A 72,089-nucleotide genomic window follows, 5' to 3' on the forward strand; every position below is an offset into this window, starting at 1 on the left:
GCTCACACACTGAGAGCTCATTTTAAACAGCAGCGCTGACCACAAAGTTGCGGCCATGGGATGTGGGCTAATACCCACTATGCTAACTACACCCCTGATGGAAAAGTGGCAGCGAGAGAGGGAGACGGGGCGACTGTGACATTTGATTTGTTCTGCCATGCTGATACCCCGACAATCTCATGGTTTGCTAAATTACAGCCTTGTGCTTTTTCTCTGCTTCATTATCCCTGTCCCACAAACACACACACACACATTTCATTTTTCATTCTCACACACTGATGAGTGACGTAGGAGTTTAAAGACAGAGCAGGAAAGGGTGCTGTGGATCGAGGCAACATCTATGGTAATCGCGCCCTTTTCAGCGCCTGGAGAGGATATCTTTTATGACAGATCTTGTTTAATTTGAGGTTGCTCTATGTCTGATGAAACAACTAAATCAGGAAAAAATATCTGAAGGCTGCTGTGTAGTCAAATGCATCTTTGGTCACATCTGTGTAACTGTGTGTAACCGAGCTTTGGTAATAACATGGCTCACCAGCCAAGCTGCCCAGTGACAGCCCAAATGCCACTGAGACACCAGCCAGCCAGCCAGCCACCAAACTGGCTCCGGCACACACACGCACACACACATGCGAGGACTCAGCACACGTAACACACTCCTGTCGCAAAGGTACACTCTGCTCCTGTGGCGACTTCACAAATAGACTTGTTTTCTTCATGCTGGAAAATATGACACCGGGCCAAGCAACACTCACCACCCTCGGCCCTTGCAACCACACCCACCCACCCATCCACACATGAAATTAGATGTTTACGGCGGAAGATAGAGGCAGCACTGGCTGAGGCACTTTAAGGGAGAATTTGTTTCAGGAGGAAGCCAATAAACACCTTTCGCTCCTGCGCCACAGCAAGGATTCAGTGAACGCCGCACATTTTAAAGCATCCCGTGATTACTCATGGCCGTTTGTAAAGCAGGCCTTTGCGGCACCTCTTTGTGAGGCACCTTTAAAGGTTCTTCCAAGCGCTTTCCCTTCTCAGAGTGGACAGGACACTGCGTCCTGTTCCAGGACTATAAGGAGAACAGAGAGTTTCCGTCAGCAGTCGCACGTCAAGATGCTTTTAATGAGGCCACTTGCTGTGGATTGGTCATCGTTGTTTTTGCAAGGATATTAGGCGCTGCTGTGAGGCACTGGAAAGCCTGATTAGTGCGTGTTAATGTGTATGTGTACGGCCACCGTGGCTAACTAAAGCATCCTACAAGTCAGGCGCCTCTTGAATAATCATGTTTTCAAAGTGGCTATCTGCTATTGCGTGCATTTAGGTAGGGTTTTTGTGCCACATATTGAAGACATGGCCTCATATAGCATTTTGGGTGCACTGGTCATGCTAATGATCAAATCTCCTGCACCCACTCATGTACAGGTGGCATTTATCAAGCTAAAACAAACAACTTGTGATAGAGAGAGAGTACAGAATAAGAATACACAATAATTAATGCTGTTGCTTGCTTGCTGATTATGTCATCAGCTAAGTTGCTGCTTTATACCGATAACATATAAAGGCCTGTGCACATGGTCGTACATTCACACACTTATATATCATCCCAATTACTCTTTGTGGCAATGGCACTCAGTTCTGGATCAGGCCTGACTAAAGAGGCCAATTCCTCTCAAGTGAATCCATGCTAAACTGGGCCGAGCCTAAAGTCTGATCCAAAACCACCGGGGTCATGGAGGTAAAATGAGATCAACTTGCAAGAGCGGGGACTCGGCTAGCACGCCGTTTCTGCTCTGAGTGGTATCAAGCTCACGTCTTTTAATGTGCAGATATGAACATATGTAGCCATTTAAGCACCCTCCGTTTCACTACATGCTAGCTGAGCTCGCTGCACTTTAGCTCCACCTCAGGAGAAATGTTTGTCAGGCACGATCCTGTTCCCCCATCAGGGGTCGAAAGTGTAGCGATGAGTGAGCGGTGCATGAAACCAGCCCTCTACAACGACACTCACTGTACAAAGTATGACAACGTGGACACACGTGTCCACACACACTTTCACACGATTCTTTTGACCTCAGCACACACTTGTCAACAATGTAGTTTGCACTTCAGTTCCTCTCTTTCGGCTCCCTTGCGCAAACAATGAGGTACAGACCAATGCAACCCAACATGACAGGAGCTGGTAGAATGGTTGCGGAGAAGGAGGAGGAGGAGGAGGAGAAAACAAACAAATAGCAGGAGAGGGAGAGGGGCCATGACTCTTGACAAAATGTCCACCAGATGTTGTGGGTCTTCTTCCAGCTCCATGTCTGATGGCTTCATGTGTTAGCACACTTCCAATGGGGGGAAAAGGTCAACGGTGCTTTCACAGTGTGCTCTGTTAAAATAAGTTTGATTTGTTTGGGCAGGTCATGCCATTTGAATTCAAGGACATGAGGTAAACAATAATAAACAGTGCAGAAACGCTCATTATATTCAACTAAACTTATAAGAATTGAAAGAGCTTATTTTGATTGCCCTTGTTGCCAAATTATCTAATATGGCAGGATGACAAAATGCTGTCTAATAAATGAGCTCCTTGTGAGTCCATGGGAGTTTTGTTTACAGGTCCTGGTTTACTTGTTTTAGGGCATTGGGAACTTTACCAAAATCAATAACTTAAGGACCAAGAGTCACAGCTGTCGAGCAGCTCTGTGAGGCAGTGCTTTGAGCTAAATGCTAATGCCAACACGGCAGCATGCTTAAAATGATAATGCGAACACACTGATAATAAGTATTGCATATTGTTTACCTTGTTGTCCTTCTTATTTTAGCACGCTAACACGCTAATTAGCTCAACACAAAGTACAGCTTAGGCCATCACTTTTGCAGGTTTGTCCTCATAAACCAAAGCCCTGAATAAAGTGAAAATTTGACTTGATTGATTAATACTAATCAGCTCAATAGCTGTTGAGAAACTCCAGCCTGGACCAAAGAAGGCTTAGTGGACAGACCAGCCAACAGGTCGACATTGCCATCCCCAGAGCCACGGCTAAAAAATAGCAGAAATTAATTCTGCTATTCTTCGGACCAAAAACAACAAACTGGAGACGTGATCACATCTTAAGTAAAATTTGTTGCACGGCCACATGTATGCACACTGCACGGACTCGTTCACTTGAGTTCATATCATTGGAGACGGTGTAAACTCAATCCAGGCAGCATGAGTGTGAGTAACCGAGAAAGGCTATAATATGTAGTTATAAGGCCTCAGAGCGCGTCAATAAAGGGACTCATTCTGCTCCATGGTCAGGAGGCTTAGCACCCCATCACACACTCCAAGGTGGACAGACCTCCTGATCCCTATCAGCCCAGAGGGTGGTTGAAAATGTTTGTGTGTCTTATTGCAAGTGTGTGTTTGCGTGTCAGGGACCATAAGCTGACGGGGGGGGGGGGGGGGGGGGATCAGAACTCAATCATGTGAGCTGGCTTTCAGAGCTCGGCTCATGGCATCGAACACCTCGGGGAAATATGAAGGATTTCATTTAAAGGTAAGTAACCCAGAGAGAGGAAGTTATATGGGTGTTCCGCATATACGCTAACTCAGTTTCTTTCAATTTAAACGGCTTCCATTCAAAACTGCAGCGCATTGCGTCAGGGTGCGGCTATGGCAAAGGGTGGAAATCATAAAAAGTCATAAAACGCTCCGCGAGAATTCATAAGGTGACAAAGCTCATAGGGTGACCTAAAGTGACGGGAGGGTTTAAGGAGAGCTATCCGGTTTGAATCTGACTTTGATCCTGTCGTCTTATCCAGCCCTCCCTCCCCTTCTTTCCTTCTCCGCTTCTACCTCATAGGCACCTCATCATCCCGCCGCTTGTTATAGCGAGGCTTCAGCAGGCTTTTGGTTGCCGGACATGTGTAAGACGCTGCAGCTGCAGGTCGGAGAACGCACTCTTTGCTCTCTTGACTTCTCATCCCGCGTGCCCTCAGATTCAGGAGAAGATGATATTTCAGGGAGAGCTTTCTGCAAAGCATATCAACATTTCTTTTCTTGACCTTCCAGAGGACACCGTATCCTCTGCTTCTCTCTCCTGTTTTTCACTGCTGTTTTTCCACCTTTCACCCTCTGGTATTTTCCTATATTTCCTCCGTCAGACTCGCTCTCCATAATCTATTTTCCTGTCCTCTCATCCCCAGGCTCCTCTTCTTTCCCCTCTCCCATGGGGTCTCATCTTCTCTACTGTATCAGCCATTCATTATATTCCACGCTCCTCCGATGATGCTGCCTTCACTGTATCTGCTTAATGATCACAAGATTCACCCGTGTGCTCAGCATCTCAGGCGCAGCCGCTGCAGCAAGCTCTGCTTTTCGCTTATTCTTTGACAGCCCTCCTTGCGGCGCTTCTCCATCCTCCGGAAAAATCAATGCAAAAATCTAGTTCTCTCTTAGTCATCATTGGAAGTGACAAGGGATATTTTGGGAGTGTTCATGGAGGACACATAAAGGATAAAACTCTCGAACATCTATCACTGCACCATCCAAGAAAAGGCTCAGTGTTGCTCAACACAGGGACAACATAGTTTCAAAACAGGGGCAATTAGAAGTGATAAAGCTGCTGGCGAACCAAGAGGTTTCCCGTAATTAAAATTAGGCATTGGCACTCTCCGGGGCAAGTATCGAGACTCATGTGAACGCTGTTATTGGCAACGCGCTGTTCACCACAGATTGCAGCTCGGAAACCCGATCGTCCGTTGGACTGTGAAACAACATTTTAGCAGAGACAGAGGTACTCAGTGAAGCGGATAATATCCATCTCTTGGACACACACACAGTCTCATGAGTGCATATTGTGCGCTTTTCTATTCTACTCTCTTCTGTCGTTAAGGTGACGTCCACCCAGTTTTCCTCTTGTTTCATCAGGAAGACAATCTTAATTGTCTGAGGTTGCATCGACATCTCTGGTTCTGCTTGCTTGTGCCTGGAGGGATAACCACAGAGTCTTGTTTTCCTTCTCAGTTTGACCCTCAGCTCTCTGCCAGTGTCTTGCACAAAGCTCAAAAAGTTAAGGGTTCATTTGGGGATCATAAAAGGTATGAGGGGGGATTGATTACGCGTGGCGGTCATTATCAAGCATGTGCCAAATGTTCCGAGAGTGACTCGGTTTTTATTCCAACCAGGCGGCTGACTTCTCAGATTATTACACATTTTTATGGGAACGGGAGACAAGTTACTGGAATCAGCTGCTGTGCTGGTTGGTTGTGAAGATGCATGAAGATACAGACGACAGACGAAGTTAGCGAACCAAGTGGATCACTTAAGGAGTTGGTGGAGACCAAAATGAAAAAAAGAATATTTTTAATTCAAATTGTGTATAACATAGAACAGATTGACAGTTCATGCACATATTAGATGCGATGCAAAAGGAAAGCAGGTGCATGTGCAACGCGGTGTGTAAACACTGGACTGGACTGTACATCACTGCTGACTGTCCCTTTTAGGTGTCTTTGAAACCAGTTGTTTGCTTGGATGTCAGTAAATCAGCTAAACTGCTGCCATGGCCACATCTTGTTTCTATTCATTTGCAGCAATGTTGACATGTTCCCAGAAATGATTGCCAAAACTCCAAAAATAGGAGACAAGTTGTAATGAATTGAAATGATCTCTTAAATGATCCTTACGTTTCTCTCTGTCCGTCTCGGCTGATTGGCCAGTAACAGCCCTCTGTACCTATGGACAGGCGTTGTTAAGGAAAGGTAAGCCAGGGGTGGAAAAAAAGTCATTAGTGGCTTTAAAACTCAATGTTCAATATCACCACAGAGTTGTTCACCCAGAGCAATTAGCTTCGCCTCTCTGTCGCTCGCTCTGCTAACAGGGTGTTTCTGGCCTACAGCAGTTTGGCTCACAGCACACTGGGTGAAAAGACACACAGGAGAGTCAGGGTGGGGTGGAAACACAGGGAGGGCGGGGGGCTGGGGGGCAGCGAGAGGTGTTAAATACAGTTGTGTAGCCACGAAGTATGTGCGCGTGTGCGTGTGTTGTGATTGCAAAAAGCAACCCAGGACCTGGGTAGGGATAGAGCCAAAGAGGATTGTGGGGGATTTGTATTCATTTCCACTCATTTTTCACTTGAGAGAGGATTTAGGGGAAAGGTTGAACAAGTTTTGCGGGATGCAGGGTCAGTTTCAAGTATCTTTTTTGGCTTTGTGGTTAGCACAGTTCCATGATGGTGCAACCGGGGCTCATGACTGTGGTTTGAAAATCATGTTTGTTCCGTTGTAATAAATGGAAAGAAATGACAGCCAAACTAATATTTTCTTGAAAACCAAGACCAGAAGGGGTTATTTTAAACCTCCCAACACAACAAACACTATAATTAAGGGCAACTGTGGAGCGTACTGTGTGTCTGCATGGTCAGATATTATTACCCAAGGTCTAACCACAACATTTGAGGTGGCATGATTTCGAGGATTTGCTCTTCAACTGGGGGTCACTACAACTCAGGCTTCAAGAGATGTTTCTTGAGGGTGATGAGACATGTACACCCGTGGTTTATTTGACCTAAAAGCATCTGTGACTCTCACCTGAGGAGAAAGGGGAAAAGGAAAGGAAACATCGGAGAAAGAAAAGGAACAGGAAGGAGCTGTGGAGTTGTCAGGGTTCACGGTTAGGGTCAGCATGTTGAACAGTAATCAAGTTTTAATGTGAACACATCTCTGCAGCGGACTGACTCGCCGCGACACACGCACGCACGCACACACAACTGTACACAATCGCTGGAGCGCTCGCCACAATCAGCATCCCACCACAATCACCAATCACTATCAGTGGCCTTGCAATCACTGCAGCAGCGCTCCAGCCAGTCAAATGATGGATGAGTGGTGATGTCATCAGGATGTTATCGTGTGGTTGGCTAATGACAGGAAGTTTGCAGAGCAGAGGTCACGGCCTTCAGGAGTTTGCCCGTGCCTTCAAACTGATTTGCTCGGTGGTGTTTTGCAGTCAAAGTGACATTATGGAAAATGATTTGAGCCCACGTGTCCATAAAGGACACTTTCGCAGTGGTTTCGTAAAGGCGAGTCACTGAAAGTTTAAAGATACACATGTATTTGTGTCTCAGAATTGACAGAATGGTCCGAAGATTTGATTCAGGGGAAAACAAAGAGAAAAAACAGGTGCAGGATTGTTGCATTAGGCCAAAAGCATATTTATGACCCGTGTCCTACACAGAAACCATCATTTGGTAACCATTCGAGCTTTATTTATGTATTTGTTTTTCTTTTTTAGAATAAATCTCACAAGGACAGAATGAAATAAGATAGAAATCCAGAATGTGAACAAAGTTAGAAGACTTCTGCTCTCATAAAAATGTTTTATACAGCCCCTTAAATGTGTTTTTCATTTATTATATAAGTTATTTTCAGTGCACTTACGTATATGTTTTTTTAAATTTATCTATGTAGCCGATATTCATATTAAGAATGCAATGAGCAGCAATACAAGGTTGAATAGTGGCCCCAACATGTCATACTTTTGTCGGCAACCATAACAACAACACTGGGACACTTCCTCGCATCACACACACACACACACACACACACACACACACACATGCACACACACACTGAGAGGGTCATTAATCAACGTCAGACCTCCCTCTTCTCCTCCCTTCAGCTGTCCATCCTTCACTGTCCTCATCCATCTTTCCCCGCCACTCGTCTGTCCATTACTTTCACACTCTGTCCTTCAGCCTCTGCATTATAATCCGTCTGACAAACTTTGTTTACGCTCTCGAGTGAAGGGCGAGCTTCCAGCTTCAGTTTTCTATCCAGTTGTCGCACAAGGAGATGCATGCAGTGCAGGACATACACATGAAAATGCAAAGTTGTCACAATGGGCACAATCAGATCAGGTTTTAGTCTCAGATGCTTCCCTGTCTAACTTTAATGTGATGTTTTTTTTTTGCCCAACAGCTGCTGTGCTGTCACTCCGGCTCCAGGAAGAATAGTTTGGCAGGTGCAGGACAAACGCATGAAAGAGTGACAGCTACAATCACTGCGAGTGTATAACGGCACATAATAAGAGGCCTCAGCCTCAGTGAGAAAGAGACAGTAGGCAGCCAGTTTTGATTAATGACTGTTGTTTGATGTGACGTGTTATTAAGCCGCTCGCTGTTAGCCGTTGTAATGGCTGCATTCAGGAGAAAATCAGGAGACAAGACGTCGTTCTGTCTGACAGACTCCCCAGCTGAGGTCACGCTGCACCCACCATCTGTCCGCCCCGCCTGAATGATTTACAGGGTGCAGTTCAGTCTCGTTAGCTGTGCTTTACATTATATTCAAATAGTTCGACTAACTGACAGTGATTCACAATTTCGATGCACGTTTTATTGTAACACACATTCAGTGACATTACAGTAGACATGACTGATCCTTCCCTGTTAATTAAAGGATATTTTTGGTGATATTGCAACAAATACATCATTAGCATGTATTTATTACAGTATGTATTCATCACTGGCATTAGAGATGCATGTCTTCAGTAGAAACAGGTTGGAAATGTCAGAACATTTTCATGTGTATAGATGCATCAGTCTACCCACCTCAGACAAACACACACAACATGCATCAATGATCATCAGTCAATTGTTGTTGTTTTTTTTTTTTTTTTTTTGTTGGCTCAGAATCAACCTTTTCTGTTGAATGCAGAGCGATATCCTAAATGGCATCCATTGAAAAAGCTTAAATCTTCTACCTCGACTATGAGCTTTCTGGTTTCACAGGGAAAACAAATGAAGTATAAAGTAATGAAAAATAAAAAAGCCATTTTCTTCCTGTACTCCTCACAGAGCCATTCATTTCTAATAATAGTCAGCCTGGCGGAGAAAAAGAAATCCCATATCCACATCCTGGAGCCTTAGGAACTGTGCTGCTGATAGGACAGCTGCTTCCATAGCCCTCTGTGTTTGTGCCATCTCTGGCCTCTCTGCAGGCCGTCCACAGCCTGATACACAAGCACACACACACACACTGCCAGTGTATGTGTCTGTTTCTCTCTCTTACAAAACCCACACTCCCCTCCATCACTCCGTCTTGAAATTAAATCAAGAAGTTGCCCAGCAGTGACGGGTTGACCCACCAACGTGCCACCCCCCCACACACACACAATGCCAGCTGTCAATCACGATGACTAATGAGCAGATGATTACATCATTGGCCCTCTAATGGTCCACTGGGGACCTCGAGGTGGAGGTGGAGGGTGGGGATTGAGAGGCAGAAACATTGACGGAGAGGGACGAAGAAACAGAGAGCGAGTGAGAGTTCGAGAGAAGAGAGGAAGGGAGAGACAGACGAAGACATGGGGGAGATAGTATTTATGTTTGGGAATAAAATGGGAGTATAATGAGCAGGATAATGAGGCCGGGACATCCCAGCGCAACATGCAGGCTAGAGATGAGAGATCTGGTTTCCACTCAAAACCGCTGGGGGTTTCCTGACTGAGGAAGGGAGGGAGAGGGGAGGAGGGGGAGGGCTGAGAGGAGGCCAGAGGAGGGAGGAGGGTCTGTGCATCCCAAAATTCCTTTGCCTTCCTCCTCACATCTCCGCTCCCTTTCCTCCATTCCCCCTCTACATGTCCTAAACGCTCCCCGGCTCCCTGAGTGGGTTGTTGTTTTGACAGCTGACCTGTTTCTGTTTACTGCTAGCAGCTACTAGCAGCTAACCCGTCCAGACTTCTTCCAGATCTACCCCGAAACCTGCCTGCAGAGCACCACAGGTAACAATGATCGGGGTGGTGACCGAAGAGACCGCTATCAAGATGACTGTGATCCTGTATCTCACAGCAGATGTGTTTCTGTGAAAGACATCCTGATGCTGGGACGCTGATTTGTCTGTTTGTCTTCAGAATGAGGATGATTATGTTTGAGCAGACATTTTTCCCTCCTTTCATCACTTTCAAAGACCTCAGTTTGAATCAGTGTTCCTGCCTTCTATGTGGTGATCGTCAGAGATCCAGTGTTCATTATTATCTGATGTTTTTATGCGTAGTGAAAGGACTGACTAGGAAAAGGACCAAGTTTAAAGTACTGATGCTCTTGCAGTTTAGGAACACATGATTCAGCCTCTTTGGAGTTAATAGTCACCAGAATCAAACTAATGCCGGGATCAGACGACACAATATTTCTGTCTTTGACGCTGGTCACTGTGTCAGATTTAACGACCGCAGCGGCATAAACTCTTAAAGACGTCTTATTTCACGATTGAGTTCTGATGTCATCGGCGAGGCGGGTGCAGCAACTGTCAATCATGGCGGCAGAAGCATTGTGTGTGGTGCTGGCGGTCAAAAGAGGGAAGAAACAGTTGTGGATGCGCTCTGGGGGGGGGGCACAGAGAGGACAGTGCAGGCGAATTTTTCTTCTGTTTTGTTATCCCTCCTGAGAGCAGCAACCTCAGCATTCCTCCTCCTCCTCTTCACCGTGTTTACCTGACTAGAGAGAGCACCCGATTGGTCAATGCTGAGGAACCTGTGTCAATACCCATCCTGGGGGATGGGTATTGACACCAAAATGTTGTTAAAGATTGGCTACGACGCTGGCAATTCCTTGTCTCAAAATCTGATCCCGGCGTCAAGTGACAAAGGTATCCATGTTTGTTTTTCCCGTGCATCTCGAGAGCTGCAAAGATTAGCTTAATTAGACCAACAAAGACCTGAAAAGCTTGCTATGAGGGATGATTTTTGCTCGTGACAAGACAACACAGCCGCAATGCTGGTCTTTGAGGCATTAACACTGTAGCCTCAGCAAGAACCTCCCTGGAGTCAAACCTGCTGGAGAGCGACTGTTTCCCACAAACATGGACAGATTAGGTTAGTTTAGGTTCACTGGCAACTGTATATTATTAATAGGTGTGAGTGGATGCCTGTTAGTACAGTATGTGTCAGCCCTGTGATAGACTGGTGACCCATCAAGATCCTCTGGTTGATGATCAAACTTCATTTGGACAAAGTTGAACAAAACTGGACGGCGCCCACTTTAAGCACATGAGCATCCAATTCACGCCTGGATTACTGCTATCTTTTTTTAATGCTGGTATTGATAATGGCTGGTTTTGCAGAGGTGAAAAGGTGAACTAAAAATGAATGAGCTTTATGTTTGGTTGCACTTTTTGTTTCCAAAAATAAATGAATAATAAATAAACCTGCCTTACATGAACAGTAACGCCCTTCTGTATGAAGTGGATTTTGCCTACCCTTGGTGTGTGAATATTAATTAGTGTGTGTGGACGCTGAAAGAACATCTGCGCTGGAATGCAAGAGAAAAAGAAGGAGAGCAGTAGATCTCCACATGTGCTGCAGCAGAGGACGTGGACAGCAGGATGCTATTAATGACGCACAGATAAGATTTCTCCTGTTTGAGCAATGGGCCTCAGCCCTGCCTCCTCCACCCAACTCCCACACGGGGGCTGGTGCTCCTCAGGGGCGGCATCATCTCCCCGGCCCCGCTGTCATTATTCCTCAAGCTCTCTCACTTTCAGTTGCTCGCTGTCAGGGCTGTGACTTCTGATGTTTATTTTAATAGCTTTTATTTTTTTCTGCTAATGGAAGGAAAATCTGAACGTTCTTGTCTGTTTTTCAGGACATGTGTTGGAGCTGCTGCTGTTAACGGGGGAAAAAAATACCATGTTTACAATATATCGAGCTGCTCTTCATGCAAGTATCCCACAGCTGTTCAGGAAAGCTTAATGCTTCTGAGCAAATCAAAACATTTCAGAACATTCCCCGTAAAGGGGGGGTTAATTAGTAAGGAGAGGTGAATCCAGAGAAATGGGCAGAAACAGTTAACTTGAGGTTAGTGTTGGACTTTCTTATGCAATACCGAGCTCCTGCCAAGTGATCTGTTTAGTCACACTAGTCTTCCTACCGAGCTTTATTTGACTTTATTAAAAGTTATTTATCCAGCAAGGATTCACTCAGCAGGTGTGTTCTCGTTTACCAAATGTCCTGCTTCACACTCACACAATTTCACACATTTACACCTGGGAGCATCCCAGCATAACCACAGGCCTCTGCTGTTGGTTGAACTGGACTGCTCCACCTGGACAGCGGGAGGGTTTGGTCAGCGCTGCTTTTAATTTAGACTTGACATTAGTGCGTGCACGCCTCTGATCACAGGATCACGGTGCAGATGTGCAAACAGCACGCCTTTCCTAAAGCGTGAACGTATGCAACTTATAAATAAGTGTCACACCCGAAATTATTTTAAAGGTGTAAAAGAGATGTCTAACTTGAGGTGTGAGGAAGTTTAATAAAAATCGTGGCCAGTAGCTGCTGGGGGTCTGCACAGAGACCAGACCAGCTTTTGGCTCAAGTTTAGTCATATTGACCTGTGTTTGTATTCGCATCAGAAAATGTCTTTGCTTCCCCAGAAAAGATTTAGTACACACAATACGTATTGTTAGTTACAAATGCATTTGTTTTGCCACAGCATGCACAAAGTAGCTTATATTTCCTCATTCTACCTTACTCAGCTCACATGCTGCCTTTTTGTGTTTTCGTTTGTTTCCACAATCGCAGTAAAGAGCACTGTCTTTAAAGACTATAGACTTTAATACTTCATCGTCTGTTTAGGGAATTTGCAGCTGGCGGAAAAACCAAAATGCAATACATAATAACTGCAGACAAAACACAGGAAGTTGTAAGACAAACTGTAATCAACAATGGAAAGAGCAGTGCAGGCTGATTGAGCAGGGAAGTGGATGGATTGTTTTGGAGGGTTTGTGTAGAAGGTATCCCTGCAGCGCTGTCTGACATGGAATACTGGAAACGCGAATCTCCTGAAGGAAGTTTCACATGAGTGCCGCACAAAATGATGATCAAGGCACAAAGGGAGGGAAAGTTTGCCCAGGTTTCCAAGTGAGAATTCAGCGATAACCTCTGACCCGTTGAACGTGTGGAGAATGAATGTTTTTAGTCCGTGCTGTTAAGACAATAACAGTATGTACACATGCATGTTGTCAGGGATGGGTCCATAGAATGTTGTGATCATGTAGAGATTCAGTGTCAGCACTCACATGTGTTAAATCACATGCCATCATCAGGATCTGCTGGACGAAATCACACTCATGATGGTCTCATAACATTTGGGTATTCTGAGAAATGTACGGAAAAAATGAAATGTGTCAATATATATATTAAAAAAAAGATGTTGGAACAGAATTTGGGGAATGCAACGAAAGGAAGACATAACATTCAAACCAAAACAGAGTCGGCATTGTAAGAAGTAGGCTACAAATGGGGAAAAGAGGTACAAATAAGAATCAGACCGAGGGGTTGATACAGTATCATTAAAGGAATAGATTGACATTTTGGAAATTCACTTATTTGCTCTCTTGACTGATACCACTCCTATGTCTGCATGGTAAATACTGAAGCTAAAGCCAACAGCAAAGCTCAGCTCTATTTAGCTTGCAGGTATGTACTGTATCTGCTCATCTAACCATCAGCAAGAGAACAAAGTGTGTGTTCCCAAAATGCAAAACCACTCCTCTAACAGTACACTTTTCATTACAGGAAAAAAAGGCTCATTGTGATCAGTGCCATAAGAAAAGAAACAGCCGAGCCCACGCTATCCTTATGTAATGCAACTTTAAAGCACCATGACAGACAAACGATTACAGAATTATAAAAATAAAGAGACGCTCATGCAAGAAGTCGATTGGAGTGTGGAGGCAGTGGAAAGGGCAGAAGATGGACGTTTGAGAGCAAGTGGGCTGATCAGGCCGGACGTTCATGGGCTTTCCATCCAGGAGGAGGCAGTAACATCAAGCTGCTGCTGCTGCAAAGCTTCAAAGAAGGAGAAGAGCCAAAGGAAGAAGAAAGTGGAGGACTGAAGGAATCCAGGAAGCGCAGCAAGACACAGGAAGGCCTTGTTTCTTCAGCACAGTAAACCCACATTCTGTGTTTCTTTGAATTGGTTCAATTCAAGCATCTGGATGAGCAAAGTCAACCAATCAGGTAGGATCGATGTGTTTGTCTTTCCATTGTCTTTTAACCAAGAAACGTAGTTTGAGTGAGTTCTGTCTTGCTTGCGTCGGCTGCCTTAAATACCTCTGAGTGGCTGGAGCAGCACTGCACCATGTTTGAGAGAGTAATATCATGATTAACTCCAAGTCATATTTTACCTCTACTGCAAACACAGCTCCCTCAGGCTGGCCTGCTATTACTATTATTTTCATAGTAGAGCCTCACATTACCGAGCTTTGTAATATTATGAGATGATGCAATATGATGAAAGACCGCTGCAGAATGGTCTTTCAATCAGGTATGTCTGAAGCGTCTGCTCGCATAAACACTTCGGAGCGTGCACGCGCGCGTGTCCGATCCGCCTCTCCCACTCCACGACTTGAATTTCACGGCTCCAGGACCTCGTCCTTCAGCGTAAACCAAAAAAACAGAGACTACCGCTTTGGCAAATCTTCCATCTCTCGCTCTTATTATTCTCCATCCCTCTCCTCCAGCCCACTCCCCTCCTTGCTTTCTCTTTGGGTTGTTGTGTCTGCCTCGCCGCATTCCCTGGCCGCTCTCCGGCGCGAGTTCCCTGTTTTCTCCGGGCCAGAATCTCGCCGGCGCAACGTCCTATTAGTGAAAATGAGACACGGGAGTCAGGCTACAGGAATGCTCCTTTTCCCCCAGACAGCCTATCAATTACCATGATGGAAAGTTAAGATGATAGATTTTTACTGCATCTGTAGAATCTTTGAACCAACTTCAGAAATCACACACTGTACTTGTCCTGGTCCTCTGTCCAGATAAAAATGCGATCCGTCCTCTGGATTAGGTATAAAATATTCGCTAGCATCGCAGCACAAGATGGTGGAGAAAAATTCAATAACATAGCCTCAAGCTGTCGCAGAAAGGTTTGCTAAGGGTGTCTCTGTCAGCTGTTTGGCTAGCTCCTGGCATACCGTTCATATTGGTGAGGTTAAAGGTGCCCGTCAAAGTCTTGTTGTGCGCCAACCGTCTGAAAAAATAACCCCGGTGATGTCATCAGGGTTGTCTCAGCTTGAGCTCGGAGATCATTTCAGTCGAAAGCCTGATTTCCAAACCGTGGCTTTGTGGTTTTAGACACGAGCATTGACCAGGCAGGAAGGGGCTAACAACAGATGCTATCCAACTGCATTGTGGGAAGTGTAGGATCAAGGGGTTGTGGAGTTTGGTCTGTAAAAGTCAGGATATGTGAGCCTCTGCAGCATAAATTTGACTTTTTAAGCAGTTCAAATCTCAGGAGTGTGCCTGTACATAAGAGAGAAGGGAGAAGAGAAGGATGGTCTTGATCTTTGAAAGCAATTATTTGTAACTGATGATTGTAAATATCTTTTTTTTTTTAATTCCCTACCATCTGATGAGTTTGTATTTTCGGCATTCTTCCTGTAACTAATGTTAAGAATGGATCAGTGACTACAATGCCCAAGTGGGAGATAAGCGTGCATGACTTTAGTGCTTAGCATATGGTCCTGGACTGGGCTAACTGTGTTTTTAACAGGCCTGATTAGGCCAGACATCTGCACAGACACAGAGTGGTAACCATTTTACTGGGGCATGTCCGCGGCCCAAAACCAAATGCTCTTCAAAACAATTGCGGCCAGAGCAAAGGCCTGAGGTGAGCAGTGAATAACATCCAGACGGTCTGCCTTTTAACCGATACAGCAGCTGAAGATGATCCAGTGATTTATGAAAGGGTAGAGTCCTTTGAACGTTAACAACGCTGAATTGATTGCTTTCCTCACTGTTTCTGTCTCTCTGCACACGTAACCAGCCGAGGCGAACTCTCTCCAAAATCAATTCCCTCCAGCCGTCAGCCCGTGTGTGTCAGCTCTGCAACAAGTTTCATTTATATTATCTCCATCCAGGAATATTTTCCGCAGATGACCTGGCCGTGTTCCCAGTATTACAAGTCTTTCTAACATGTGTTTAGTTACTCAGAAAACTCGTGCGTGAGCGCTGCAGGGTGATCCGCCGCTGTAAATCATGACTTTGCCATTAGTGATAAGCCCCTTTTTGAAGGGCTGGGGAGCGATAAAGCTGTGAGGTTTGGTGTGTGTGAGACAGAAACCTCTGAGTGCTGCCAGATACTGCTGATGACATCGTAAAGGTTATCTCCCCATCCAACCGACGTGCACGTGTCCTAAATACATGAAGACATATACGCATGTAACGAACATGACGCACACATTCTCCCCCTGCGCCCCCTCTTCTTCCCTGCTCGTTCTCATTCCCACCTCTGATTCAATCTGTTCTAATCAGCACTTGCACGTTAACAATGGATCTTATCCCTGCATGTAACCGACCAAGATTTAGCTTTTCAGCGTCATTCAGCTTATTTTTTTGGATTTATGGCCCAGCAGATTCTCAACTCTTCTCAAGTAAAAAATGTTGAAGTATCTAAAGTGAAAGTACTCAGTGTGCAGTAAAATGCTTCCTGTCCGTGTTTTACTGTTTACTGGATATGATGTGTTTGGATTAATATTACTGCTGCATTAGTGTGTATGTTGCATTTTGCTGATGTTGAAGGTTGCACTGATTTTAACTGCTTTGCTATTGTTGGGTAGTTTAATCTACAGCAATGCATCATATTCCATAAGGTCATCATGTGTTTGTAGCGTCACTGTCCTGTGAGAACCACGCATCTCTAGAAAGTCAAATTTTCACAAGCTGAGAAAAACAGCTTTGCAGCTATGCGACGATGCATGTTCCAGCTCATCAGGGAGGGTTTTTAAACAGCTGATTCAGCTTAAGAAGCAGGAGAATTTTCTACTTTCTACACATTTTGAGATGGGTTTCACTGAACAGGTGGGGTATGAAAAATTGAAGCCTGAATAGTAACTACTAACTAAAGCTGTCTGATAAATGTAGTAAAAAGTACAATATTTCCTTCTGAGATGTAGCAGAGCAGAAGTATAAAGTAATGTAATGGAAATACTCAAGAAAAAAATACTATACAAGTAGATTGAATTTGTACTTAAGTGCAATGCTTGAGTAAAAGTACTTATTTACATCCCCCATTGGGTTACCTTAGTTAATTTTGAACAGAGCCATCTACCTCCAGTCTGTGCTAAGCTAGGCTAAACACACTCCGACTCCAGCTCATCCCATCTCACCGTTGGAAAAAGCAAATAAGTGCATTTGCCAAAATGTTGGAACTACTTTTCAGTGTTGCCAGATGCTTATAAAGAAGATGAAACCTGTTCATTCGCAGCATCCCCTCAAAAACATGTTTATGTATCGGCACAGAACAGCTGGCACTCTCCCTCTGGCTCTTTATTCTCTGTCTCCCACTCCTTCTCCACGTCCCCCTCCCCACGAGGTGCAGTGCACTAGGTGGTTTGCGGAGCCGCAGAGGCGGGATGATCTCCCTCCCTGCCACCTCTACATCTGGCTGCGTTGTGTCGAACCTCCCGGCTCGGCCGACAGATAAGCCGCAGTGATGGATACGGGGTGTCACCATCCAAAGCCTTGCCTATCTATTACAGCGCAGCAGCCTTTTCATGTGGCGGCTCTGTATATGTGTGTGAGCTGGTTTTTGTGTGTGCGCTCCTTTGGCAGGGAGGATGGTTCGCACATTGGGTTGGTGGGTGTGTGAGGTGAGTGGGTGTTTTGAGGAGCTGTGACTGGAAAGGGAAATTATTAGTGGGAGTTGAAACCCGAACAGCAGAGATAGGGGGAGATACAGGGGGACAGAGCTGAGAGAGACAGATGGAGGGAGATGGAGCCTAGAGATTACAGAGAGAGACAGCAGGAGACTTTATACGAAGAAATTTGTTTAGACAGCAACAACTGTTGGAGTGGAAGTTATGATCCCCTGTTCTGTCACATTGCAAACAGGCTCTAGCACCTGTGGACAGAGAACGATCAATAAATCCAGTATTTCGGGATGTAACTGAATACTTGAACTACATCTTCTATGGGTTTTCAAGCTCCTTTTAGCTCTGCTATGGTCTCCACCAGCTCCTGAGAGAAATATATAACACACACACACACACACACACACTTCCCCCCACTATCCTATTTTCACTTCAAAGCTGTCTACCAAGCACAAACTGTTGGAAATGATCTGAGAGAATGTCTGTGAGCATGCATGCCTGCAGGAGTTAGTAGTTGTGTGTATTTGCACGTACGAAGCCCTATCAAGCTTTCTCTGCCCATGAGCTTCAGTCCTGGGGGAGTTTTCTGCGCTGTCCACTTTCATTTCTGCATCACTGAAATTGTTCTAGTAACTTGCAGGGATTTATCAGCGCTGGCCAGCTGTCAAGGCCCCTAGAAGCTCATAAACCTCAACATAATAGTCAGCCCTTCCTCCCCAATCCACAAGCCACTAGAAAGATTCAAGACCCCCCGATGGAACACCCAAGACCCCCATAAAGCCGCTGACCGGTTGGGATGTGAAAGTTACATGTATGTGATCAAGGGAAGGTTGCTGGTTGGGATCCAAGAGAGGTTTTGTGAATCTAAAATAAGCGCATGAAAAAATCCCCTACCAGTTCGCTCAGGCAGTCGGTGAGCGACAAATTTAGTCCCTCAGCTCTTTGTTTTTCACCTGGCGGCCCCCACCTGTGAATGATCTGTAGGAGTATTCAGTGAAGCTTGCACGCCTGAGGAAATTTTAAAGGGCCACAAATTACAGAACACCATGGGACGTAATAAGCATTGCTTGCACCATTTACATGATAGGATTGATATTTTTTTTATCTACATCGTTGGGATTTGATGTTTCTGATACTTGTTGCCTGTGATGTTGGTGATCCGGGACGTGTAAAGGGAGGCTCATTATAATCTGTATGAAAAAGTGTGAAATGGAAAAAAATGTCTTGCTTGTGGAAAACAATGTTCATGTGCAAGTGAAGATCAAACGAATGAAGGCAAGATTTTGAACGCTATGCAAGAGAGCGGTTGGAATATGCCGTGTATCCAGAACAGGAGCAACACTGCACTGCAAACCTGAATGAGTGTGCCAAACTGAATGAGTGTACCTGAGGTTCAGTTTAAAGTGGCATGGAAGTGGCAGTCGGAGAATCTTTAGCTCCCACACGGTGACACTGACTGGCTCGCTCAGTGGGTGAGGCTCGGCATTTACCACCCTGTGGTGGACTGTTGGCCCCCGCCCACACTTCCCTCACCCACAGAGGACGGGTGAGAAATGAACAAAGAGCACAACAATGCTCTTTAGAAAGCATTGCAGCAGACCCATGGATTAACCGGTCAAGTGCAGTTTAATATGATGGCTGGCGTTTTACGGTGCCTTTAAAACTGCTGCTAGGCCCAGATTAGTACAGATGAAAATCTCACTAATCTCACTATCTTGGTTGGTGCTCCACCTGATTTCTCCAACAGACTGTCACTTCTACCTCCATTTAGAAGTCTGAACACTGGATATCTAGTAACTGCTTCCCAACATGCGACACAAGTCACCGGGCCCTGTTCTGTTGCTGCGGGTTCAAAGTGGATCAGAGTAGTCCTGCTTGTAAATTTGTGGCACATCATGCCGCTGCCTGGGTTGGCGTTATCCGTTTATTATCCATTTTAGATCAGGTGTAGCCGTCCATCCGCCTGTCTGAGTTGGGTTTCACTTAGTGAGCGAGCGATGATGTTACACCATTGGTCTCCAGTGGCCGTTGCTCTTTCGAGAAGAATAGCTGAGAACAGTCCTTCCCTTGTCCTCTGCTCCTTTGGAGACCATGTTGGGGAAAAGCCAGTAAGCAGACCTTAAGCTAAGATGATTTTGTCCAACAAGTCATATTTTTGCATTATAAAGCCAAGTGGTGGGAGATTGTTTGTTTATACCAGAACAGAAGTGGACCTAAATGAGCCCTGTGGGACGCCGCAGCTGTTATCTCTTTCAAAATGAATAGGTGTGAATGTGTGGTCAGTGCGCTCGGGACCAGACACGGTCCAGCCACGTACTAGGTTTCAACCAGGTTTTGTTTGAGTGGGTTTTCCTTAAATCCTCAGAGATCAGGTCCAAAGATTTTGCACATCAAGCTTCATTTGCCATCAGTGCCATCCTCTATGTGTGCGGTGAGGCAGTTCAGACATTCCCTGCTGGCATCCAGCCACAGCGGAAACACTTTCGGGGTACTCTTACTTTACTTTTTGAGTATCCCCATTCCAATTACAGCCTTCAGTAATAATACCCAACAACATAATTTTTAATAATATGACCCTGAACATAGTGTTTCTGCATAACAAATGCTTTTACTTTTGATTCTGTAAGGACTTACTTTACTCCTTTACTGTTTTACTGAAGTAAGGGATCTGAATACTTCCTCCACTACTGCATTTGACCAGGTGGAGAGTTGAGTGGAGACCCTTACGGACGAGTTTGTCAGCAATGGACGGTAAATCTATGAAATCCTGACCACGTTAACTGATCTGACTGCGGCAAGCCGTCGCAGCTTTTCTACTTGTAGTGGTTCAGTTCACAGATGCTGGTTTCCACCGGAGACCTGGGACCCTGTGCTCCGACCTCCAGCTGTGTAAGAGCGTAGTAAAATCTTCCACACTGGCTTTTCCACGTTGATGTACAGTTTCCGCTCTGATGAGAAGTGGCTTTTTTTGGGGGGGGTCAGGGGGTTTGTAAAGAGAGGTCAGCTGCCCTACACACACACACACACACACACACACACACACACACACACGCATGCATGCAAAGACCTGGACCAGGTCTAGAACGAAAGGAAATGGGGAGGGCACACACAGGACACACATGAGGTTAAATGTCCAACAGTCATGGGGGTGTATATGTGTATGTGTGTGGTATCTGTGTTCATAACTACCCATGACTGCAGTGTGTCAGAATCATGCAGTAAATGCAGCCCCGGAGCACCATAAAGCCGACTCTTACAGTACATATTGTTGCCCATCAGCTAAATAAGTCAAAAACAATGCAGCTCTCCACTGTTTTTAATAAGGACTTGATTTTCAGACTGAGGCTCACGTTGTGTTTTTCATTTTCCCATGTTGCTGGATGGCAGCAGAAATGCAATTAAAGTCATTGTTTCATTAGGGCACGTTGCCTGTGAGCAAGAATTAAAAACACCACAACAGCGCTTCGTCGAGTGCACACAGCTTTCTGCAGTCAACTGGTGCACGCACGCACACACACGATTAGGACTTAAAGCCCCAGCAATTAGAACCCAATCAAAGTTTCCTTCGTGCTTGTCAACAATCTTTCCCACATACATTTTTTCACTCATTTATCTCTTTATGCCTGCATGCTTTGACCATCCTCCTTTTTCCGGAGTTGTTAGTCGGCTCTCTTTCTCTTTGTTTTTCTCCATCTGTCTCTCTCTCTCTATCTGTGTGTGTCTCTATCACAGGCTCTCGGTCTCAAACCCTGGTCCTGGCTTTGTGTGGTGTTTTGCATTTGAAAAGACCACCCATGGGTTCAGGAGGGGGCAGATTCTCAGAGAGGAATTGGTTCAGAATATTAATTGTTTTTTTAGTTTTTTTTTTTTTCGGGGGGGAAAAGCCCACATTAACACTGCCTGCCACTTTCACTGAAGTCCCTGTTCAGCGTCGACAAACCGCAGCTCAGTTGACGCGAGCAGGTCTGGGGAGGTGTTCGGTCTGGCTCGAGCTAGCTAGCATAGCTACTGTGCAGCTAGCTAATGTAACTCATTCTTTTGTTGTGCATTTCTTTCATGGTTTTAGACATGCAACCAAGCTTCAGGGGTTTACTGTATTCTAAGATGAACAAGTATACTGTATCTAGTTCATCACTTGGGACCATTTGTGATTTTAACAAAGACAAAGCAAGAATTAGCTTGTTGGCAGCTAGCTTGTTAGCAGTTCCCGTGAAATTTTCCCATGCGTATTATGTGTCTTTCCAAACTGACTGTCATCTGGGTATGAACTCAGCTAAATTACCGTCCCTGTTATTTTCGGAGCTATATTCGTAGCCGTCTTGCCTTGCGCCGCGCCATGTTGGTGCGTCTATAGTGACCTCACAGATCGCTGAGATAAACGTTTCTCCCCGGCCCTCCCTGCTCATGCCGAACCCAGTGTCTCACCAGCACCCTGTCAAGCCCCGTCCTTCAAACCTCACACTACTCCAACAATGGTGCGCTCCTTAATTGTCACCCGTATCAAGCCTTTAACCGGACAGCCCGCGTGGAAGGGTATCGGATGGTAATCAGCACGGCAGTCTACGGTTAGTGCTGTCACTCAGAGCCTCTGACGTCACGCCGGCATGCCTGTGTGATTAGTTCTGGTTCAGATCCAGCTGACCTGCATTGTCACCCATGATCAGCGTCCTGCAAATGCCTGTAATGGGACGAACACTGTTCATTTAGAGTTTGCAGTGTTGTAAATTAGAAGTATGTGTTGCGACGTAGGGGGAGGCGCTTTGAGGCTGGGGCTGCCATCCTGTCTGGAGCCTTAGATTTAGGAATTTTTTTGCATGATCATGAACACAGAAATATTTGTTTCTATAATTTTAAGTAACCTTCTATTATGTATTGTCCATTTATTTCTCTTTGTGTTCACCCAAATGACTCACAAAACATTTTTTCACTTACCTGACCAAAGGCATGCCAACACTCTGTCCTCAACGTTGCATTTTTTATAGTACTAAATGTTCTTGCAAAACATGTTTTTGGAGGAAATGTAATTACTGCCTGGATTTGGGCATATTTTCATTCCCAAGAAAGGGTACATTCTTGTTCTGCATGCTTAGTCATGGAGCAATCATGATTTGCCAATAATTGAAATGTAACAAAAGTTAAATGGTTCCTAAAAAAAAGTTGGGATGCTGTGTGAAACAGAAAAAACAGAATGTCATAATTTGCTAATCCTTGCTCCAAAAACACCTGTTTGGAACATTCCACAGGTAAACAGGTTGCTGGTAACAGGTGATAGTGTCGTGATTAGGTGTGAAAGGAGCATCCTCAACACAAAAGTGTTTTCACTTTGTCTGTACTGTGTGGTCGTGTACAAAAAGATGCTACATCTTTCTGGTTCATGTAGCCCGGTAACCTCGCGTTATCCCAGCATAGTGCCACCCAGCCTCGAGCCTTTCAGATCTTATTTCACTCGTCAGGACTCCTTCGTCCACCAAGCAGAGCCTGATTCAGTAAAACGTGGGGCCTTTTGTTTCTTGCTCTTTTGGTTTCGATCGTGTAGAACTCGCTGTGATCGCAGCTTATTTGGCCGAGACGCTGCTCATGCCTCTGATGTGACGTGACTTGTCTGCTTGGCTGTCCGCGGTGGAAAACATCCATATGAAACATGTCATCTGCCCTGAGCTTGTTACTACCATTTCCCCTGTCATGCGAGCGCTGCAGAGACTGATGGCTTTTTCAGATGGGATGATGTGCTACTTGCTCCTGACCACAGTCGGCCTACACTCCACCTTTGATATCCTGCCATCTGTCTTTTCCCGCTCTTGTTTACTTTGTTATCCCACCTCTCTCTTTGTCTTTCGTTCCTCCAGTAAGAGGAATGTGTGAAGATATTTTTAAAGCTGTACAGGGTGAGATTTTCACCGAGAAGTGGGGCTGAAAACCGTCCCAAACATCCCACATTCGCCTCATATGCTCAAACGTGTCTAGAATGGTCATACAGTTCAGCCCCTACTGCAACAATTCATCAAAACTAGACAAAAACAAGTAGGAAACAGTCTGTCTATAGCAATTTTTTGGATCAAACACCTGCATCTTGGTCGTACTGTGAGATACATCTCATCTGGCAATGATATGTCTGTGTCTCCTGTGCAAATCCTGGTTTACTGTCACCATCTGGGACCCAAAATGGCTTCTTGACATCCACTTTCCTTTAATTTGCGGCCTCTGTAGTTTAAAGGTTGAATTCATGATATTATTCTACACTGTCCGACAGGATCATTTAAACTGTATTCTCTATCCACTCGCTCCATCTCGCTGTTCAAGCTACTCACTTGCACTGAATGAAATATCTTGCCATCATCAGGAAATATTTTAGATGTTATGTGCAATGTTCAGCTGCACAGCATGAGTTTGTAATAACTGTCAGTTTGAAGACGATGTACTGCAATCCTCTCGTGCTACCTGCACGGTGGGAAATAAAAGAAATGTTTTTCAGAATGGGCTCAGTAACTTTTTTTTTTTTCATGTTCAGTCCCTTTGGTCTCTCTGGCTATGAAGCGTCACGGACCAGCCGAGTTGGTAGAGTGTGCTGTTTACTCGCGTTATATAACGTGGTGGCGCTGAGGTCCAAAAATTCCAGCACTGCCATTCAGAGCCATCAGTGTGTTGAATGCTGACTGTAGCTTTAATCAAGTAGCTACTGCTGCTGCATGGTGACCTGAAGCCACGTTACAGCGTGCTTATCCATGTCCAGGGACCTGAGCTGTGTTGCAGTGCAGTTAAACCAGATGGCACACATTTGCAGTGCATTGCAGTGATACAGTATCTTAACCACTGCAGAGAGAGGGCGTGTAGTGGGAGAGGAGCTGAAAAGAAAACAACTTGTCATGGGACTTTTTTTCATCGTTGACAAGTCCGTCTGTTGCACTTAAAGATCACCAACTGCGTGCAGTCATGTCATATGTCCTCTGTCACCTTTCTGACTGGCACATGCTGTTCCCATGCAGAGACAGATTGCAGATACTTGTTTCCGTGTTCTTGCAGTCAGTGTGCTGTATCTAGTTTCCGCTGCATTGGTGGCATTTTTGTTTACGTGACAAGAACCTGTAGACAGATCCATCATCCAACTGCGACGATCTGTCAGCACGCTGGAGCTCAAAGTATAAAATCCCATTCGCAGCAGAAACGTCTGTAGCTCTCAGCTGACTTGTTACCAAGCCTCAGTGACGGCTGCGATAACCAAAAACCTGTTTTATTCCAAACAACTCCTCACGGGGAAGCAGCTGTAAGGCCGCAGTCCATCAGCAGCCGTGCAGTACAAAGTGAGTCTTGGCTGCATGTCCGTCCCCGTCTCGTGTTCAAAAGCTGCCTCCAATGAGTACGAAAACATTGTGTCGCCTAACACATAATCCACATCATAGGAAAATGGTGTTTGGTCCCCTGGCAGCGTGACATCACTCAGCGTTTCCCCTCCTCGACCTTTGTCAGATGCCAGCGCTGAGGGCCCGAGGGGAGGGGTCTGCTGCTGAGCAGCTTGTGCCCACTCCGATATTCAAAATATAATATTTCATCAAACTAATAAGAAACAACTGAAAGAAGTACACGGAGCCTTATGTGTTTTGTTTTTGCCTTTTGGTTGTTAATTAGTTGTGATAGTTGCAGCTCTGTAACAGATGCTCTGCTTGAAGGGAGCCCAAGAACAAATGCAAAGTTCCATAACGGGTACATGGTACAATAGTCAGAAGTTTCCCCTCAGTCAGATCATCAAATGTTAAGCAGCACTGCTGTCTGTGTCATGTTAGATTCAAGGTCTGTAGAACAACGTAGATGCTGCAACTTTTGTACGACTTCAAGATCAAACCTAAGGATATTATCCCTGTTTTTACGGACGAAACTCACCAATTTGCCTCAGTGGTCTTTACATTCGTAACAACATGTGAACAACAAGGCTAGTTTAATAGGGACAGATATGTAGCATCAACCGATGAAACATAGGCCTGCCACATAATTTAAAGGCTTATCTAGTTTTATACATCTGTCCTGAGATGGGGCTTTATGCAAGTACATGCAGCTCAGCGAGAAGACACACGCTGACACAAGACACAAACTGTAACACAATAAAAGTACCACATGTGCCGAATGAACAACCTGACAACATACCTGACTAGATTCCAGCAGGGGACATCACAATTCCCGTCTGTCTCTTTGCTGTCAACCTTCAAACAAAGGCCAACATGCCAAATGTCTAATCCCCTTTCAAAAACTGTTTCGAATGATCCCATTCTGAGCTCTGTGGGTGAGACTGATCCCCGCAAACCTCTGTCCCCAGGAGGTTTGACGAATAGGGAACCTGACACTTCCCCAAAGATGTTCCTGAGCCAGGAGCTCTGAGGTGTCACCGCGTCACTGAGCACCTTTCATCCATCACTTTCTTGATTAATTTTACTATATTAAACAGGAAAATAATCATATCCTACACTCCAGGGTGATTGTTTTTCTGACCAACAGTCAAAATTGCAAAGAAATTCAGTTTGAGTTGTAAAATAGAAAAAAAAAAGCAGCATATTCTCACATGGTTTTGACTTTTTTAAGTACTATTTAAGTACTATTCTATTAGTACTCTACAGTACTAATTGCACTGGGTTGCATCGGATTGTGTGTTCGTGTAGTTGCATCTGTATCCATCGATGCTTTGTATATGTTCCAAATGTAACTTTCAGAAATGAAGTAAAAAAATGCTTAACCTGCGTTTTTAGCTTGATCGCTGTGCAGTCTGAGTGACCATCTGAAGCTAATGCATGAAAAGTAACCTGAGTTGGACTTACTAGGTTTGCGTTCACATGCATGCAGGGCAAAGCTAAAGCTAAAAGGCTGTTACAGTCCAGAATGTAGCTGCTTTGCATGAATCTCTTCCTCCCCTACCAGGATTTTATCGAAGAAGGACCTGCTCACCCCGCTTTCTTTCCCTCCCAAGTATCTTCTATTGAAATCATTTCTGATTCTTTTCAGTAGTTTTACAGCACTTGCTATATCGAGTGCCCCCCCTCCAGGTCCCCCAGAGCCTCACCCCCTGCTGCTACCAGCTGACAGGGAGTGAGGGAAGAAGAAAATAAAAGCAGGGGGAAAAAAAACAAGGCTTCTGGGAAAACAAACACTCGTCCTGTTTCTTGGCGCTCATCTCTTAACCCTTTCACTGACTCAGCCGTGTGGAAAACACAAGAAGTGCGATGTGTTGGAAGGTGCTTCGCTGTCGTCCGTAATATAGCGCGCTGATGTTGCACAACTGGATCTTTCCCTGAGTTTTAGCCCGAGGGATGCACGACAAAAGCCTTTTTTTCAATAGCTTTTTCTTTTTTATTGCAAATACATATACAAAAGATTCTTTAAAGACAGTACAAATACATGGCAAGATCACAGAGGGAAAAAAAGAGTATTGGAAACATCAGTTCTTTGATATTGAGAGAAAGGGAAATGGAGCTTGCGGAGCAGAGAGGATGCACAGTCCCCCTGCTGATGGCACAAACAAAAACAGAAGAAAAAAAACTGTAAAAACCTTGCAACTGAGATAACATTTTCCAGTTCTTTCAGCCATAAGTCCAACTCAAAGATAATTCACAAATAACAAATAATCCGTACACATTTCGTTAGATAGTCCCCCCCCCCGACCCACAGAAAAAGGCAAATACATACTTAAAATAGACATTTACATAAGATAAATAAACCAAAAAAAGACGATTACAACGTGTACCATTTTTTCTAAGTACCCCTGGCTTGAAAATCAAAATGAAAAAACGGGGGGAATTATATGCAATTACACTGCAAAGGGGACAATTCATTAGTTATAAGAATAGTATGCAAAATAATTACTTTGAAATAAAATTAAAGCTAATAAATAAATAAAGTTTTAAACTGGATTTGACCAGAAGGGAGGGGTGAGGGGAGTGTTTTGGACACCAGCATGGTGAGAGACTGCAGGGGGGGGGAGGGGGCACCCAAGGGGTCAAAGGTGACTTCCTGTAGCTGTCAAACACACGCTGTTGGACGGTAAGTGTAATCTCAGCTGTGGCCACATGCATACACGCACGCGCACACACAAACACACACACACACGTACGCAAAGTTTGAAAGAAGTAAAAATCCAAGGCACGGATGGTGGAAAGGGCTGCAGTCTCCCCCCGTCAAGACAGCACAGCATTGTGAAACCGAGTCTCTCCTCTCATTCTCTGTATTGCCTAATAGCTCCTCCAATGATCGTGACACATAACTTGAGAAAAAAAAAAATCAACAGCTTAAATACAAACCATACTTGCTGAATGGCACAGAAAAGCGCAAGCGATAAAAAAAAAAATAAACACAGATCCATGTGTGAAAGTGATCAGAGAACCAGATACTGCACTACCATGAGTGGTTAGTTGCCGAACTGTTTGACATATAAAGCTTTTTGTTTTATATCTACAGGTACAAATAATTACCCAAACCCTCCCCCACCCCCACGGGTTACAAACTGCCAGCGTATGAAGGGAAAGAACAAAAAGAAACATACACAGTACCTACTGAAATATCAACAATCAATAAGTCCTCACAGAGGATTTTCCTAAGTCTTCTCATCTCTCTAAAAATATATATAGTTTCTATCAAGATACAATAGCAAGGCACGACGTGAGCCAATCACAAGTCCAGCTCTCCTCTTCTTCTAATTCAAGTGTCTGACCCAGGGAGCGGCTCTGGACGAAGAGCTCTCCCTGGGGTAAAGTGTATTGGAGTGAGTGTGTGTTTGATGTGTGTGGCTGTACATGTCATGTGTGTGTGTGTGTTGTCTCTCAGTCTGCCGGGGCGGCTCAGGGTCTGGTGAGCTGGGTGTAAACCGGAGCCTGCTCCCAGTGCTGCGGGCTGCTCTGAGGGATGGAGGGCACCCCCGTGTTGTCGGCTATGGGCGTGTACATGGGCCTCTGGCTGGGGCTGCTCATGTAGCTGAAAGTCGAGTACAACCCCGAGCCCTGCCCCGCCCCCGCGTGGCTGTAGTAGGAGGCGGCAGCGGTGTTGCCCCCCTGGTGGTCGGAGTAGTCGTACTGCTGCGCCCTGGAGATGGCCGGGTAGGAGGAGGAGGGGCTGTAGTGCTGCAGGTTGAAGGGGCTGTAGGCGACGTGCTGAGGGGAGCCCTGCTGCTCGCTGTAGTGGCTTGGGCTCAGCTGCTCCGTCTTGATCTGGGTCCTGTGCTGGGCCTGAGCCGCCTCTGAGCTGCCGCCGCCGCTCCCCAGGGTGGTCAGGGTGTGCTGCTGCTGCTGTCCCTGCTGGCTTTGGCTTTTAGCCATCCAGGCCGTGACGCCTCCTGCCTGCGGGCTGACAGGGGCGCCGCTGCTGATGCTGTAGGTGCCGGTGTAGCTGACTGGGGTGGTGTTGCCAGGGCCGCTAGCAGAGCCGGGGTGCCCATTAGGCGGGAGGTACTGGTCGAACTCGTTGACGTCAAATGTCTCGATGTGGGAGATGACGTCGCTGCTCAGCTCCCCTATGTCCACATCGCGGAAGTCGATGTTGAGCTGGCGCCCTCCAGGGCCATCGGGCAGGGAGCGGAGGCCACCTTCACGCTTTAGGTCCATCTTGCCTGAGCTGACATCAGTCTTTGGGGTGGTGGGAGGGGTAGGGGGGCCCTGGGAGCCTGGAAGGTAAAAAAGAAATAGACAGATCAGATTTTGCATTCTATATTCAATAAGTATTCACTTTAATACTTTTTTAAGCAAACCAACAGGGCTGCAAAATGGTGTTTAAAAGATCTCCAGAGAGAACATGAGGCATTCAAACAAGCACTGAGTTAAATCACTTCTGAGAGAACTGGGGGAAAAAAAGCGTATTTTACTTCTGCTCACCTGAGTGCTCACCCGGAGAGTGGACCTCTCCCATGCTGGAGGCCGGGGAGTCCGCCTGCTGGAGAGCTTTGAAGATGGCGTTAGGGGATATGTGCGTCTGCTCGCTGCCGTCCTCCGACTCGCTCTGTCCGTTCTTCACCGACTTTCTCCGCCGGGGCTGGTATTTGTAGTCCGGGTGATCCTTCTTGTGCTGCACACGGAGCCGCTCAGCCTCCTCCACGAACGGCCGCTTCTCCCCTTCGTTGAGAAGTCTGTGCGTAAAAAGGAACATTAATGTACTATTACACTACTTTAAATCTATTCCAAGACAAAAAAAAAGCTGTCTAAATACTTCAAGTCGTTGAGCTGATTTGGCTTGCACAGAAGTGTAAATGGTTCATGTGCAAAACAGAAACGAAGTAAAACAAAAAGTGAACAAAAAAAAATGCATTCTAAATCTGTGTAAAAGCGCAGCATTCACACTCACCTCCAGAGTTTCCCCAGAGTTTTGCTGAGCTCCGCGTTGTGCAGGTGTGGGTACTGATCCGCCAGCTTCCTCCGCGCAGCCTGAGCCCACACCATGAAGGCATTCATCGGTCTCTTAACGTGAGGCTTGTTCTTAGAAGATCCGTTAACGCGCACTGGCATAGGCACGAGGGTCCAGTCGTAGCCCTTGAGCACCTGGGACACGGCGTCACGGATGCAAGCGGGAAACTTATCGTCCTCGTCCTTCTTGAAGTCTGCGTCCGCTCTGAGCAGCCCGTTCTCCGACGGCCGGGTGTTCTCGGTGTCGGAGCCAGAGCCGGACGGGCACGGAGAGCCCGCGGAGTCCTCGGACATGCTCGGGCTCGGGGCATCAGAGAGACACTTGTCTTGTTCCTCCGTCATCTTCAGGTAAGGGTCGAGGAGATTCATACGAAAAACTGTTTGGTACCAAATTACGCGTGAAACGGGGCGGTTATTTCTGCTTTCTCGCGAGAGGAAGAGTCTCTAAATGGACTTTACCGTGCCAGGATGAGCTTGATCAAAGTCTTTCAACTGAGAGAAGTGCACAGAAAATTCAGCTGACTCTCCTCTGCTCCGGTGCGTAAAACCGATCTGGAGAGCGAGTGTCTTTACGCATGAGCGTCTGGCGGGCTCCGATAGGATGAGCGTGTTTTCTGCAAGCGGGTCCGCGCTTGAAACGGCAAAAAACAAGCCAGCGGGTAAGAGTTTGCTTTAAACTCGGAAGGATGAAATGGTAAAGTGCTCCTTTCTGGTCTCCAAGTACAATCCCCAGAACGCGTGCTTTGAACTGCAAACGGACAGCAGACGGCCTTTATAACAGCGTTACCATGCCGCACAGGAAAGCCCGAACCTGATTGGGCGATAGCACGTGACGCCAAAGTAGAGGAATTTGATCCCAGTTTCCCCCCTCCAATAACCACCACAGAAAACACACACACACACACACACACACACACACACACACTTTCTCTCAAACATACACACTCTGCCTACCAGCCAGTATATGTGCTGTTTAATTCAGATGGATTTTCCTCAAAGAATGATTTCCACCATTTAAATCAGATATGTAGGACATTTGTTTCTATCCTCTATATAAAAGTGAACATTTTTATTATGAAGGAAACATTGAAAGATAAATAAATTTATGGCAAAATAATGTGGCAAGTTAAAGATCATTCCTCAAGTAACAAAGAAAGCAGTGAAACGATGTAATTTTATGACTTCAGCATCTTAAACGGCTATCGGCACTTTCTGTTTCTACTTTTACAAACATTTTCTTGTGTTTCTCAGTGCCTTTCTCCACACTGGCTCCATACCCACAGTTAAATCATCTCGTCAATAGGGGGAGACAGCAGTCTAGGAACCGGTATACTCCGTCCCTTCCCCTGCTGGGAGCAGCAGCAGCAGGAGGAGGAGGAGGAGGAGGGAGCTCCAGCAGAATGCTGCAGTGCAACAGTTGCTGTCAAACATCAGCTTCTGATTTGTGTCGTTCATCTCATTTCCAACAACAGAGCAATAATCCCGTGAATGGTGAATTCTGTTCAATTTGCTGACTGTTCAACTTCTGCACCGGCCTTCCTTTTTTTTTTTTTTTTTCACCAAATGTTCCTCATAAATTTGAGGACTTTTATGAGTTGTGTTGCACAGAGTTACAACTTTATATCCATTTTGGAATTCTGCAGATATGTGAAACTTCTTTTCCAACTCATCAGGATAGGTGTTAGTTTACCTGCTGTCTGAAACATTATTTTTCCGCGTTTAATCTCATCAGGCATCATTTTGTCAAAGAACACTTGTATAAATGTAGTGCCATCACTGCAAGTATCAGTAGTGGATGAAGCATCAAGATCCTTTACTTAAGTAAAAGTAGCAATACATTGTAAAAAATACTCCCTTCCAAGTGAAAGTCATGCATTTGAAATCTTAAGCAAAAGTACAGAAGTATTATCTGTAAAAATAGTATGACCACATACTAAAATAATGGATTCATATTTCTGAGACATAAATGTGTAAGAATCATTTTTAATATTGTTGCTGCTCAACATATTTGTGACCATTTTAGATTTTAAATAGAAAATCCTTATCAGCAGTGACCTCACCACACACACACACACACTCTGCCTTTGTCCTCTCTCCTCTGCCAAAGCACAGTGCGACCCTCCAGTGAGAGTAACGTGAAGTGTTCTGTGGTCGCTGATGGTAACCCGCCTGCACACGCCCCCTTTGATTGTTTATTATGCTTTGTGGAGATGTGGAAATGTAAATCTCAGTTCAGGCTAATGTGGACAACATGTGCTACCTGAAGTCGCTTTTAATCGCTCGCAGATGTCCGGGAGAGCTAATTTCAGCGGGCTGCTCGCTTGGTCACTCTGTAGCCACACATACGGACTCCCACATTTTTTTCAGCAGATACAAATCTTTTTTTTTTTTTGCTTTCCCTTTCTCTAACCCTGCCTCTGAATGCTGTAGCGTTGCTTGTTTGCATTTAGCCAGAAAGCTCAAACTCTGAATCACCCAGTAATTCTTTCTCTCCCTGACCAATTAGGCCTGTGGTTCCAAAACACTAAAGCCTAACATCGGCGAGTCCTTCGCTCCCCGGCGAGTTTATTTACACGAGACATGCTTATTTAAGATGCTCACTTTGAACACAAATAGAGGGGAGCAGTTTGGCTCTGCGTTAATAGCTCGTGGGACGTCGCTGCGGCGGCGTGTGCGCCGCGCGCCGTTACGCGAGGCCACCAAAAGGCGACCGTGTTTGCTTGTAAAGCTACGGAGGCGTGAGCGCATTGACTCACAGAGCTGCGGCAGAGGGGTGGAAAACACGGTGTCGCTGTTGACAGAGTAAACACGGCTAATGGAGGTTTGGAAAGAGGAGAAGCTGGAGGAACATGGAGGGAGAAGGTGGTGAGGTGGAAGGACACAGAGGAAAATCAGACGCGCGAACGGAAGACGAAGAAGCAGGGCCACGAGAATAGGAGGATGTTGGCGATAAGAGAAACAAGACGGCAAGTTAGAGGACGTAAAGGCATAAAACAAAACACTGAGTGAACCTTGAGCACTGGCAGTGAAGAGCAGTCACCTGGCACATCTGCGCACCCAGAACGCACATGTAAACACGCACACACACCGAGTGACGGCGCGCGTGACCTCCACGCCCACGAGGCATCTTGTCAAAACTGGAAGAAAAACAAAACTGAGATCGACATATGGTCGAACACACCTGAATACACTCCTCCTCCTCCTCCACATGTCACGCAGGCAAGTGTGACTCAAAGAAGGATTCACATGACAACTGTTCGATAATAAGCACTCTCCCGGGTAGATATTTCATTTACTCCGGAACTCGCCGCTTCAGTCGCTTCCGTTTTGCGCCTGCGGCTCCGGAGCTGCCGCGGGATCAGAGCGGCGTCCGTCCTCTGGTCTTTCAGGCGGCCCGGGGACGACCAGAGGCCGGTGGGGGCAGGCGGGCAGGGCGAGGTCTTGGGAAACTTCTCATCTTGACTTGGAGCTACAGCGTAAAAAATCTGAGCAAACACTGGGAGTCAACTGCCAAACTCTGTCTGCTTTTCTTTGGGAGTCCCAGCTGGACTTTTCTGAGCTCCTCACCGATGGGAGTCACAAATCCTGCTTTCTGGGATTTTGTTTTTATTTTAAAGGTGCAAAATTTCCCAATTTTAACATCAGCATTTTAATATTAATTTACCTGTATTACCCTTGGTATAATGACCATGACCCAGTGAATTATTTTTGTTAGCATCTGTCTCAAGACACTACATTTCCCACAAATCCTGTTGTTTTCAGTCAGAAAGAAGATATATGGTGCGTTCGTGGAATGTCGGCAGAATGGGAAGAACAGGAAAACCTCCCGGTCATTCTGGACCGGGAGTGTGCATGCAAGGTGACCCCAGTACTACCATGTAGTCACACCATTTAAATTGTGTAAGTTTGTGACTTTTGCCGTGTATTTTGAGGACCTTCATTTAAATGAAATTAGCTGAAGACAGTTTGTTGATTTCTGTTGTCTCCAACTCAGAATTACAACTAGGAGGCGGATGGGACCAACTTTTTTCCAGATCAGTTGCTTGCAATTAGGGTTTAAACGACATGAGGTGAACGTGGCCGCAGGTCTTTCTCGTGGCATTTCGACGAGTCATAGCAGGGAACGCACAGGTCTAACAAACAGCATTAAGATGGATTTTGAATTTCTGTGTGCCAGTAGTACAATCCATAGAGCCAGGTACCTGGCACTGCCACGCCTAAATGGAATGCAGCCATTATTAATGTACTAGTTGCACTTGTCATTTAAAGAAAAGATGCTCTCTATGATTTTAATTCAAAAATACAGACTACAAACGTTTCACACAGTGCATCCTTTACTGGTTTTGTTGCACCCTGGTTCCAGACCTGTGAGACTAAGCCCACATTTCTCTTTTTGGCAGTTGACATATGTCTGGAGCTCGTTTGCCCCGTTTCCATCAACGTGTTTTGTTGCATATTTTGAAATATCGCATTGGAAAAGGTTGGTGGAAACAGCAGAATTCAAAAACCTTTCCTCAGTGTTTTTAAGCATGCTTGTGGTGGCTTTAATGTGAGATGGAAACACCTTTTTCTAATAATTTCTGACATAGCAAACATTCAACTCACATGACTGTTGAGAAGAACCTTCCTCACATTAATACATGAATTTAAGAGAAATGTCATATTTCCCTCTTTCTGCATTTTGTTCATCTTTTGAGGTTCGACTACTGTGCTTTTAATGCTGTCATCTTGTTCGCCCTCTTCTTCTGCAGTGGTATGATGGTTTTCTGCCTGACAACACCTATTTATCTTAATGAACCAGCTCATAATAATTGCATAACGGTTGTGGATGGACACAAGCACTGAATAGCATTTTCTCTGGCCAGTTTGCATAAGATGAAAATTTGTGATGCAGCTGGAAGGAAACCCAGTTATTGAAACAAGCAATGGGGATGTGTCTAATAAAGAAATGGCCACATCCATGAAAAACAGTGACAGAAAAACTACCTTAAAAATGGCGACAAACATGGACAAGATTGACGCATATCTCTAGGTTGATGTAAGTTGACTTCCAAAAATGCTAACTCTTCCAACAGTGTGTTTCTACTAATGTCTAGCTAACATCGCCTAGCACCCACCAGCACGGTTCTCCTGTTGACTGAAACTGACTTTAACCCTGACCCAACCTGGTTAGGTAGAGCATCAGTTCTTTAAATGGTCTCATGATGCCACACTTTGATAAACTGATGAAGGACGGGGAGGATCACAGGTATTCAAATACCGAAGCGGGAATCTGAAGGAAGCATCTCATCTCCCGGTGCCCGCAGCCGTCAGATAGGTGTGACGTGCCATTCTTAGAAGGTTCGGGGTGATTAATAACAGCCGCGAGCCAGTGTGTGTCTGTTCCGCTCTGATCTGAGCGTCTGGGCACCGGGTGTCTGTTGACTGAACGTCATTCTGCTCCTCACGCTGTTTAAACAACACTTAGAAAAGACCCAGGCAACTCCCGGGGAGGATTCATCTGTCTGCCATCCATCACTGACCCAACTCCTGCTGCCAGACTCTCCTCCCGTCTCTCTGTTTCTTCAATATTTCTGTTTTCTTCTCTCCCCCCCCTTTTCAAATGACATTACCTAAGCAAAAATCTGAGCTGAAAATCATCCTAGATAATCCCGTCCAAAAGTTAGCGAGTCAACACTCCCCTCCAGACTAAATCCTGCAGAAAACAGACCCGATCGCTTCATGCCCCCGGACACATTTCCCAGCAACCTGAGTTGTTGCTGATTAAAATATGCGCGTTAGCCGATCATACCACACTGTACGAGAGGTTGGAAAAGCGAGAGGAAACCCAATCCGCCCGGGCCGAGTCGAAAAAGCCGCAGAGGAGTACCGTTTCCCTCCGAAGATATGGCTTGTGCAAACAGCCCTCGCTTTAACAATAACAATGGTCTCACCCAGCCAGGCCCAGCTAACTAATGACAGATCCACACCTTAATGCTGAGCAGTTGTTTGGGTTTAGGCAAAGGAGGCCGCGTGTGTGTGTGGTGTGTGTGTGTGAGGGGTGGTTTTCGGCGGGGTGGGGGGGGGGTGGCAGTTGTCAGCGGGTGGCTCGTGCCACTGGAAAACTCCCTCCTCCTTTCCTTCCTTCCCTGGACGGAGAGCAGCACCCACGATTCGGGCGGAGATTGCGGGAGAAAAGCTCTGACGCAGCGAAACGCTACTCTGAGCGACGGAGGACATCCAACTATAACGCAGCACATTTTTGCAGCTTATTGAATTGTGCTGGGGGCAGGATGGAGCGGTGAAGGGAGGGCGATGACTCCTCGGTGTGTTTTCGGTCCTCTCCCTTCTGTAACAGTTCCAGCTTGTCTCTCGGCCAGCGGCGCTGCGTCGCCTCTCTGGGCCCCTCTCTGTCTTTACACCTGTGGTATGGTAATTGGTGCCTTGCAGGGTGTAATGATCTGGCATGCTTGTTAGGGTTATTTGGTGTCAGGTGGAGGCAAATCTAATCTTAGCTGTGCATGTGCATTGTAAGCTCCTAAATAAACTCTGAGCATCTCTTTCTAGCCAGCGAAGACGCCTCATTAAATCAAATAACACATGATAAGTTTATAATATAATGATGAAAATATACTGAAAAACAGCATTTTCTGATGCGTCAGATGAAGGAGATTTTCTATGTATGCAAGTCAGCAGCAGCACAGCATAAAAAACAGTTTTCATCTTAACTCCACATCCACTTCCTAACTTTTTGGCTCTTTCAGCCATAGCTCACAGTCCTCGGGTCCACACAATGACCACATTTACATACACGCTGGCATTCCAGTATCATTCACAATATTTGGGATTTGGTGCCAGGCGGAGGCAGAAATGCAAGGTAGAAAAGAATCATCTATCAGCAGGTTTCTGGGCAAATATTGCGAAGCTGACCTTTTCAAGGAGGTGGCTGAACGAGGGGAAACGGGAGACTATGTTTGTCATGCACAGCTGCATGCGCACGGAATATTTGTGGAATATTCATTAGATGTGTAAACAGCTTCATGGGAATTGACTTTTTGACTTTTTTTGGAATATTTTGTGCACGTAATCTGAGTCACTGTCAGATCCAGGGAGGATGGATCCGACACAAGCTTCAAACTACAAGTCAGGAGGGGTGGATAGCGCAGTGAGAGCTAGTCGGTGCAGACCTTGAATTGAGACGTTTTTGGCAAATCTGAATCTTTGAACCAGCTAAATGTTACATGTTCCGTAACGGCCAACCACAAAGACTCATCTCATCCCCGTTCAGAGGCAGGAGACATGAAATGCATCTGGACTAAGAAGACAAGAGAAGAAAAAACTCACACCAAGTATTGCAGCACTGTGTTCAGAGATTGGTTAATGTTTTGTTTAGTTATCTGTAATGTGCAAATCTGCAGCAGCTTCTTGCAGACCAGGAAACGAGTATTTATTAATATTGCCTATTCAAATGTAATAGGACTTGAGATGGATCAAACCTGAAAGCATGTCACTGCTGTCATTCTTCCAGTTTTCCTGGTCCTACAGAAAACCTGCGTCAGTCACCTCGCTCTCTCTCCCTCACACACACACACACACATAACACACACACACATACACACGCACAGAGAGATCCACTTAATGAAACAGTGATGATGTCTGGCTGCTTTGGCCGGCTCGCTTCAGCTGCGTCCCTCCGCTGAAACCTCCATCCTGCTTTCACCGCAGCCATCCGGATTAAAAGACCACTTTTAAAGGAAGGAAGACTTAGAAACATTTATGGCATAAATACTTGCCGCCAATTTTGCAAAACAGAAAAGCCATTTGTTAAACAGTGGTGAGAATTAAACTGTGCAGTCGCCCTTCTGGCATGAATCCTGCATTTTTCCTGCAAAGGATTTTTGGTTATTATACAACAAAATTACATCCATAAGCATTATGTCACAAATATTTGTCTACCAGCTGGTTACCAGTTATTGTACTTATTTATTTGCTCGAGTAAAATGCTTGTAGACATCATTTGCTTGGATGCATTAGTGATATCAACTTCAAAGGGCACTTTCATCGCAGTCACTCCCCAAAATGCCCATCAAACGTGCATCAAATGACACAACACTGTGCAACGCAGCTAGCGTTTAGCACACTGAGGCTACAGCTACGCTCTAGCAGTACTTACTGTAGGCACTGTTCTTTGACCTAAATGCTCATATCAGTGTGGTAGCAAGCTCACAGGTACAATGCTGACATGTCGATGTTTTGTTATCGATCTTAGTTTAGCATTTAACATCTGCTGATTAGTGCTGAGGTACAGCTGAGGCTCATTAGTTTTGCAGGGGTTTGGTCTTTAACTAAAGTGTTGGACAAATGGAAACACTGGACCACGACTGCCTGACCTGCACCTAGTCTGCCAGGTCCTTATCTTTTAGCACTTAAAGTCTCCTTGAGAGACTAAAATACATGTTCATGCGAGTCCAATATAAATCAGTAAGTGTCAGAAATCAAATGACATTCATTTCTGGACACCTTTGCAGTAATCTTCCTTGTTTTGACTTATTTTGTAATATTAATAATGTGCTTAAACAAGTATGGCTACTTTAAGAAAGAGTATTTCTGTCACCTCGGTCCATCCCCCCAGTAGATACAGTTCATATAATACATCTCAGGGTTTTTTCAAGGTCTTTTTCAGTCTTTCCTTTAGTTGTTTGTTAAGTTATCTGATATTCACTTAAATAAACCTCCTCTTTTGGACATATGTCAGCATGTGGGGAGACACGGGGAAGCGAGCTGGGCCACAGAGGGCAGGATACAGTGCAGCACTGTGACTTTCCATCCGTCCGTGTAAAGGCGGCGTGAAGTGAGAGGAGCTGGGACGCTGAGGGGAGCTGACTGTACCCACTGAAGTTCTGTGAAACTCTGACATGTCCGGCTCCGGGCTTCCATAACTCGGGCTGCATGCGGTGATCGCGTGCCGAGCCGGCAGCATCCGCTCGCTGTCTTGTAACCCAGACCCAGCAACCTTGTGCAGATTTGAGGACTCACGTCGGGGTGTGGTGTCTCCCGCCTCTAGTGTAGGTGTAATCCTACGTCATAAGTGGCACCACACAAACAAGACTGTTTTATTTTCATTCTTGCCAGCTACATAAGAGCTGCATTAACATAGATCTGCTTCAGCCCTATTGCACACAACACACTTGGTGCAGTTTGCAGATGTCCAGTGCTCTTGCTCTGGATTGTTCTGGGTTTTGCATGAGAAAATTCAGTAAAAAACACCCATTTTTATCTCCACCGTGAGCAGCTAGTTGCAGTTTGCGCTGTTGAAACTACAGCAGTGTAATATCGACTGAGGTGTCAGTGGTGATAATGATGATGATGGATGAAGGACAAGCTTTCGACTTTCATCAATTCCAGGTGTCGTCAAAGAAAATGTGTTAAAAGCTGTGAATGTAATGAGCATGTCTCTTCTCACTTAATTTAAAGCTCAGAGCAGAGACTGGTGAACTGTGACTCTCTGGTTGTTCTATAAAAGACATCGTCAGTGGACCGTTCTGCATGGACACAAGTGATTGAAGTGATACATCAGTGCTGGAATAGCGATTCTGTTTTGCCTGTTGGCTTGAGAACAAGCTTTTCATTTGTCTTGACACATTGATTGGTTGATTGTAGCGCCATCATTTATTTTTATAGTTTGAAATTGTTCCTTTTTCCAAAATGGAGAGCAGGATGAATCCAGGTTGAAACATTTTGAAAGTTAGATCATCGTGAAGTTGCTCGACACAACTTTTAACCCTGCGCAAACAGTGGTCATTATCAAAGCCACACTCGATGCTGGAACAAGGTGGCTTTGTTAAAGATGCTAAACATCATAATGCACATTTGAATAACTTCTTTCTTTCAACACTTTTTTTCTGCAGTCCATAAATGCTCAGATTCTTGGCAGTCAAGACGAGAACATGAACTCATGAATCATTCATTCAGCTGATGTTGTTCATGTTTGATTTGCCTTCATGACAAAAGACGGTGAAAGTTAACCTCGCCACAAATCTTCATCAGCGCTCATCACACACTGTATTTTCCCATTTAAACCAATAAACATGTGGCGTGCTGGCAACCGCGCACTAAACACTGTCGATGCGGCGTTGCGTCATCCGTGAGTGCGCGTTTGAATAAGCGCCCTGCAGAATTACACCCACGTTTGCGCATTGTGTTCGAGCCGTTGTGGTAGCCGTGCTGATGTAAAGCGAGCCGGCTGTGGTATCGCGTCCAGTCCTGATTCGCCACATCTGGTCCCATCACCTCAGGAGCTTTCACGTTGTCAAAGTCTTCCTGCAGCGTCCTGATTGTTTGATTCCACGCTAAGCCTCTCTGAGCAGAGTTTATCTCTCAAAGCTCTGTGTGATTGTCTGCATGAGTCACAGCCCCGCTCTAAATAAGATTCAGATGGGAGCCAACAAATCCATTGTCAGGAGTCACTTGTTACCTCGACTTTACCTTTTAAACCGACAATTGACTCGTGGGGTTTGATTTGAATTTCTCTAATTGTTTGTGAGGTCATGGCAGGTGTGGCTTTGAAGGGGTATTACTTTGTAAATGATATCATTTACTGACCATCACCATAAGAAATTACAACTCCCTACATCTGTTTTTTTTCGTCATTGAGCCAGCAGAGAAGTTACTGTTCCCTTACAAGGCTTAATCAACAAGTCTAACGCTAACTTTTGGTTAAAATGTCTGCATCTGAATTAGCTCTGAATAATACAATCCAGCAAATGGTTTGTTACACAACACTTGAACATGTAATAAGTCACTTTGCGCTGTGCTGATGGAGAAATGAGATCGGTAGTTACTGCAGTGCTGACTCAAAGTGTCCACCTCATAACGCTCCGCCAACACGGCAGCACCTTCCAGCCGCAATAATAACTCTTCCCTGGATTTCCTCCTACCGCTTGGACAGCGCCAGTTTTCTGTGCCCATGCAGGTCATGCCTCTTTCTTCACGGTGCCGCTCTCGCCTCGCGTCTGCGCCGACTCGCTGTGCTAGTGTTACATGTGGTGCTAGGAAGTTGCTCAGTCGGACTTTCCTGCCATCAAGATGCCTCAGCGTGCAAACAGGAGCAGGGCTTAGGGTGGGTGGGGGTCGGGGAGGTGCGGTGAGAAGTCGTCCTTTTGTCAGCTGAATGGTTTTCAGCTGAGGGGACTTTGAGTGGTAAGAGCGCGTCAGTGCGAGTGACTGCTTCTTGCTGAGATTGACTCGAGCCCCCTGTGATCTGATGCCACATACGTTTGGCATATTATGGTCTTAGGAGTCTTGGCTGAACGTCACTGATCATTGCGTAACCTTCGCAGTCATTTGGAGTGTTTCTGGTGACTTCATGAGTAAAGCACACCCTTCTTTCATCTCCAGTTTGGTCTCCACACCCGGGTCACACCTGGGTCCGGGTCTAGCTGCGAGACCCCTGATTGCAGATAGCTTTTGCGTCCCTTTCTAGGTTGGTCTCGTACACTTCTTCTTCCATCTTTTGCTAACCATAGCTTTGACGTCTTAATATTTAGTATTTGCCATTCTGAGTAGTTTGAGGAGAGTAATGTATTCTGCTGTGATCTGAAAGAAACTGGTGGTGTGTGCTTCAGTGTTTTGCATGTCAACAGAGGATCACAGCATAATCGTAATGAACAGCATAAGGAGAATTTGGAGTGCTGCTCTGGATTTAGGAGCTGTTTTTTTTTTTTTTTTTGCGTGTTGTTTAATTCCTCGCCTCAACAGCAAATCTCTCCAGGAAATGTCTTTTTGAGTATCATGTTTGTAATGACAGGAAGGTCTGGATATTGTTACATCTCAAAAATGACTTGCTCCTCATTATGACAAGTCACTGTGACAGTTTTGAAACCACAGAAGAAGTAGTTTTATCAGCTAATAAGAAAATAAGTAGCACATGTTGTGCCAAGCGAAGAAGCGAATCTGAGAAACGCAGCTTTTTTGGCCTCCTTTGACGGAGTCGTGCAACTCCTCAGACCTAAACAGAAAAGGAGATAATGAAACGCGTCCAGCTTTCTCTGGACTGAGCTTGCTGGTGCTTAAGGGACAGTTTTACATTTCACTGCTGAGTTTCGAGTCGACATTTCCTGTGTGCCAAACAGATTTGGAGCCAGTGACCATACCCATAATTTAGGCGAATAGGGTGAATCCACAGGGTCTCAATTATACGGGATGGCACACTCTTTTCTTAAGCTGCCTCAATTTGTGATTTAGGCGGAAAAGATGGATGTATTTTTACATCAAGCCCTTGCCAAGCGAAGCTTTAAAGCCTAGTCTGTAAAACTCAGGAACCATACTAAGCTCTGGTTTGTTCAGTCCTCTTGAACTCCGAGCCATGAGCTGAGCTGCTCATCGCACCACTGAGGCTCGTAATTAAAAATCTCCAGTTACTTCCTCCTTACCTCTGCTGACCCCAGCCTCGTGGCTCAGCTGTACCCGGGGCCAGCGAGCCGCCTCTGGGGAGCCACGGGAGGAACTTGGCCTGGGCGCTGGACGGAGACCGGACGGCGTTGGGAAGTGATGGGGATGTTGACTCAGGGGTGACTAGGGTGGGCGGACGTAACCGCCGAAGAAGAGCGTGCCAGGTAAACACTGTGCAGTCCTGATGCCAGATTAGCCTTGCTTGTGATGCCAGTGTGTAGGCAGCTATGCCGTGTTATATGGCTTTCTGTCTCTGGGGGGAAAATTGTGAGGGTGAATATGATGGAATAGGCAGAGAGAAACAAAGACGGAGGGGAGCAGACAGAATGAGAGGACAGCCGAGCGAAAGAGACAGGAACACACTGGAAGCGATCATGTTTCCGCCTCTGGGGTCGTTATTAAAGCGGCATCTAACACCCAGGAATGCAGGAATGTCCGCTGACGTCTTTCTCATCAGGTAGAGAGAAGGAGACGGGGTGGAGAGAGCGTCGGCTTGTTTCAGGAAGGAACTGATACTGCGGGGCCGTCTGAGGATTCAAATATTGCCACTCAAGGGAACGACAGGAAGACAGAGGTATCACTTCTGCGAAGAGCGAAGCAGAGCAACACTCCGAGGGCGACAAAGATGAAGAAAAAACGCCTTCGAATTAAATCCTTCACGGCGAGTGAGCCAAGGCTAAAGGTAACACTGGCCCCCTGTCACCGGGACCCCCCTCCTGGAGCAGCAGCCCTCTGTGGTGAGTGAGCGGTGGAGTAGCAGAGGGCCATATGTACAGTAAGCACTCTGTCTATCTCATAGGCTCATTCAGCCGTGCGGTTTGGCAGGTAGCGCTGCGATGTAGGTGGCTGCGAGTGAAGATATGGAGACCTATGTGTGCCGAGCTTAAGTATTCAATTTACCTCCGCCATTCGGACACATTACACATCGAGTCTGTGCGTGGAGAGGGCGAAAGTGATGGCTTATTGCGGCTAATCCCTCACCTTTAGCCTGCACTTGGCATTGTGCAGCGCCTTGTGTTTGCCATGCAACTCAAGTTTAAGACTCCAAGCAGGAAGTCCAGGCCTAAGCTTCTGCAAACAGTGCAGAAACGCGCCCGCTATCAGCTGACTGGGGGCGTAGCGAGGAGGAACGTCTATTTCTGCGATGGCGCTGCTCACTCACATGCATACCTACGCAGAGGTATTCCCAAGCGTCGGCCAGACATATATCAGCACTGTTTCATATCAAAGACCTTTATTTTGGCAATCACCAATGTTTGCTTGGAATTAGCACTTTTTAATAAACTCATTTGGTTCTGTACATAGTGTTAATGCACAGGAAAAACACGGGCTAAAACCTTTTGACGTCTGTCTGGGTAATATGGGCTTATAGGAAGCTTAGACAACTTCCCATAAGACAACACAGAGCCATGCAGGGTTTCGGAGCACAAATGCCCTTTGTGGGAAACACAGAGCGGCCTCTCTTGAAGTCCCGAAGTGGAGAAAATGATCCCTCCCGAGAAAGGTCAAGCTGTAGCTATTGTGGAGGTACCACTTTCTACTGTACGCTTGCTGAATACACCATGTCTGCGAGAGGACTGTTATTTCTGCTGAGTTTTCTCCATTTACAACTGCCAGAGGGGATTCGTAGTCATGGGGCCTGTGTTTGACGAACTACTGCAAGTGTCACTCAAGTCCAAAAATTTGGACTTGAGTGACACAGATAAAAATAAAAATCCTCCACTTTAACTGTAACTGCCAGCAATGTTAAGATTAAAAGCTGTTCAACAAATTTCTCAATTTCTTCAAAGCCTCTTAGGTTCAAGATATATATATAGAGAGAGATATAGACAAATAAGGTAGTTTTAGCCCACAATATGCATTTGATTTGAACATTTGATATGATGATAACACAACTTTTTAAAAATGTATCAGCGGAGCTAGCAACAAGAGAAGAGGTTTTTGTTGCTCATCACTGCCCATGCATCGTTGTGGCGTGTGGTGCTGTATTGTCATTACACGAATTCTCTAATATATTATGTTTTAAGGGCAGCAGAATACATTTCCTGCTCCAGTTTCAATTCCTCTTTGTTCCCATTTCAGCCAGTTCTCTATTACGTCATCCATACTTACAACGTTTTGGATTGTTGTTAATGACATGTTCTTGCAGAATAACACATCGCTGAGTAAAATGTAATCGTTTTTTAAAAAGTCTACGCATGGCGGCATGTGTGAGATAAATCCTTGTCTCTGATAGGCTATTCCTGCTCTGAGCAAACATGATTAATCACATGTTCACTTGAAAGACACTTCAAGCAGGAGCAAGTCACTTGATAAATGCGTCTTATCCACTTTCATCTGTTTTTTGGCTCATTAGATCATTCTGAATGTGCAGGTTTGATAAATAACAGGTCCTGGCAGAGATACAGCTGTGCTCCAGTGTGCTCAATGAAAAACTATCTGCAATATTAATGTAGCATTGTTAAAGGATGAAAGTATGAAGGGAGGCCTGCACAGTGGCTACTGTAACCATCTGAATTTGCAAGCTTTTTTTTTTTACATAAAGGTATTTTTTCTATTTATTTCCAGTGTTTACCTTTTTTTCCTTCTGAAAATAAAGTATGAAACCTATTAACCCGGCGGTTAAGTAGCAGAGCCCCGATATTGCTTCAGACCCGTGTGGCTTGTCCTCCTTTCCCGCCTGTGTACACTGAAGCTGTGCCAGGGCGGCGCTGCGCTGCGATGTGCTGCGATGTGCTGTGCTGTTCTGTTCTGTGCTGTCCTGTGCTGCGATGCCGGCTCCTCGCTAGGTGCCAAGTGATTTTTATCACTGGGAAAACAGTCTCCTTCCAATCTCAGCCCTCTTAGGAGCATATGAATACACTTTACACTCACACGAAGGAAAACAGGTAACTTGAGACCAGGCTCGGGGCAAGAGCTGAGCCCGCAGGTAAAAGGGCTGCAGTGTGTCAGCGTGTGTGCAGTGTGGCATCTCAGTGAGTGTGTGTTGGGCTTGTTCACACTCATGGATACCTTTATGAGCAGAGGTGTGTCTGCACAGTATACAGTATACGCTTCAGCTTTAACGCTGCGCAGACAGTTAGCACTCGGTTTTTGGCACAAATGATGCACGTGGCTCCAAAAGCAGAGCTGAACTGCTCCTATGTACAGTACGTCGTTTTAATTTTTGCCTGTATTTATTCAGGGAGAGTCAAATCTGACCTTTTCCAGCGATGCCCCGTCTCACGGTCACACACTGACACGTGGAAGCTGCTCAGTGCAACCAGAGCTCTCTGCTGTCAGCCGCACGTCAGCAGTCACATGCGAAACACCTTGCTCAAAGACAACACGAGCTGCCGAAGGAGGAGGTAGCCTTGCTGAATTTTCCAGCTGGGCCGGCTGGGATTTGAACAGGCAACTTTAGTACATTTTCCTGCTTGATCGGGACGTAGATGAGTTTGGAGTAACATTAATACGCCGACGCAGCACGACTTTCCATGATGCTGTCTTGCCAAATTGTAAACAAATACGCTGCAGGCTGAGAAGAGCAGACATTGAGTGAGGTTCATCCTCAATAAGGTTTTGTAAGTTTTCAGCAGATGTATCAGCCGGCGCAGCATTAAGCCTGACTGCTGTTGTTTTTACCTCATCATCCGATAATGCATCCTGATTTGACAGTTGATGAGTTGAAGTTAGGGATCGTCTCAAAAGTGGATGAAAATGATCAAATTCATTGATTTATTCTTTTATTCTAAAAAGCACATTTATTCTCCCACAATTGCATGCACAACCTGCATCATTTTTTATTTCTATTATAAGTATGCAATGTGATCTATTACTGTCATTTATTTTTTGACATCAGACCGACTTTACATCCATCTGGGCCTCCAAAGAAACATGCGATAATGACCATAAACAGCTGCTTTTAAGGTGGAGTTCAGATACAAATCATGCTTTGTTATTTCATTGATTTAGGTTTGGTGAACATATAATCTTATAAATGTTAAATTTTAGATTTTGTAGGCAGCTTAAACATAATTTCTATGCAACTGAGGAGTAGAAACGACAGATGAACGATGAGAAAAAGACGATTTATACCAACTTCTGGTACATCTATATTTCCAGAATCATTTGAACACAGACTAGAACAGAAGTGTTCCTGGAAATAAACTGTTACAGATAGTGGCTTTGCATTCCAGGTGAAGTATATTATCTAGCTTACTTGCCATAAGAAATATGCCTGAAATCTGTACAGACGACTTTTACCTTCAGCAGTGACATAATCAATCCATGCAGTCACTTTCAGGGGTGATTTCCATGTTTGTTTTAATCACATATGGAAAAGGAGACCTCTGGAAAGCAGCCACTACTGTAACATGGAAACTTTGTGTCCTAAGACGTCGATCTGGGGTAACAGCCGCCATCGTTGCAAACCTGAACAAGGCAAGGCAAGGCCTGTCAAAGGTCCTCTCCTCATCAACTTGTGTTTATTTAATTTCAGATTTTCTTTTATACGCGCACATGTACATTAATCCCCAGTCATATGTCTCCATCCCTCCTCCCCTCCATCCTTCCCCCCTTCTTTCACCAGGGCTGTTTATTTTAGATTTTTTGAGGAAAAACCTGCAGTGAAATGAAAATAAAGGTAGCTTCACACTCATAATATTTGGAGTGGAGAGCAATTTATTTTCCTTTTATTAAATGCTGATTAATATGCAGTGTTGGGGAGACTAATGCTGCGGGTTTCATTTCCCCAGTATCCTGTGCTGAGCGGGCTCTGCTTCAGAGGTGAAACTGGCCGCAAACGGGCTGCAGATATGGAGGTCTGGTTTGAATTAAAAGAAAGAAACTCCTTTTCACCATTGCTCTTTTCCTGTCTCTTCTTCTATACCTTTTTTTCCCTGTTTCTGAGCTTGTAATTGTCAAGATGAGGTGTGTTTCGGGGCCGGTGTTAATGGTGATGCCGGGAATGTCCAGACCCTAATTGCTCGGGTTAAATTTTCTGCTGTATCGGATGTGTGTGTGTGTGTGTGTGTGTGTGTGTGTGTGTGTGTGTGTGTGGATACCTTTTAATTAACAATGAGCATGTATCATTTTGGCAGACTGAGGAAGTTAAGCCAGACGGTAACAATGCTGCCTCAGCAGCCATAGCGGGATCTCAAACCACATTCTTAGTGTATGGAACGGCAGCTCCCCCCCTTTTTTTTCTTTCTTTTACTACATACATCAAGATCTGCGTGAGAGGAAAGTGCGTTCACTGTGAATTAGCACTCCTGAAAAATGTAATGGGCAGAAAAGGAAAACCTCAACACAAATTACAAGTTCACTTGATTAATAACCGGCTGCAAATTTGGTTTGTTTCTCATCGAAAACTCATTTATCATTAAGAGTAAAACCAGATAGTCAGGTAAGACGGATGTGTTAGTTGACCAATATACTGGCCAATCCTGGATTTTGAATGAAAATCTAATATCTCCCACTCAGTGTCCTCCACTGGAATGACAGAGATCAGGGTGTCATCTCACAACCTCTGCTACATCTGAAAATTCAGATTTAGTTTAAAGGTGCAATATGTAAGAATTGGCCACCTGTTGCTCAGTGTGGCTGGAGCTACTAGCTGTCATTAGCTAGTTAGCTAAGTTAGCTGCGCAACGAGCGGCCCTTTTAGCTGACTGGAGTCTGCCCCAACCTCGAGCACCAAGACAGGGAAGGCAGTGTTGAGGTGATTTACTGGACATGAACTCCAGGGCCATCGTGAAACACAGCAAACTCGCATATATCTACAAGATCACCGGTTCGAGCCAGCTGATGTGCCCCTGAGCACCTTAAATTCTTTTTTTAACATCTTTGAACTCAATGTTTTGGTGTTATAGCACGCAACTTGACTGAGTCCCACAGTTCTCATCAGGTTCTGCAGGCACTCTGTAACACCTGCCTCCCTTCAGGAGCTGCTGAAGGGCTAAGTCCAGCTACGAGGAGAGTGGACATTGGACTGGCATTCATCAGGTGACCAGAAAAACACTCGGCATACATCTCGCAGCATCGGACAAGTAGCACACAGCTGAAAACTGTTAAACGTGCAGAGACGACAACAAAAGCACAGCAGCGCAAGCAAGTATACACAAATTACACTTATGTTTCTGTGCACATGCACACACTTAAGCAAGGAACACCTCAGAGATGAGGACCTGGTAGGGAATTATGACTCATGTCGTTTGGATACGCAACGCAGGTCGGCCCGTCATGTGAAAGGCTGTCCTGGAACAACTCGGTAACCGTATAACTCGCTGTTTAAACAGGCCTCTGAGAGATGCCCTCTCATTTCCTGTTGGAAAAGCTGATCAATCACGGCTCTCATCACCTTGGAGTCGGGGAGAAATAGAGATGTGGCTGAACTGGTTCAGGACAGAATGAAAGGTGAGATGAGTGGAGTAACGACAGGATCGTGAGCTCTTTTTTTGACGACCTTTGTGCTTTATTCGAGGTGTAAATGCCCAAAACATCAAGACAGAGAAGCACCAAGAGTAGCAAAACGGAAATACAAAAAAATAAAAATTAAAAATACGTTAAATGGAGCACTTAATACTGGAATGACATTTTCAAAGATTTCCTTTTGAATTTGTTAAATTTGGTTTAAAAGCAAAAAAAAAAAAAAAAAAAAAATACATTTTGCGTCTTAAATCAATAAATTTGAAACAACCGGACCACATATGTTCCCTCTGTAGGCCAAATAACGTAGTACACACAAAGATGGAAGCAAAGGGAAGGAAAAGAGGAAGAGGAGAGGAGGAGACAGGATTGGAACTGATTCGATGCTGGCTCCAAATCGAGAGCCCTCACTCCCTCCCTCCCCAATTTGTCTCTGTGAGTGTTTTACAAGAGCTAGATGAATTGTGAGAGGTAACATCCATCTATCAATGCAGAAAGAGGAATGCTGTGCTCTTAGCGGTCTCGCCTTCGCTCCTTCCCCCCCGCCCGGCAGTTAAAACAACACATTGTGCCAGCAGCTCTTGATTTCCACTGCTTCAACACCATGTCGTTTTTCAGCCGAGGTCCATCACAAGCATTTAGGCTGTAAGCAGAGCAGACCCCGGTAGCCAACTCGCCCCTGCCTTCTCTGACTCAAACCATGCTCAGCTCCAATTTGTCCGGACATGGGCCAGTGTGTGTGTGTGTGTGTGTGTGTGTGTGTGTGTGTAGTCTGATACGCTATATTTGCGTAGATGAAGCACAGCAGAAAAACTTTTTGTACTATTTTTATGGTGGAAAGTTGCACCATACAACAAAGTGGATATTATTTAGCATTGTGACTACCTGGTTTTTGCTGTGTTACAAGTCGCTAAAAAGGCTGATGAACTCGAGCCAGGCTACCAGGCTGCTGGGGCCCACGAAGGGCCTTCTGACTACTGTTAATTCATGAACTAGTACAGAACAATTGAACCACTTAAGATTTCAGTTTGTCACGTCTAACTTCACAGGTAAAGTGCTTAACTACTCGGCATCATTTCAAGAAGGATTCTGATCTGATCATCTGAAAGTGATCGCGGCTTGGAAAGCACAGAGCTGAGCCACAGCGAGCTGAAACTGTAGCAGACTACTCCTCTTCATCCACACCTCCTTTTCGCACATTGTCGGAGCGTAAGCGGGACAAGGAGACTAAATGAGTAGACTGTGACAACGACATCCAGACGCATACACCCCTGACCTGCGATATTGCTAATCCGCACAAGCTAACGAGATCCATGGCGGTCATGTGGGCAATGCAGAGCTCATTTAATTGGATGCATTTATGCCTCAAAGTGTAGATTGTGTCATCTGAAAATATTTTTACTGAACAGGAAGAAAACAGAGAGACAGCTGATGAAAAATAATGCAGCCACACAACATAAGAACTTGGAAAATGTAGCTTTTTATTCTGTATTGATGTATGATCACATGTTGCACTGTTATTGCACGTATTTTAAACAACCTCTGTGGCAGTTTGAACCACCACATGCCTTCAGTTGTAGTGTTATATCGACTGTTGTCACTGCAGATCTCCCACTTCTTACCCATGCTGGCTGGCTCTCGTGAAGGCAATGCCGAGCGCTCAGTCGGTTGGTCGGCCGTTTTGATCCAGATTGAAATATCTCACAAACTCTTGGATGGATTGCCATTAAAGTTTGTGCAGACCTTTGTGGTCCCCGGGCGACAAATCCTAATTCTGACTCTTATCTTTTGGCTCTTTCCCAATAACGAACTGTTTAGGTAATTTCTCTTTTTCCCCACAATATTATTTCTGTGCCGTGAACAAATGCATGATGGGAGATTCCTTGGATGGCTGTGATGTATATCTACCACGGGTCAAACCTATATCTTAGACTATACTGTGCAGTCTGGCTGCAGGGTTGCTTTCGGGACTGCAACACAGAGGCTGCCAATCCCTTGTTAACTTGCCATGTCCCGCTGAAAAGAAAAGAAAAAACAAAAAGCCCTGCAAAAAAAAAAAAAAAAAAAGAATCTGTGAAATGGATCCCCATTATAGCTTCATGTATTATAGCAGACTTTAGTTTTATGAGCTTTTAACAAGTTTCCCAGGGGTTGCAATAATTTCTGTGGTTTATTTTCGGAACATTTACTTTTTCTTTTCCTTAAACGATCGGTATGGGCCTTTAGCTCTCCAGACTGCCCCCCCCATCTCAATCCAGTTTCACACTCCTTCTTTGGGGCACTTTACTGTAGTCGGATAGCATGTTGGTAGAGCCAACGTCAATCCTCAAAGTTCCACAAATCCCAATTCCAACTCGCCTCTTAAGGTTATTGCCACCTGATTGACATGTCAGTATGCACAGAGTCATAATAAGCAGGAGAGGCATGGCAGGATGGTGACAGAGGGCAAGAGCCGAGCTCGAAGCAGGCAACACGGAGGTTTCTGAGCTGTCAATGTGTTTGTCAGTGGAGCACCTAGTCAGCCACAACATCTTGTGCCCGAGTGTCATGTTCTGGCAGCAAAACATAATTCCTCAGTCTCTCTGTCTGGATGTCATTTCACAAAGCCTGAGATTACCAGAAATCACATCCATATGTGGGAAAACAAATGAGAGAGGGAGAGGATGGTGTAAAACATGACTTCCACCCTCAGCTGTGCCCACAAGAGCCGCTACGTATGGTGTTTCCCTTTGACTGTGCCGATAAATCAGCCGAGGGAGGACATCATTGTCCCACATCTTACCATTCCTCCTCCAGCCCCATCTCCACTCGCCGTGCTTTCACCCCACTCCTTTATTCCAGACACCCCGCTTTCAGCCCCCCTCCCTCTCGTTTTCACAGTCTTCCCCCTCCTCTCATCCTGCATGTTTTTACATTCCTCCAGCTCCCCTCCTCCGCCTGTCCCTCCATCCATCCGCACACTGCGTCATGTCCTCATTGTGCGAGTCTGAGCAGCTTGTCCGACAGCCAAAGTGTAACGCTACACCTCTGACCTGGGAGAGTCAGCAGTCTGTAGTTTTAGTTGGAGAAACATGCCTTGAAGCTGCTGCGCTCAGTTTTTCGGAAAGCAAATGAGCTCCTTGGCAGAGATGAAAACCGAAAAGGGAATTATGGTCAGCATAGTTAGCTCAGATAAGATACAGCACATATTATATGCACGTATGTTTGCTTGTTTGCACAGAGCTGGCCGCTCACTTTGCATTACTGCAGCTGCCTGTGCAGAGCAGCGTGGTCATTCAGAAGCTGGATTCAAGTGCCTGTACACCAAAAACTGCGGAAGGAAAGTTAACGGTAATGCTACACCCACAGGCCGAGCGTTGCCATGCCGGCCTGCCTTTTGTTGTGGTTTGTCCCAGCTGTTTTGTTGCTGCTTGTCGACTGGTTTTTAGTGGGACTGTGGATGTATCTAGTCTGGAAATCATTAATTTTTCTGCACACAATGTGTGACTTTCTGAATCCATGTAGCTACAAGAAGACTTACAGGTTTTGTCCCCTCTGTCCTCTCTACTTTTTACCCCTCCTCAATTGGATTTTGTCATTGGTTTGCACAGCTTTAGTTTTACGGATGAGATTGTTTCTACCTTCAGAAGAGCTTTGGCTTCACGAGCGCATCCATGTTACTGTCACGGTGACTGGGTTTGGTAGATTCTGTGAGCTGGGCGTTACCCCCTCACAAAACCTTGGTGTATTCTTTTAAAAAGCAAAACTGCCAAATAAGTTATCAAGAAGACATTAACCATAGCCGTACTTTCTACCTCCGTCCCAGTCCAGAGCTTTTAATTTGGATGGCTGCGTGAGGAAAATGACTCAGCATTCTGCACACGAGTCACGCTATACTCTCTCCCTGAGTGTTTGTCCCCGTCCACCGGCCAACTCCTTCCCTTGAAAAAATAAAAAAGGACAGGACTGGAAGGACAGGATGTGCTGTGCTGATTCTAATGTATGTGTAGGTGTGTTCATCTGTGTGTGTGTGTGCGGGATGTGTGTTCTCAGCACTGCCCCCTGCAGAGCGCTCTGGCTGAGGCCCGTTGCCTCCCTGCCAATCGGATTCCTCTCATCCTGGGCCAGACAGAGACACGAGCCAATCAGAGTCCCACTTCATTTCCTGAGAGGAAATGGTGGTGGTAATGGTGCAGTTGTGGGTATCTATTGGCAGCTAATGTAGGGTGGGGCAAGAGACTACAGAGAAATTATTAATTTCAATAACCATGATTGCACAATGACCAAGGACTCCTGAATCATGTAGCAATAAAAAACACATGACCTTTACAGCAGACCTTTTCAATTTTGGGGTTTATGACCTGACCCACGAAGTGTAGAGGACTGTATAATGTATTTAGCCAAAGTCCCTACAAATGTAGAGTTGTAATGGTCTACAAATCCCATTAGCAAGAGGAGTACAGGGGCTTTGGAGGATCAGTTCTTTGATAAACGACCAAACCTGTAAGCTGTGATATGTGCTTGGTAAACCCATCAGGAATAGCAGTTTAATGCAGGATGATGCACGGTCTTACTGCACTATTGGCCAGTGCCTCAAGCTGCATAGTTCAGCCGTAAAACACACTCCATGATAAATGATGACCACATAGACAGATTAAGAGCACACTTCAGAGTCCACCTCCCCAAACCCCTACGTATGGCCAAGAAACTTTGCACAGTCCTAGAGAGTTTAAACAAACCCCCGGGTTAGCCAAAATGACTTTGAAGAGGAAATAAAGGAAAATGGTAAAGTACCAAACATACAAAAACAAGACCCACGCCATAATAGGAATACTTCTTTAAGCTGCTATCATTAATATCTTCGCGTTAGCAATGGATTCATTTACTATGACAAACCCACAAGGACTAACCCACCAACGGGTCTGATATTTTAGCTTACTTACACTCATCGATTTGGTTTCACAACCTACTGCTCTGCTGTTTTGGCTCGCTCTCTCTCCTCTCGACCGCCTTATCACCACATGGCAGACGGATAAAGTTAGTGAGAAGCTGGTGAACGCAGCACAGCGTTCCGTGGCTAAAAGACCCCAAATTGATGCTGATGCAGCTCTGTATCTGCAAGATAGGCAATCAGCAATATTTTATATGGTGATAATGCCGTATGTCAGCTTATTTGTCAGCAAGCTTCCCCCAAAAGTGCAATTAATGTATTACTAATATACTAATGTATTGTATGTGCACAAGCTCTCGTCGTCTCTCTCAGGGAAACGGACACATGCACTTCCTGCAATAGGAGACCAGGATGGAGACTTTTCCTCTGTGTCTCTCAGACTTTCCATATTGTCTTTGGTGTGCACGCACGCGATTCCTCGTAACACGCTCGTACACATAAACATGCAAGTTAGAGGAGACACCAGCAGGCACACGGGCAGGCAGCTACAATCCTGGACACCTCAGATCTGCAACACCGTGCCAGTGCTGCCTCGCCAAGAGGTAATTGTTTCCATATTATACGATATATTACACATTTCATTTCCGTGTCTCTCTGTCGCTGCCTCTGTCGCTCTTTCTTTGGCTGCCTCTCTTTCTCTCATTATCACCTCCTTCTCTTGGCATCGTCCATTTCACCCTGCGTTGACTCAATACATGATTTTATATTATCTGCACCAATACAGTAGGTGTGATATCTGCGATTCAGGTCACTTGGAGGTCACTAGCAGGTCTTTGCAATTTGCACACACACACACACACACACATATCCACACACTTCGCCATGTGTCAAGGCCTATGTTGCTCTCACTGCTGCAGTCTGTGCAAGCCCAGTCAAAAATAACTTTTACCATACATTAGGGCGCATTTCAGAAAATTCAGACGCTCAGCACGAATATACTGAATGGGCAATTTCGTTATTCAGAGCGCTCCTGCATTAGTTTAGGTTTTTAGGGTTTGGCGTGCGTTTATTTTTCCTCTCCTGTGGCGAGGAGCATATGCTATGGAGCAGCTCCCACCGGCCCATTTGTGCGGTTCTGTTTCTGTCCCATAAATAAAAAGGGGAAACACAGACCGAAATGGGCCCGGCTCCGGTACCAGATGTCTGGGTTTTTTGGTTTTTCATTTTCATGGTTGTAAAGAAAAAAATAGCAAAAAATAACAGGTGATGGAAGAAAGAATTCAAATGAGTTCCAGTCCGACGAATGCTTGGTTATGGCTTTTTTTTTTTTTTTTTTTTGTTCGGTTCTGGACTCGACTGCAGAAGTAAAGCTCTGGTTTGTGGGTCGCCATCTGGAGTGTTCCGCAAAACCATGTGGTGGAACAATGACTGAAATTACCCCCCCTCCCTCTATAGGAATCTGGTGCCAAAGCAGGTGTCTGGGCTCTGGTTTCACGGCTTTTTGGGTCTTTCACACATGTCACATTTTCTGGTTGATTGAGCTCGGTCCTGGATTAAATTCCAGACCGTGTGCTACATTAAATTCTGGGACTCGGTCTGGGGTCGCGGTTGCGGGTTGAGCTCTGGGAGGAGATGCTGCCTGGATGTGTTTTACTCCACCGAACTCTCAGACCTCAGATACTCTGTCGGCAATTCCACATATTATTCGGGTCAGGATGGCCAGATTAGTGAAGGAGAGCAGGAGGAAAAGAAGACGGGAGGCATGTCAGCAGTTCTGCATGAGGAACCTTGAGAGGGCCACAGAGAGAAAAGTGGAAGACAAATTATGTGGACATGATTCAGCAAGAAAGCAGAAGCTGAATGGATGATGGATAGGATGGTGAGGAGGAAATGGGGAGAAGGTGTGAGTCAGCAGCTCGATGGAGAAAAAGAGTAAGAAAGTGGTGGAGAGGCTAGAGGACGATGGTGGAAACCCAAGTCAGTAGTTGCACAGATGTTCTGTCCGTGCATCAGAAGGAGATATGTGGAAATAATTTACATGTACAAGCAGTTTTCACCAGTGTAAAAAAAAGCTTAATGGAGCGTTTTAGCCTCTTTCAGCTCACTGTTTTGGTTTCAGGCCTGCAGCCTTACTGTTTTTCTCACAGGATGAAGGAGTGGGCAGGTGACCTCATATAATGGCTAAGCAACAAGAGTTTTGGGTTACAGTATGCTGATTAAGTTTTTGTGTGTAGTATAAATGTAGACTATGGAAGTATAACATCTGCAGTACAACGTCTTCTGTGGCTACTGGGGTAAAATGTCGAGGTGAAAAGAGAGTGGTTTGGAAGTGGACCCGCTCGGCCTCCGACAGAGCTTAACAGAGCACACGTACGTATGAAGGCGGCTAATGTAGCCGTCAATCACTTGCTAGCGCTCGCCCTAATCTCATGTAGTTCCCGCCAAATGACACCCTGCCGGGACGCACGAGGCAGGGCCCGGGATCCAGAACAAACACATTAATGCTGCCTCGATGACCGTCCGCTCTCAAGCCGTTCCAGAAACCACCATTTTGTCCTTTCTCATCTTCCCTTTCCTCTCGTGATTACATCTACAAAAATCCAAATACTCCTTGAATGTTGGCGAGCACAAAGCATTCACACTTTTTAACAGCTACACCTTTGTCCTCTGTTGCCTTCCCAACGTGATTATCTTTAGTTTTCGTTGTTCGAAGTGTTGGCAAACAGTCTACCTTTCTTTTTTATGACACCACACACCACGTTCAACACTGCATCTCGTTCATATTTAATTATCGGTCTCTTCCTGAACTCCAAATCCATCATGTTTGGAGGTAAACAGCTGAGGTTATTCGTGATGTACACTAATCTGTGCATACTTTTTGCTGTTTGGAGAGAAGCTGTTTGAGTTCCCAAGTCTTCTTTCATCTGTTCCAACAGACTTTGTGCCACCTACAGAAGACCTGAGGTCACCTCTCTGAGGTTGCTGGCATCATATGGTGTGTCGCTTACAGTGGGACACCGTGTGGGCTCCAGAGATGTTCATGTCGCCAGAGATGTCAGGAGTTTATTGTTCAAATACGGAGTAAAGTTTTGTCTTACTTTGTGAAGTACTCCGCTGTTGCACATTCCCTGGTTTAAAATGAGAATTGGCTTTGTGTGTGTAGACTGTGCACAGCATGGGCCTACATGTGATTACACCGTGCACTGTGATCTCATAAAGGCAAATTAAGTGTCACTTCAATGAAGTGTCCAAAGACGATAACCTCTCTGAGCACCTTATGAACTGAAATGCTCCTCTTCAGTCCATCATGGAGTAACTTTAGCTCTCCAAGCTCCAACCACCTGCTGCAGTGAGCGGGCCAGACGATGGCTCCTTAATTAAAATGGCCCCTGTTGCTGCCCTTGAACTTGACAGGGTCAGAGCAGACAGCACGGTACAGCGTGTGTGTGTGTGTGAGTGTGTGTGAGAGAGAAAGAAAGAGAGAAAGAGCACTCATGGTGATGAATTTGTTATTGGATAGAGGAAACGTGCATAAAATCAGGGTGAAAGGCGGATGCACTGCATCCAGAGGTGGTCAGAAGCAGTAAAATATGCAGTGTCTCCTCAGTGTGCATTTAGCAGCTGTGTAGTGGGAAATGCAGAACTAATGAAACTGGCAGCACGCTAACTGGCTATGCTACAGACATATGATGCCATGTTTAGACACCACACCTGTTGAAATTTAGGCATGGTACAAACACATAGTCAAAAGGATTAGTTATAGGGGGTCTGAGTTAAGGTGAAAACATGGCCGCTTTCTTTTCTCTTTAACTTTAGTATTCACAGTTCGCGGACCTCCATATGAATGATGACTCTTCTTCCTCTGCTGACAGCTGCTCTAAGCCACGTTATGCACGACTGTGATAAACACAGCAGAAAAGGGTTAATGTTAAGAACCGGAAACAACATGAGTCACGTTAGCCACCTGAGAGAAAAATGGAGAGAGGTCAGCAGGAACTGGAAGTTGGAGTTGTTTCATGTCAGCTGTTGGCTATGGTTCATGCTGTCCGGAGATGAAGATTATGAAGACAAGGAGCGTGAGGGGAACATCCGGGAAGACGATGACAGTGGAAGCAGCCTCTTCTTCTACGGGTTTTGTAGCTGATCTTCCGGCCGATCAGTCATGTGAGTTTGTAAGTTTATTTGCATGCCCATTTAGTGCATTAACACTTTTTCGAAAAAGGCAAAAACACCTCAAAACTTCTTTTGCGAAATTGAGGAAGTTTTTTTTTCCCTCCAGCTTTTCAAAAGTTTTCAAAAGCAATAATTCAAAACGCGCCTAAAAACACCTTAATGGAAACACAGCTAATGTACTAATTGGAAAAGGAGAGGATTTTTCATTTGGGATCTGATGAAGAACATGTTATTAGCCTGATCTGTCTCGAGAAAATGCTTAAGTCTAAAGCCAAAATATCTGATTTTAAATTAGACCAAGCTTTGGGCTTGGTGAACCAGGAACATTAAAGTTCCTGTTAGTGTTTGCACATGTTTAATTATAATTAGTCTTGAGTATAAAGCCACAGGTGGTGTGTGATCAAACATTGCTACTGTACGTTCAAACACACATGTATTGGCTGTTGGCCACTAAATATGAACTATAAAAACTCGCACATATGAAGTGAGGTGATCAGGACTGTTGCTGAGTATCTGACCACAGCTAACACGCTGTGTGCCGGCTCGTTCCTCCTCTTCCACCGTAACATCACTCTCCAACCAAAACGTTGTCTTACACGCTGCAAACTGACAGTAAACTCACCAAACAGGTCACAGTCCAGCCAAGACCGTGCATACCTGACAGGAGCGCGTGCAACAGCAGGAGGAGAGAAGAGGGGGAAGAGGTATTTACAGGTTGAGGAGGTGTTGCATGTGACTGCTGGGCAGCAGGCGTATACTTAGACTGCGACTGTGGCATCGCGGCCGGTGTTTTATCACTGTGGCTTCCGTGCCGGCGGTCCTCACCTCACATGGAACTGCACATGACCTGCGGAACAGAGACGGTGTGTGTGTGTTTATGCAGTTCACGCAGGTTTGCGCTGCTGTGTATAGGTTTAAAGCGATGCCCGATTTAGTAAAAGGCAACAAAGTTTGACTCGTCTTGTCTGCAGGTTTAAAACCGTGGACGCCGGGCGATGGCTATGTTTAGCAATCTCAGAGCAGGCCGGAAACAAAATAATCTCGATGCTGTTTTTGGATGTATGTTTTTCTTTGTTTCTGACACTGCGCATTCCTGCTGGATAACAGGTTTTAACCGGTTGTTATTATGCAGTATTGTGTTTCAAATTCTTCACCCTGTGTTCAGGACCTGCTGCTCCCTCTGCAGACTGAAGAATTTGATTCCAAAACACGACACAGCCATTGTGGAAATAAAACATTCATATCAATTGCTCAACAAACATACTGGATATAATGTCAACTAAAATGCTGTTGTTTCTTGTATCTCCTGGTTGCTGATAACTTTAGTAACGTTCCATCTTATTTTAGTTTTAACCGCTGCATGTTTGCAGCACTGCACTTAAAATTCCTAACTCAGTAATGACATTCACAATAAAAAAAGATCACTCTCCTCATATTTTCTCTCATATTTTTACAATATACATTCCGAGAAAGACGAGCATGCCGTGTTGATGTATAAATGTAGGGATGCACAATGACTGCAGCACGGCACGGTGCTAATGCGGGGTAGGTAGACTACAAGGTAGTTCATTAGCTGTAGATTTAGAAAGCTCTGATGTTCAGCCCATTGGTGTTTCTGTGGGCTGGAGAAACAGTGGACGACAAGTGGATTTACAGAAATAACATCTATTAAATCAATGTATTTCTTGGGACTATGTAGATATCACTATGGCAACAGATCAGTCATCATGAACACAACATCAGGCTGAATGCTTGATGCGTCAAAATAAATGGCGGCGGGCCTGCAGTCTGATTATTGTGCTAGGTCAGCTCACGTCTAAGCATAGAACCTCGGTTCCTTAATTAACACCGGCACGTTAACCTCATGGAATGAAAGCTTTAACATTGCTGATAATAAAAAGCACAAGTGTTAGCTTCCTGAAGGAAGGCAGTCATGCTGTGTAAGATGCACGTACACAATGTTCTCGCAGGCAGAACGCAACACATCCGCTCACCCAAGAGCTCAGCCTGCTCCGGGGTTCGTTTCTGTCTGTCATCGGTCCACTGATCAGACCACGCTTACATAATCTGTGTGTGCAAAAACATTTTCAAAATCGGAGAAAAATTACACGTGCATTGAAAAAAAAAAGATCTACACGATTGTAGCCTGCAGACTTTCAACAGCTGGATGTCACCTCATCCATTTTATCTGAACTGGCCGAGGGGGGGGGGCACGGTCTACCTGCCCCCTCCCCGCACACACACACACACACACACACACACTTCCCTCCCACCACCGCTGCCTCAGGTTGTGGCAGTGGCAGTGGCTGCAGCGCTGAGGGGACCACACAGGGAGATGGGCTCAGAGGAGAGCGATAGGGGAAACACCGGCAGTCGGATGACTCCATCCTCCCTGGCTGCTGGATGTGATGAGTCAGCAGTGTGTGGTTCAGGGGGAATACAGTCTGTGTGTGTGTCTGTGTGTGTGTGTGTGTGTGTGTGTGTGTTTGTAGGATTATGATGATGGCTCTAAGATCAGCAGACAGTACTCGGTGGGAGTTGTAAACCTATAACTGCACATAGAACATGATTTAACGCCACAGAGCGCAGGCTGCGTGCACGCTCCGGACCAAAGCTGTTTTTAACACTCCTCTTCCCTCAGAAAATCCCACTCGATTTCCACTCAATAAAAAACTGTTGATATAACATCAGTAAGTGGAGCCAACTCTACTTTCACTCCACATTCGGGCCTTTAAGACGGGGCTCCTCGGTGGCCTGTAGTCATTAATCCATAGCGTTGGAGGTCTGCACGGAGGTGGGATTATTCTCGCCCCGTGTGCATGCAACCGGCATAATCTGACTTTCTTCTTTTTTTTTTTTTACTGTGTGTGGATGTGTGTGTCTGTGTTTACCCAGTTGTAATTGGAGTCCAGGTAGGCACAGAGTGTGTCATTTTGTCCTAATCTCCTCCTGAGCAATTCAGCCAGAAACAGCACCCCATAGACCCTGCTTGACCCTGCGCCTTGGCTGCAATTACAAAGCCATACGACACACACGCACATAAACACACACTACCAAACCTGTCCAAATTCATCCTGTGCTAGACAGATACCAGGACCTCTGTGGGGTGTGTTTCCAGAGGAGATGTGACCTTAATTGCTTAAGTCTTAAATTATCTCTAATTGTGCTCGCTGTGTTGCTTTATGGTAATGGGAGGGGGGTGGCCGGGTTCATGTGGAGCTATAGTTACGGCAGGAAACAGGGCAGTGAGCGGCCATGTAGTCACCTCCAGCTGAGTCCACACACACACACACACACACAAACACACACAGGCTAGAAGAGGCACACAGACATGTCATTTACCTCTCCTCGTGGATTCATATGCACTCAGAAAAGTGTGCGGGCATGCAAAGTGCTCAGATATAAACAAGGGATGTACGTATATTGAAGATATATCAAGCAGAAGAATACCCGCAGGTACTGTTATATCATGTAACACCATATTAATACCATGCCACACCATTGACACGACTTGAAAAGACAGCAAAAGAATCAAATCATCAAAACTCATTCATGCTTTATTCACAGAATATCACTTTCGCCACTTAAAACAGCTTAGATGTAACAGGTTTTTCCATATATATGTATAAAGTCAATCAAGTTTAAACTATAAGTGGGGACAAACACATAGAGGTTGAGTTAGCACAGTAGAACTTTGCTCCCAGTCTCGCTCCCCAATGTTTAACCGATTGCGTGTGGACAGTATTTGCTCATGCTGCGATTGCAATTTAAGAGCAATCTTGACTCATCTACTTATTTCAGCTTTACAAAAAAAAAAAAAAAAAAAAAAAAAAAACAGGCCTCATGCATAAACTCGACTCTCTCTCAAGCAGTCAGCCAGGCAGACACAGACACAAAGCCAGGCACACGGGACAGGGAGGATGTTTGAGGTTCTGTGTGTATCCAAGTTCTTTAGTTCTTTAATGGATGATTAGTGGCTGGAATTCAGACCTCTGCTGGGAGGACGAGCCCTGCGCTGGAGGACAGCCAGTCTGAACAGAGTCCTTTTCCAGTCATTATCGACCATTTATCCATCTATCCGTCTATCTATCTAGCAGTGCAAAGTTTATGGATTTCTACTAAAAGTTCATGGTTAGATTAATAGCTGACTTGAGATCAGCACCAACACCGGCCCTGTGAAAGCTGATTATCCACTGTGTTATCTGATCTGCTGCTTGAAAATGATGTTTATAATTAGGGACTTCAGCATGTAATATCACACGACAATATCAACAACTGATTAGCATTTCCAGAGAAAGTCATTTATTTGAGGTTGAAATAGCCTCATTGGTTGGATTAAATCTCAGTGGGTGGAGCCAAAGCTGTTTTTCTGGCCAATCACTTGGAGCTCACTCAAAAACATGAAGGGTAAGCAAAAAGGAAGCTCGTGTTATGTCGCCTCACGCATTTACTAGTAACAGAAAACTTGCATCTTTGCTGTTTGGCTCAGCTGACCTTTTCAGGATGAAGAACGCCAAGATTATGAAAGAGTGTCATTACCATTTATATTGTTCGTTTAAACAATATTTTGACCGCAGTCTCCCCGGTTTGCCAAGCTGCGCTCCAAAAAGCTGTCCATTCACCGCTCTTAGTGAGATTTAACATAAGCAATGAGATTATTTCTTTCTCCAGAGGAGCTCTGATTCAGAGAAACGTCAGGAGAAGTAAACCTGCTTTAAATTAACTCCAAACATTACAGGGACAGAGGCTAAAGAAGGGAGTTCAGCTCTAACTGGTGTAGCTTTTCTCTCTGCACAGAGCAGCGTGCATCGTATCTCACTGACGAGACGGAAAGGATGCATTTTGAAAGAAAATGATTCGAGTCGCCGCACTGTGTGATGTAATGATCAGCACAGAGCAGTTGTTCCTCGCTGCAGCATATCACACAGGTGGGTGTATCACAGCAGCAGCACATCAGCCTAATAGCCACCCAGCTCTGCCCGCCTCCCTCCATCCTTCAGCGTGTCTTTTGATTCCAGGGGTTGGGGAGACGCTGGGTGACGACAGCGGGGGGGTCAGAGCTTGACCGCCATTAAACTGTCAGAGGTCAGAGAGCCTGATGTGTTCTGTGATGTAAACCTGCTTTCATCGCTGCCTCAGGGAACCCAACAGGATGCATGTTAGTGTATTAAGTCTGGTTCCAACACTCATTTTTGCAGGATTTCAAACTTGTTGAGCAACGGAAAGGATTCGTGCTCTCGAAGCCAGGCTTTTCAAGATGTCAGGTCACGTGCAAGTAGCCAAGATCAGCTACTCATTTGAAAAAATGGCCGTGCACTGACAAAAATAGAGGCTGTTCAGATGCAAACAAGTTTACATGTGCAAAAGTGGCAAAAAAAATGAATGTGACAACAAAGTGGATGTTTTAGTCATAGGACCATCATCAGCTCAGCTTTGAAACGAAGAGACGACTCGATTCAAACGTTCTTATCGTGTAAAATCGTGTTAACTGATTGAATTTACCTTTATTCATCATACAATAACAGTTCCAAACAAGAAAAACACATACACCCACAGCAAAGCACAAACTGAATAGAACATGGCAGAACAGAGCAAAAAAATTTAAAAAATCATTTAATTAAATATAATTAAACAATGAACTATAATGAGAGCAGGCTGATGGTGTAATGTGTTGTCACCAGATTATTTTCTATTGCCCTCCTCCCTCTCAAGTCACCTCATGAAGCACAATTTCCACCGCTTGCTGCTACTCCTTCCTCTACCTTTTACACTACACAGTATTATTGCATAGTTCGTACATTAGAGATGTTAGTTTGCCACTTACACCATGTTATTTCACACTTAAATTACTTTCCCTATAAATTAATTAAATCCACCGGAGCGAAGGTATATGTCTTAACCTCTATACACAGGCAAAAGTGCAGCTCTTTGCCATTTGTTTTTATAATCAGTGATATAACCCTAACTTTGCTAAAGAAAGCTCCTTGTTAAAAATTTAAAGCGTGTTTATGTTGCATGATTTATTTTATTTGAAGATAGTGGAAGCTTTCCAGCAGCACCAGTAAGGAACACACAACATACCTGGAGGCCATAAATCTAAGAGCGATCACAGCAAAGCCGACGTCAGGGAGGATTTGCTGAAATAGTTTATATTGACAAACATATGGGTGGGAGAGGCACTTAATGCAAAATATAGCACGCTGCCAGGTACATTTCTGTGGCTTTCCAAACTCTGTATGCAGTCTATGTGCGTGTGTGTGTGTGTTTGCATGCACGTTGACATACTTGCAGCTGGATAGGTTGCAGGCTTGGCATAAAGTCCTTTACTTACGTGTGGTCCTTCTGTAAACATGTCAGTGTTGGAAACGACTCAACATGCACGCACGATACACAACATTCACACATAAACAGCATCTGCACATATAGCTCGTGAATTCAGTTCATTGGTTTAAATGAGAACATGGTTGTGTGTTGCTGTACTAATGCATTAATGCAACAAATGTGCTCCCTCCATCTTTCTCACTGTGACTCCCTGAAGACACACACACACACACACACGCACAGTTGTAAACATTATATATAGGGTTTTCTAGTCCTTCCTGATGTATCTGCGTTTCCCTCAGAAACACACACTTTCAACGTATACTGAGTCTATTCATTCCATTTTGTCACTGAAGGATGAAGATGTCAAGGCGGCGATAGAAGTTTTTTTTGCTTAAACTTATCATCATGGAGTAAATGTTGATTGCACAATTTTATGGCTATAGAATGACAATATTGTGATAATATTGAAGCAATTCAATAGGGAGATGGGCTCAGAGGAGAGCGATGCAAGTTTCAAAACTCAGTATCCAGCCATATCAAGCCGGTGGTGATGGCTGCTGTCTGGCTGTTCGGCCTCTGCCTCTGGCCAGCCTGCTGTTGCTCTGATCGAGACCATTCAAGTTTTGTTCTGTAGGCTTTATCCAGACTTGTGCTGGCAGCCTAGAGGTTTAAAGCACTAACCATGACCTGCAACGTCTCTGGTTCAAGTCTCTGCCATCATTTCCTGCTATCTCTTTGCTAATAATGCCCTCATGAACATATAAAGTGCCCAAAAAAAACTGCTTAAAAACCAATTAACCCCTTGCAGTATTATCTCAGGGAGACACACCAAACATCTCCACCTTTGCGCAGCTGTGGCTGATCAGACCATGACCCCATCAAAGCTGACACTCCAGTGTCTTCCAACCACACGCCCTGACCAACGTTAAAATGCATCTCACATCACACACACATAATACGTTGTGTCATTTTGTGTTATGTTGGCTTGTCAAAGAGATACACATATTATCACGAATGCAGTCATTTCAAGCTGCAGCACAACAATTGCTATAACATCTAACCAGTGCACTGTTTAGACTGTGATAGACCTCATCCAGAGTTCAGAGCTCATCTGTTGCTGGGGATGAAATCCAGTTTAATTAAGAAAGAGCTGCGTTGCATTGAGTAGTTGATCAGCACGATGATTAGATGTGTTGATGGCTGACCAGTCTGACTCCCAGTCCTCCCAGTCAGCTGTAAGTCAGTTACCGTATCGATCTAGCATACTGTGTCTTTATCTTATCCTGTTTCACAAGCGCAGACGCATTTCGTATATTTAACGCCATGTTTTCCTTTGGGGAGTAAACCATTTTTTTCAGTTCATTTAAATTTATAAGAATCAACTGAATGGAAATCTTTTTTCTTTTTTTCCCCTCCTCTTTTTGGCGGGGGGAGTTTTATGGCTAGAAAAACAGAATTTGTGGTTTCGACGGTCGAGGTTTGATGCAAACGGCTTTGGAACCTTTTATGCAACCTGGCGTCCAGGAGACTAAAGAAAATATTTTGCTTTCCACCCTTTTGAGCCTTTTAGCCTCTGCTAGGGGAAAAGGAGAGGGGGCTGAAAAAAAAAAAAAAAAACTTGTGGAGAAAAAAAAAGTCTCTGCAAGGTCAAATGTCCTGAGTGGGATGGCTGCCAGATCTGCTCCATAACCACTTTGCTGTTACACAGTTACACGCAGAACACACACAGTTGCACACACACACACACACACACACAGGTGGAAGGACACAGAACACACTGCAGGGACACACACACACACACACATGTTTAACCTTTACATGTAATCTGGAAAGAACAAAATCACAGCTGGAATAATTCATTTGTGTTTATGTGTGTGTGTGGTTCATGAAATAATATATAATGTATGCACACACACCTTAAAAGTCCTGTATAGGTGTGTGTGTATGCATTGGAAGTGCAGAGAGATGATCAGATGACTGTAGTGCTTTAAGGTCATGGAAAGTGTGTATGTGCGTGTGTGTGCGTGTGTGTGTGACACAAACAGAGGCCAAACAAATGTGAGTTTCCTCATGACAATCCTGTCTTTGTGTGCATGCGAACATGTTCTGCTTGCACGGTGCTTTGTGCTCACTGAGAAGTCTAATCTGTGATTAACCATGATGTCATGCGCACACAGACGCACATACACATGCAAGTACGGAAGTGCACTCTCTCTCTCTCACACACACACACACACACACACACAAACACAGTCTTCGCCCCCCTGAGTGTAATTAGGATGCAGTGTACCCCACACTGCAATGCTTAATGTAAAAGTCCATTACTAGAGATCGGAGCCTGATTACATGCAGAGGTCATCTTCACGTGTGGCTCCCTCGGCTCGCGCTCGGCCACCCAGAGGTGCTGCCACATAGAGGGTGACGAGGTGGCATGAGGGACGGAATTTTGATTTTGGAAAGTGAGGAAGAGTAGGAATAAAACTGCAAAAATATTTTAGGAATTGCTTAATGCATACGTGTAGATGTGTTTTCATCATTGTTTCCACCCCCTGGATAAACTACGGAAGCTGAGGATGGCCATGCTTGCAGTTATTTACTTTAATGCTGTTTGTTAATTGTTTCATTATCTCAAGAGAAACTAGCTTTGTTATCTTGAGATAATGAGATAATCAATCTGCTATCATGAGAAAACAAACGGTTGTTTCCTTTTATTGCTGACGTTTATCAGAGATCAGGAGTCCCTCTGAAAGATCACGCTCTTCTCTCACGGTGGAGCATGGGAGTGTTCAGGTTGGGGCCTGTGGTGCTTTCTCACCCGACCCACCATCCAAACGCAGGATCGTGGTGTGAAGTTTTCTCAGGCTGCCGCTGCTCCTGCTGATGGAGCGCTCTGTAAGATGACCCACCAACCAGCTGGAGCTGCAAATGGATGAAGTGTCCGTGTGTGTGTGTGTGTGTGTGTGTGTGTGTGTGTGTGGGTGTGTGGGTGGGTGCGAGCGCGTGTTGATCCATGACTTCATAATTACCGGCCGCTCTCAGGGGACCATCAGAGCGCTGCTGGTGACCTAAGCAGTGACCTCATCAGTGACATCACGGCCGATGGGGCTCCGCTTCAGCTCAGATGCAAAACAGGAAGCTGTGATTGAGCACATGCGGGGGCACATGTGCACAGCTCCTGTGTGTGGGCTTGTGTCTATATTTATAGGTGCGTGTGTGTGTGTGTGTGTGTGTGTGCATATTTGAACTGTTGGTTGGGTCATGTGCTTATACAAGTTGCTGCAGCCTCACTGTATGCAAAAAGTGAGTTCATGTCTGTCTGCAAATTACTGCGTGTGTGTGTAGCTGCAGCTCAGAGTCTCTCCGCTCTGATTGGTTTTTAATTACCTTTCACATGACAAAGATTTGAGCGGCACAGGCACCGGTTCCACGGGGGCTCAGGAGCTCGGGCAGCCAGCTGTGTGCACCATATCGCAACAGGGTAACTCTAATCCCAGCCTGTGCATTTCCTGTTTTCAGCTTTCTCTGTGTCCCGTAAGTCCCCTTGAGTTTTTGACCGCTCACTGGCTTCATGCAGTCATTGTAAAATCTGGTAATTTTGCACCACGCTGTGAACCGCTGCCACCTGAACTAGCTGGTTCTAATGTGCACGCAACAACTTGACAACATCTCCCAAGAAATAGATGTTTTATTTACAATTAAATTATTATTGGCATATTTCTACTGTTGCAAGTATCTTTTTAATATTGAGGATATTTTGTATATTGTCCCGTTGTGCTTCGTCTGTGCAGATCTGTTCAGGTTTGGACCAGATTTACTCCACTCCTCTCCAGCATTAACTAAAAACTCACGTTTAAATGACATTTTCAACCAAGAGCACTCACGATGATGACAAACTGTTTGCAGACACTGGCGCCGGTGCAGGGCCGTCTGCGATGCACCTGAGGGGACGAGCTCAGCCCAGCAGGGAGCCATGACACCTCTGATGTGTCCCGGTGCTACCGTCGACCCCTCGGGTCCTCACGATGCCCCTGATGACAGTCTGGCAGCCCTTTGAATCCGCTCTGAGCAGGACACTGCTGCAGGGCGGGGTCATGCGGTTCGGGTCAGAGGTCAAAAGTCAGCACTCCAGCAGTGAGATGCTGATTAAACGGTGCCTTCATCTCTCTCTGATCCCGACCTCTCAGCTGGACATCAAGGGAGGAAGTCTGAAAGCCCGTCACTCGCACATGCTCAGTCACTGATCCATTGTATCGCCAAATGACAAAATGAAATTATTACAGTCCTGATTTCAAGAAAGTCACGATGCTGGATTGAATAAATAAAGCAGAATGCTACATCATTTTTTATTTTTTATATATATCTGAGAGTCGTGGCTGTGAAGAACAACCTGTTGTTAAGTTTCTCCTTGGTTTGAACATGTCAGAATGTCATTATTCCCCAGTTTCTCCCAGACAGATTCACAGCTTTTGGCAGTGTCTCTTTCTGGATTATCTGTTTGCTCAGTTCCAGAGATCCTCGTTGAGTTCGCGTGAATCCTTTTCCATGCCGTTTTCATCTCACCTCATGTTTCCATGAGGCCGTTTGCACCCCCGATCACTGGTGAGTGTATTTTTTGACATTTGTTTGTTTCCTTGGCTCGTGATACTGTACAGTAAACGCCTTTTCAAATCATTCAATCTTTATCTACTCTTTCTGTTTTCAACTATTTGTTTTTTTTCTCTGCCTCGCTTTCCTACACCTCATTTCTCTTAGCCTTGGCACCTTGCCCTCTGCCCCGGCCTGTGTCTGTATACTTTCGTAGGTCTTTATGCTGTAGTTTTAGTGGCAGTGCGCTCTTGTTGGTCATTAATACCCGAGTTAAATGGCCTGTGACTCTTCCTGGCCTGGCGAGGAGGCAGAGATGTATAGGTAGAGCTGGTACTGTTCCTACCAGACTTCCCCAGCAACAGCAGGGTTGTAGCCTCGGATGTTGAACAGCTATAGCCCTGTTCACAGTGCGTAATAGGACAGAGGCAGGGGTGGATGTGGGTGGGGAGGAAAACACGCAAGGTGACATGTATGTTGGAATAGGGGACAGGACAGCTACCTGAGTGAATGTGGTCTATTTAGTTAAGGCAGTGTGCCGCCTGCCTGTACCTGGTGCATCCCTGGTTCAAGCCTGGGTTTAACTGCTGCCCTCAGAGACACTGTGGTTTCAGAGATTTACACTTAGCATAATTATGGACTCCAAAGACGACATATTTACACCAGCATTGCATCTGAAGAAACCGTGGTCATATTTGGCAGCGGGACCGTGGCAATTACTGGTGTTTCCCGATGAAAAATTGCAATAATTTTGCTTCCACCTTCAGCAAACTTCAACAAACTTTTAGGACAACAAATCAACTGACCGCTCCGCTTCCATCCGCAGGCCACCTAGGAGCAGCAACCCCCCGCAGCCCCTTCTCCTCCTCCCCTGCCATGACGAATCGTTACCGAACAAAAGGTCCTCTTGTGTTCTCGACGCGCTTCATTTCCCGACGCGAGCCACCGACGCTCGGCCTTCACGTGTCGCCCCGGGTGTCGTGAAAACATCGCAGCGGAGGAGAGCATCCCTCGTTAGCCGTCGTCATTCCTGATCGAAATAGCTTTCTGCATCAAAACCAAATTAAATATAAACTGAAGTAGTGGCGGCACCACCCACGGTCCGCACACACACCGACCTCCTTCGGTAAACAGGCAAGGCTTTTAGCTGGGGCCCCGGTGGTCCGACTGTGGTCCCACCTCGCACCAGGGCCATGCTGGCATCTGTTTGAAATCCAAACCTGTCCGAGCAGAGGGATGCTACGCCCTTTTCAGTCCTGGCTGCGTACCAGGAACCGTAAATGTGGCTCCTAACCAGAGGTGGACAAACGGAGAGGAGGGAGGAATGTCTGAGGGGGGAAGCGATGCAAGATATGTGTGTGTGCCTGCAAATATGTGCAGATACAGTATGACGTGAGATATTAGGAATAAAGGAGTATGCAGACAGGGGGAGAGACGTTTTGAAGCTTGAGCTAGATTTTTTTACAGCGGGGGGTAATATATCTTATGTGGTGTATTTAAAAAAAGCAGGGTGCATCAGAGAGGAGTCAGATTGGACAGAAAGGCCTCCCTGGTCAGCTCACTTGGACTATGAAAGAAGCCATTCAAGGCTGCGGGTGGCGACAGCTTTGGCACGCAGCTCGAGAAAAACAAAAACGACGCTCGATATGAGGACCGTAGAGCAAAAACAGAGAAGGCAAAAAAGTTTTTCTGCAAACACTTTTAGCCTTTTTTTCAACACCCACCTACTCGTCTTTGGGGTTGCTGGTGGAATGACCGAGTCAGCAACATTTTCGCCCTACTTTTTTTTTTTTTTTCCCATTTGATTTTTTTTTTTTATTGAACTCACTTATCTTCCTCCAAGATTTAAAATCTAAGTTGGCACAAATGTGACATGAAGCAACTAAATCTTAACTTGTTCCTCCCTGGCCTGACAGCAAACTCATAACTTTCCCTGTCAATCTGTATTCGAATGGGGAGCTCCAGCAGGATACATGTGGGGGGGCTCTGTGTGAACGCGTGTGCTCATGCATATCAACATGCATGCATGCATGTGTGGGCATGGCCGTCCATGCATTTTTAGCAGGCAGACACCTGTGGCAGACAAAGAGGGCCTTATATCCGTGCTGCGGGATGGCACTGTCATTCAGCAGAGCCCCAGCTGCACAGCGTTCAGTCTGCCCATGACACAAGATGAATGGTTGTCACGACGACACAAAGTGCACCCCCATCTCCAGCACACACACAAACCTTATCAGAAGTCACAGAAGTGGCACAGAAGTCGTGTTGTTGTGTCAGCGTTGAGCATCACAGTCCCCTCTGAGTCCGAATTAGTAGTAGAGCTCTACAAAAACTGCACATGTGATCAACAACAATGACAGTTTCACATAATCTGTCGCAAAATTTCTGAGAGCAGCGTTAATGAGTAGCTCACACCTGCGCACACACCCAGATTGAGCCGAATCTGTTCCTGTTTTCATCCAGTTTTCTTTATCTTGAGATGGGTCGAGCAAAAACAAAGGGGTTGCATCAGGCCAAAGCCCCCAACCGTCTCCATCACTAACCCCCCACACAACAAGCTCTTTATAGCAGGCACGGATGATAGTCAAGCAGCTGCATGTGTGGTGTGTGACACACACACACACACACACACACACTGTGTGTCTGTGCGCAGAGTAGGGAGTTTTAAGTTAAGTTTTTCAGATTGTGTGTGATTTGGTGTTGTTCAGCTGTGAGAATGAAAACTTTCCTCTGTTTGATTTGGAGGGAGAGACAGTTGGGGCACGGGGGACAGATAAGTTCCATTTGATTCCTCTATTATTTCACTCAAATATTACCCTTTTTTTGGTCCAAAACTTGGCAAAACATCTGCATTTGTCACATCTGGCTTGCTTAGAATTTAGCCTTGTTTTGAGAATGTGCACTTTTTTTATTCAGCCGTTTGTAATTTATTTGTCTGGTGCTCACATAACTACAGAAAAAGATTAATCAGTCTGGATGATGATTTTTTAGAAGAACTTTTAGAAACCAAACAAGACTATATCCTCAGAAGCCGACTGTCAAAAGTTCAGATACATTCAGCTGAGAAACACTCAATAGCCTGTGTTAACAACTCTAAGGAAGAAATAGTACAGTGGTATCTTCCGTTAGTGTTATCCAAAGGCACAGCTACTTGACTGCTCTTGAAGATGGTGACTGTAGCAGGGTTTGAACCTGTGACCCTCTGAATCTTAAAACTGCCTTTCTGTCACCAAAAAAGATGGAAGTTTATGTTTTTACCTGTTGCATGTCTCCTTTTTCTTTTCCTTGAGAATATTTCATTCTAGGTGATTCACATCTTTGTC

At 45.3% G+C, this 72,089-nt stretch overlaps 1 protein-coding gene across 1 annotated transcript; it reads right to left on the bottom strand.

Moving 5' to 3' along the window:
- Positions 1 to 26,976: 26,976 nt before the first annotated feature.
- Positions 26,977 to 30,703, bottom strand: LOC121625388 (transcription factor Sox-9-A-like). Its single transcript, XM_041963480.1, has 3 exons — positions 29,920 to 30,703; positions 29,454 to 29,704; positions 26,977 to 29,245 (listed from the first exon to the last, which is right to left on the bottom strand). Exons 1-3 carry the CDS (start codon positions 30,345 to 30,347, stop codon positions 28,428 to 28,430), a joined length of 1,497 nt encoding a protein of 498 aa, XP_041819414.1. The 5' UTR covers positions 30,348 to 30,703; the 3' UTR covers positions 26,977 to 28,427.
- Positions 30,704 to 72,089: the final 41,386 nt, after the last annotated feature.

Source organism: Chelmon rostratus, chromosome 21 (assembly GCF_017976325.1).
Source record: "Chelmon rostratus isolate fCheRos1 chromosome 21, fCheRos1.pri, whole genome shotgun sequence".
Taxonomy (NCBI): Eukaryota; Metazoa; Chordata; class Actinopteri; order Chaetodontiformes; family Chaetodontidae; genus Chelmon; species Chelmon rostratus.

Coding starts and splice junctions, on each gene's coding strand:
- LOC121625388 (XM_041963480.1), bottom strand. CDS start 30,347: ATGAATCTCCTCGACCCTTACCTGAAGATGACGGAGGAACAAGACAAG. Junction 29,705..29,919: donor ACTCTGGGGAAACTCTGGAG/GTGAGTGTGAAT, acceptor TTTTACGCACAG/ACTTCTCAACGAAGGGGAGA. Junction 29,246..29,453: donor CTCTCCGGGTGAGCACTCAG/GTGAGCAGAAGT, acceptor TTTACCTTCCAG/GCTCCCAGGGCCCCCCTACC.